Source organism: Ovis aries, chromosome 8 (assembly GCF_016772045.2).
Source record: "Ovis aries strain OAR_USU_Benz2616 breed Rambouillet chromosome 8, ARS-UI_Ramb_v3.0, whole genome shotgun sequence".
Taxonomy (NCBI): Eukaryota; Metazoa; Chordata; class Mammalia; order Artiodactyla; family Bovidae; genus Ovis; species Ovis aries.
The window spans coordinates 84,046,883-84,108,364 of NC_056061.1; the positions used below are offsets into that span (position 1 = coordinate 84,046,883).

Sequence of the window (61,482 nt, forward strand, 5' to 3'; positions counted from 1 at the left end):
AGGGCCTTGTACAGTAAGCGCCGTGGGCAAACCCTGGCATCTACACTAAGGCACAGCTTAATAAACCATCCTCAACCATCAAAAAAAAAAACCAAAAACTGATTGAGGCCTGGGAGGAGGAAGCACTCTGCCCAGCAGCCTTCCGTGTCAGGACTTTGGGGCAGGAAACGCAGACCCAGCAGAGCCGGCCTGACTTCGGGAAGGAGCTTGAGGTGCAGGGAACGCACTTTGCCCCTAAGACAAGCTTCGCCCCCCAAGACAAGCTTCGCCCCCAAGGGCCTGGCTGGAGCCTCACCACGGGCTCCCATGCTGTTCCCACGCCTCTGGTGGCTTCCGTGCTCCCCACTGGAGTTAATGCCTGTCGCCTGATGGCCTCATGGAGCCATGCTGCCTTGGAAGAAGGTTCCAGGGTCACCGGGGGACCCCTCAGGACAGCACAGAGAGGGAAACAGCAACCCTGGGGCCAGGTCCGGGACAGCCATGGCCCCCCAACCACCATGTCCCCAGCTCAGCCCGGCGGGAGGGGCGCCCTGTGACGGCAGGAGCTTTGGGGCCACAGGGTGGGAGGCAGGCCAGCCGATCTCCCCAAAGGCCTCCTGGAAAATCAGCCCAGTCGTGTTGAAGTCAGTCCCCTGGGAGGTCATCCAGACCTAGGGAATCCCTGGTGGCTGGGCTTTCATTCTGCAGCTCTGGGCTTGCCCTGAATGCCTGTTCCTTTTCTATTTTCCCAGAGGGGAGCCCGGCCTCTGTCCTTAACTTCAGGAGGTCCCAAGGCCTGGGGTGAACTGTCTTGCAACAAAGGACATGTCTTGCACAAAATCTGTGTTTTGGGCTGCTGGGCAAGTTGAGCTGCAGCACAAGAGTCCTGGAAACACTGTCACTGGTCACTAGCCCTGCGGCTTTCAGTGAATTGATTTCTTAAGAACTGGCCAAGAGCCAGTGGCATGACAGCGGACAAGGGCCTCAGTTTCTTGTCTCTAACATGCTTCTAACCTCGAGGGTTTTCATGGGATCACATAGTGAATATCGTGCTCAGAGAGGAATCTGGCCCGTCACCCCCGATGCCATTGAGGATGGTGGCACTGGCCTTTCCTGGCGGCACTTACCCACCAGCCTGGGTCGCTTCTGCAGTCTGGACTCCAGGATGACCAGCCACCCCCATGTGCCCCTGGCCGAGGGACTTGGAGACAGGGTCGGGGGGAGCCATGCAGAGCCGTGCACAGGTCTCCCTGCTCTGGGGTCCGAGGGGGAAAAGAGCTCTCAGGACACTGAGAGCAGGAGGGCAGCTCTGCCCAGACCTGGGTGGCTGCCGTCTCCTCGGGGAAGAGTGCGTGGTGGGTCCGGCCCAGCCTGGGGAGTGGGTGCGGGGAGGGCCCTGCTTGCTTCCTCCCCACAACGAGCTGAGAGCAGGGCCTTAGCAGCTGGCCGCTTCCCAAGCTGAGGCTGCGAGGCAGGGGAGCCCTGTGTGTCCAGGGCCGCTTGTGGTGGAGAAATGCAGTGACTTCCTCGTGTGTAGGAAAACCCCGTTCTCCTTTCTCTCGTGAGTCCTCCTCACTCCTCTCCCAGGACACTTCACTTCAGATCACCGAATGTGGGGCTTTTGCCCACACCAGACACTTGCCTGCAATGCCAGCCAGGTGTCCCACAATTTAACCCACTTCTGACCCCCTCGGCCTGGAGAGAGCCTCAGACCCCACCGGTTAAGGGCTTGGTCCCATGAGACCATGCCCCCTCGATGCCAGTCACTATGGCAGGTGACCCACAGTTCTGCCTGACTTGGCTACAGATCAGGGTCCTCTGACCGCTTCCCTCTTTGGAGTAAACTAATTTGTGAGAAAGTGGTACCTGCTCAGTCGTGTCCCATTCTCTGCGACCCCATGGACTGTAGCCCACCAGACTCCTCTGTCCATGGGATTCTCCAGGCAAGAGTACTGGAGTGGGGTGCTGTTTCCTTCTCCAGGGGATCTTCCTGACCCAAGGATCGACCCCGGGTCTCCTGCACTGCAGGTGGATTCTTTATCAACTAAGCCATGGGGAAGCCTCTGATTTGCTGGAGCAGCTCACAGAAGTCAGGGAAATGTTGGCTTGTCCACCAGATTATTAGAGAATATGGTGCAGCATCGGAGGAGCCAGGAGAGGAGACACACAGGGCGGGGGTGGGGGGTGGGTCCCAGTGCAGGAGCTGCGGTCCCCACAGACCTGGGGTATGGATATGATTGCTCTGAACCCCAGGTAGTGGGGCTCTTATGCAGGCTTCACCCCATCGGCATGACCCATGACCAACCATTTCAGCCCTTTTTGCTCAAGAGAGTGGGGAGATGGGGCTGAAAGTTCCAAGTTTCTAATCACAGGCTTACCTGCAGGCAGGCACCTACCCAGAGTCTCTTTGCCATCCCGTGGACTGTAGCCCGCCAGGTTCCTCTGTCCATGGGATTCTCCAGGCAAGAACACTGGAGTGGGTTGCCACTTCCTTCTCCAGGGGAATCTTCCCCACCCAGGGATTGAGCCTGCATCTCCTGTGTCTGCATTGGCAGGCAGGTTCTTTACCACTAGCGCCACCTGGGAAGACCCTAGCACACAATCATAGCTTGGTCTTACCCATGACCAGGAGCCACCCACAAGCCCACCCAGAGTCACCTCGTTGAACAGAAGACACTCCTAGGAAGTGTCAAGGGTTTCAGGGGCCCTGTGCCAAGAACAGGGAGGCGTGATGAAGACACAGTTCTATTATCTCACTCAGGCAGGAAGGGCAGTGCCTGGCCTGGGTGAGCTGATGCCTTGGGGAGGTTTGCCCTCCTCCCCACCCTCTCCCCTCCCACCGCACCCCAGTCAGTGCTCAGCCCAAGTAGGGAAGTTGTTTGCAGAGCTGCAGCTTCCTCCTGTCTCACCAGAGCAGCTGGTGCACCGCTGGGCTTGGGGCCAGCTCCCCGTGTCCACAGAGCAGAGAAGTGAGGGTCCCGGGAACGAGAGGGCACCCGGCACTCATTCGTGTCTGTTATCTGTCCCTCTTGCATGCACGGAGGGGGGACCCAACCTTAATGTTCTGTGTCCTCCCAGGCTGCAGTCGGGGAGGGGGAGGTGTTCTCTGCCTGCGGCCCTTTGATCTTTTCTACCAGCATCTCTGCCCAGGAAACCCATCAGGATCTGTGCTCAGAGGACCCCTGTGGCCCACTTTCCTGGGGATTCAGGGTGGGTGCATCACGGTCCAGCGGCCATCAGCCTGCCTGCGGACATAGTGATACCAGGAGAAGTCCTTTGTGGGTCCCGAAGAAGGCAGCCGTTCTACCCTGGGACAAGGACGTAGGGAAGTGAGTCAGTCTGGGAAGCGTGGCTCTCCCATCGCCCGTGGCCAGACCCTCGATGCACACTGCTTGAGACACCCCATCGTGAGTAGCAGGTCCGATAGCAGTGTGCTATCCTTGTTTACCTGGATGATAAAACATCTTTCAAGAAGAGGATCTCTCTGGAAGAGCCTGAAAGAGACCGCTGGGAGGGTCACGGCCACTTTCACTCACTCCCTTGGCCCTGGGAACCCCGGTGCCACAGAATCAGGTCCTCAGCCCAGGTGACTTCCCCCAGCCCAGCAGTCTGACCAATCATCATCCTCCTATCCCTGCCTGAAACCTGCCCTGTGGGTGAAAGATTGTTTCCAGCTGGCTGGCTTCCAAGGGTAGAAGCCAAGATGCTTAGACAGCAATTCGACTTCAGACCAGCCCATTGCAGAGAAACCCACATAAGACCCTGACCCTGAGCCCTGTGGCTGCTGTGGTCCGCTCAGAGCGATGTGCATGGAGGCTCAGTCATGCTCACCGTAGATGATGTACTGGAGCAGGTCGGGGAGTTCGGCTGGTTCCAGAAGCAAACCTTCCTGATCCTGTGCCTGCTGTCAGCCGCCTTTGCCCCCATCTACGTGGGCATTGTCTTCCTGGCCTTCACCCCGGACCACCGCTGCCGGAGCCCGGGGGTGGCAGAGCTGAGCCGGCGATGCGGCTGGAGCCTGGCGGAGGAGCTCAACTACACGGTGCCAGGCCCGGGGCCCGAGGGCCAGTGCCTTCGCTACGAGGTGGACTGGAACCAGAGCGCCCTTAGCTGCCTGGACCCGCTGGCAGGCCTGGCCGCCAATGGCAGCGCCCTGCCCCTGGGCCCCTGCGTGCAGGGCTGGGTATACGACACGCCGGGCTCCTCCATCGTGACCGAGGTAAGAGCGGGCCTTTGCTGCGGGGATAATGATGCGGGTTTCAGGGCAGAGAGGAAACATGATGGATCCTACAGGCTTCGACCCCACATCAGCAAAGAGGCAGCGGGGTCGTGTTCTCTGAACTCCGGCGCATCAGACTCCGTCCTGGGCATTGCTGTTCCTCCCTTGTTCAATCCTCCGCACACTCTGGGTGTTAGAGGAGGGAACTGGGGCTCGGAGACACCATCGCCTGCCAGGCTGAGCTGGACTGCTTGGATGGGGGGCCCCTGAGGAGACTGGCTCCCTCAGCCTTCTGCCCCACTGGCTTCTCCACGGGCCTGCAGAATCCACCTGGGGGCCAGCGGCCCCACCATCAGAGATGCGAGGCCCCATCCCTCCATTCACAAGCCGTGGGCATGTGACAGCTCAGTGTTGGTCTCTGAGGCGGTGTGGAAGCTGCCCTGGAGTCCGACTGAGCCCCAGCCATGCCCCGAGTTGGCTGAGTGTCGCTGTGTAGGTTACTCAGCCTCTCTGAGCCTCAGTTCCCTCATCAGTCAACCAGCGATGACAATGCCCTGCTTCCCAGGGGTCAGCCGAGGACAGCGAAGGTGCTGATCAGACAATCCAGAAGAGTGGCAGGGTCAGCACCCCTGGGTGTCCAGCGCCCAGCTGCACCGGGTATCCCCTCCATGGCCCACAGGAGAGCAGGATGGTGGCAGAGCGCTTGCCTGGATAGGTTAGTGGGTTATCTGAGCATTTGCTTTGAGAATATCTTACCGAGAAGCCAGCAGATTTCTTTCCTTCATGGGCCCTTTGGAAAGTGCTATGCTGTGTCAAGCATGGGCACTTGGAAACTGACCTCAAGGTCTCTTGGTGAAGTCACAGGAGACGTTTAGACACATTAGTCGCTCAGTCATGTCCGACTGTTTGCAACCCCACGGACTGTAGCCTGCAAGGCTCCTCTGTCCATGGGATTCTCCAGGCCAGAATGCTGGAGTGGGTAGCCATTTCCTTCTCCAGGGGATCGTCCCGACCCAGGGATCGACCCTGGGTCTCCTGCATTGCAGGCAGATTCTTTACCATCTGAGCCACCAGGGAAGCCATTTGGTGAAGCCACAGACCAGAACTACGCAGAGTCTGTCTGTTAGCAAACTGCTCACCTGAAACAAGGTAGCTGAGTGGCCTGAGCAGCACACGTCCAGCTGGAGAAAAGCGCCGTGTCCACTCCTCTGGCCCCACGGCCCGCTGTCTTGGGGGCCGGGGAGCAGGTGTGGGTGCCCTTGCTCAGACATCCAGTCTCCGAGGCGTCTCCAGTCGCAGATGTCCAGGTAGAGGACTCGCCTCCCAGGGATGCTGATCTTGCTGGGAATCTAGAAACAGACCCAGACGGGGATGTATTGTTCTCTGTGGCTGAGGCACACTCTGCTTGGAAAGGATCAGCTAGATGCATGAATTCATCCATTCACCCCTCCATCTATTCCCTCAGTAACCATGTCCTGAGCTTTTCCTCTGTTCTGGCACTGGGTATGATGCCAGAAGGGACACAGAAGAAGCCCGTGAGGTTCAAGGAGTTTGCAGTCTCCAGGGTGTGAGGGAGGGGTGGTGGCCGTGAGAATAAGATTGGTGTCTCAGACAAGGAGGGGGACCTTACTGTTCAGCTGGCCGCTGGGGTCTTCCCGCGGGAGGCGGCAGACTTTCTGCACTGGAGTGCAGCTGATTTACGGTGCTGTGTCAGTTTCAGGCAAGGTGATTCAGCTATGCCGTCCCAGGCTAAGTCGCTTCTGTCGTGTCAGACTCTGCGACCCCATGGACTGCAGTCTGCCAGGCTCCTCTCTGTCCGTGGGATTCTCCAGGCAAGAACACTGGAGTGGGTTACCATGCCACCTCCCTGACTCAGCTATATACACATATATATCTATTTTTCTCAGATTCTTTTCCCTTCTAGGTTATTACAAAATATCAGGTGTAATTCCCTGTGCTACACAGTACGTCCTTAGGACCGAGTATTTGAATGGGGCCTAGGGTGGTATTTTGAGCTGCTAGGAGAGCAAAGAGGGTGCGTCGGGGAATGTGAACTGAAGCTCAGGGGAGAGGGAGCAGGGACCACGTTCAGGGAGCAATAGTTGTTGAATTGGCTGGAATTCAGTAGAGGAGTCATGAACAGAATGGTGGTGGCTCAGCTTTGGGCCAGAGTGCTGAGATCTTACATCAGGTCACCAGATAAAATGCTGGACGCCCATTAAATTTGAATTTTGGGTAAACAACGAATATTTATTTAGGATCATTAGGTCCCAGATATTGCATAACATTTGATACTGACAGCTGAGGCTGGGGATTCAGATACTGCTGAGGACACGATTGCACTAAAAAAAAAGTGTTGTTTATCTGAAATTCCAGTTCGGAGGGGAACCCCATATTTTTTTTTTGCTCTAAAACTGGCAACCCTACCTTTGTGCCAAGTGGCAGTTCGGGCAGAGGAAGAAGACAGTCCTCACGGGACTTGGGAATGGTCCAGGCGCTGGTGGGGAGTGGGGGTGACGCTCCCCAGAGGTGGGGAGAGCTTGAAGAGGCCGACATGGGCCCTGGCAGGGCTGTCAGTCAACGTGGCTGCCATAGGGTCAAAAAGAAGGATCGATTTTAGAGACGCAGACCTGGCAGGGGTTGGGGAGGAGGAGGGGCCCAATTTACCAAAGGGTCCTGGCCAGGGAGGCAGGGCGGCTGAGACCCTGAACAGTGAGGCTGGGACACAGGGAAGTAGCAGGTCATGCATGTGGGGCGCCTGGGCGGGGCGGGGGCTTGGGGAGGGGACACAGCCCCAACTGGCTGATGGTGGGACCCGCGCACTCTGGGGAAGGCTGGGGGAGACGGTTTGGGATTGTGGCTAGGGCTCAGCTGGGGGCACACTAGTGTACTGGGGGGGTGGGACTCAGCTGGAGGCGAGCAGGCGATGAGACGCGGGGCCTCAGGAGTGGAGGACCACTTCTCCTGGGTGGAACACGCCTCCTCTGACTCACCCTTCCCACTGCTTCACAACAACTTTTGCCTCCTCCCCTTAGCCTAAGCTGAAGCTTATTTGGGGGAGAATCCTCCCTAGTTATTCATTTCTGCAGAAATAATCTTTAACATGACCTTGCCTTGGACGTTGGAATTGGCTGAAGGAAAGACAATGAGCTGACCTCTTTGAACCCCCAGCTCCCCATCCCTCCCCACCCTGAGGGCAGAGGTCAGGGTCCATTTGGGGCAGGAAGGTGCTGGTTTCCCAACTCACCTGATCCCTGGGATCACCTGGATTCCAACCCATGATCTGCTGAGACAGAACCCACGGGAACCTGGATTCTAACGAGGACGCTGGGTGACTCTGTGCCCTGTGAGCTTGGCCAGCCTGCTGCTCTATGGGTCACGTCCACCATACAGCCTGGCCCCGGAGAAATCCCCAGTGAAGTCCCAGCAGGGAGAGGGACCTGGTCTAGGAGACCCCACCCCACCCCGTGGGCCCCCTGTACAAACCCAAGGCTTTCTGTCTTTCTAGGGGCACAGAGGGGCCCCAGGGACAGTGGCTGGGTCTGGGATCACAGGGCGCAGGCAGGTGCCTGAAGACAGAGCCCCTTGGCATAGCTGGGGGGCAGAGTTCTTAAGGGAGGCGGCGTCAGTAGGGAAGGCCAGGCCCCCCTTCCTCCAGTTCCATGAGCTCCCTGGCTTCTGCACGCCCCCAGAGCAGAATGGCATGCAGGGCATTTCAGGGAGGGTGGCAGAGACATCTTACAAAGATGCTGATTGCAAAGAGTAGAAACACCCCCAAACCATTGCCCTGTGGCTTTGGGGGCATCTAGTACGCACAGAACATCGTCCTGGGTGTTGTAGGTGGAGGCTCCAGAGAGGCCGCTGGAGAGGCTGACCTGGGCCAGCGAGATAACAACTCCCAGGAGCGGCCTCCCCTGAGTTCCACTGACGGGGCCCAGGGCCACAGACAAACCAAACAGCAGCAGGAGAAACTCCCCAGGGCGGTGTGCTTCCAGCTGAATTTTCAAGGGAATAAACACCTGGAGTGAGAGTTGAACCATAAAGAAACCTGGGCACCAAAAAACTGATGTTTTTGAACTGTGGTGTTGGAGAAGACTCTTGAGAGTCCCGTGGGCTGCAAGGAGATCCAACCAGTCCATCCTAAAGGACATCAACCCTGAATATTCATTGGAAGGACTGATGCTGAAGCTGAAACTCCAATCCTTTGGCCACCTGATAAGAAGAGCCGACTCACTGGAAAAGACCCTGATGCTGGGAAAGACTGAAGGCAGGAGGAGAAGGGGGTGACAGAGGATGAGATGGTTTGATGGCATCACGGACTTGATGGCATCATTGATTCGATGGATATAAATTTGAGCAAATCCCAGGAGACAGTAAAGGACAGGGAAGCCTGGCATGCTGCAGTCCCTGGCGTTGCAGAATCAGACATGCCTGAGTGACTGAACAACAAAAAGTAAAGCCTCCATTTTAAAAGTTAAATGGTTCAGTATTTACTAAACCACGGGCACATGGTTTCTCCCTGCAGTGCCCACAGGGGCTTCACGAAGGTGATAGGAGCAGCTCCACACATGCCTTCCAGACAGGAGACCGAGGCCCCCCTGCTTTCTGCCCCTCTGTGCTCCAAGTGGGGATGCTTCTGCACTTGGGCCTCCCAGAGCACCCAGGCCTGATGGCATCACCACGCATGTGCCAAGCATGGAGAGGCGATCCCTGGACCTCACTCCCAACGAAGACCAGGCAGATTGGCCCCTGTCTTTGCCTCTGTCCTTCTGCCCTGGTTCCTCCCAGGCACATGGGACCCTCTGCATCTCCTGCCGCTTCTGGGCTCCCACATCCCTGGCATGCAAGGCTGCACAGGGCTGCTCCCCAGACGCCCCCACCAGCTGGCCTCTGCGTCTTTGGTAAGAAATTCTCACGTTGATACAGTTCCATCAGTCATGACAAATTTACACAATTATTGGGTAGAATTTATGGAATAAAACATGTGATTCAGTTCAGTTCAGTCACTCAGTCGTGTCCAGCTCTTTGCGACCCCATGGACTGCAGCACGCCAGGCCTCCCTGTCCATCAGCAATTCCTGGACCTTACTCAAACTCATGTCCATCGAGTCGGTGATGCCATCCAGCCATCTCATCCTCTATTGTCCTTTCTCCTCCTGCCCACAATCCCTCCCAGCATCAGGGTCTTTTCCAATGACTCAGTTATTCGCATCAGGTGGCCTAAGTATCGGAGTTTCAGCTTCAGCATCAATCCTTCTCAGGAATATTGAGGATTGATTTCCTTTAGGATGGACTGGTTGGATCTCCTTGCAGTCCAAGGGACTTTCAAGAGTCTTCTCCAACACCACAGTTCAAAGCATCAATTCTTTGGCGCTCAGCTTTCTTAATTAAGGGTTTTTACCAATTCTGGGAAACATGTCATATTTATTTTACATAATTTTTGCTTTTGGATAATTACTTTGCTGTATTTCCTCTAGAAACCTTACCACTTGGCCACCCTGTCCTTTGAAAACTATCAGGGGTACCTGACAACAGACTCTTTAATTAGTATATATTGAGGGTAAACCCAAGATAAAGATATCAGGCATATAATGACACTGCCTGAGATTCCTCAGAAACCTTGCATTTGTCTTACGAAAATGTGGTGAAAGGAAAGACTGTGAGGGGCCCCGGGATCCCACAGTATTGCATAGTGCATTGATATTTTCTGCAGGGAAAATGGTAGGCGTAGTTTAACTTACAAATGGTCTTTTGTGTCTTGGTCCTTCCGACCCGCAGTTTAACCTGGTGTGTGATGACTCTTGGAAGGTGGACCTCTTTCAGTCCTGTGTGAACTTGGGCTTCTTCCTGGGCTCTCTGGGAGTCGGCTACATCGCAGACAGGTATGTAAAGGCGGATCCGACCAAGCACAGCGCCAGCACTGTGGGGAGAAGGGACTTCAGCGGCCGGAGGTGGGAGAAGTGGCCAGAGGGAATCTTCGCAGAACTTGAGACTCAACATGGTAGGGAGTGAGGGACGATGTGGGGCAAGACAATGGGAGGAAGCTGGGGACTTAGGGGGGACTTCAGAGGTTGAGACTTTCAGGCAGGTTGTGTAGCTGGGATCCAGGGCTTAGAGGAAGGGGGCAGAAAGCCAAGGATTATGCTTCTGGCAGATGGGTGGAGGGGGCCAGGGCCATTTTTTGAGACAGAGAGGGTTAAGAATATCCTCCACTGCAGCTTTTAGGAGATGTGTTTCAGAGCAGCGTGTAGACAGAGAAGAGTGCCAAGTAGACAGTTGGATACATAAGGTTCAGGCTGGAGTTAAATATTTGGGATTTGCCGCCAGTAACTGGTATTTAAAGCGATAAACCAGGTTTGAGATAAGCTAGAAGAGGGTATGCAGAGAAAAGTTCAACATGTAGAAGCTGGTGAGCAAGGACAGTGTCAGTGGGAGGTTGGAAATGAGAGTTGAGGAAGTGGATTTTTGTGTGTGGACAGCTGTTTCTCCCCCCGCAGTATTTCCCTAAAGCGTGTTAATCATCTTTGCATGCGGGAAGTAGGTAGAATCAATGGTTCCATCACTAATATTTTTAGTATTTATCTATTTATGTATCTATTTGCAGGAGTAGATGATTGTCATTAGAAGCTATATTTGTTTTGTTTCTTAAATCTTGTGTGTGAGTGAGGTCACATGGTATTCGTTTTTCTCTGACTGCTTTCACTTAGAGCTTTACCCTCCATGTCCATCTGCACTGTCACAAATACGTTCTTTTTTATGGCTGAGCACTACTGCATTGTATACATATATGTAATATATAATAATAATAATATATAATATAATATAAATATATAATAATATATAATATTATATATATACACACACGTATATATACACACACATCTTCATATCAGTTCAGTTCAGTTCAGTCACTCAGTCATGTCCAACTCTTTGCAACCCCATGGACCACAGCATGTCAGGCCTCCCTGTCCATCACCAACTCCTGGAGTCCACCCAAACTCTTGTCCATTGAGTCAGTGATGCCATCCAAGCATCTCATCCTCTGTCCTCATCCTTCTCCTCCTGCCGTCAATCTTTCCCAGCATCAGGGTCTTTTCAGATGAGTCAGTTCCTGACATCAGGTGGCCAAACAAAGTATTGGAGCTTCAGCTTCAGCATCAGTCCTTCCATGTATTGCTTATATTGGAATATATTCCATATATTGCTTTCATATATTGGCAATTTAGCTAATACTGCAATAAACATGGGGCTGCAGATGTCTTTTTGAATTAGGGTTTTTGTTTCCTTTGGAGAAATATTCAGACCTGAGATTGCCGGATTGCGTGGTGGTTCCATGTTTAATTTTTTGAAGAACCTTCGTCCTGTTGCTTCCATTTTCCATGATGGCTGCCTCAGTTTCTATTCCCATCCACAGTGTCCTAAGCTCCCTTTTTTTCACATCCTTGCCAACACTTATTGTTTATTGTCTTTCTGATAATGGCCATTCTGATAAGCATGAGGGGATATCTCATTGTAGTTTTTTTTTTAATGTTTTTTAAAAATTATTTTTAATTGGAGGATAATTGCTCTAGAATATCGTGTTGGCTTCTGCCGTAGGCCAGTGTGAATGAACCATAAGCATACACATGTCCCCTCCCTCTTGAACCTCCCCCCCAACCCCCACCTCACCCCAGCCCTCTAGGTTCTCACAGAGCGCCGGTTGAGCTCCCTGTGTTTACAGCAACTTCCCTGCTCTGATTTGCATTTCCCTGATGACTAGGGATGTTGAGCATCTCTTCATGTGTTTGTTGGCCCACTTTACTCACGAAAAAAAGAAAGGAAAAACACTTTTCAATAATTATACTATTAGAATTGAATATTTCCCCAGAAAAACCTTATGAGCATTGATAAGGTTAACTATGTGGGTGGGTGGGGACCTGATTTCTGGTGCACCCTGTTAAGTCTGTGAATAGTAATGCAATCTATTAAATACAAAGATAACGAGAGGGGATGAGTCTGAGGACTGGGCGGGTCACAGAGGGAGACCCTGGTCCTTGACTGAGAGTGGTCAGGATTCCTCTTCCAAGTGACTTCGTTAAACCTGCAAGAGTTTCCAGTCGCTGTCACGGAGCGGGGACCAGGTCAGGCCTGAAGAAGGGGCCGCGATGTGTGATGGACTGCACGATGCCGCAGAGAAGCTGTCTTGTCTCCCACTAGAGAGCCTGCTGTCCCTTCGTCCCTGTGAACACTCAACGCTCACCTCACTGTCTGCTTGTCTCGGAAGGTTTGGCCGCAAAGTGTGCCTCTTGGCCACCACCATCACCTGCGCCGTCTCGGGCGTCCTGATGGCCGTGGCTCCAGACTACACGTCCCTGCTGCTCTTCCGCCTGGTGCAGGGGCTGGTCAGCAAGGGCAGCTGGACGGCTGGCTACACCCTGAGTAAGCATCTGCTGGCCCGAGGTTTCCAGCCACTTTGAGAAGCCCGGGAGGTCAGACAGTGGGGTAGAATGGGACGAAGCTGAACATGCAGGCGGGTTTGTTTTGGAGGAAGCCTAGAGAAAGTGTGGCCTCGCTAGCTGTATTTGTGTTTGTGTGATTGGAACTGAGTGTGCCATCAGAATGGCCTCTGTCTCTTTGTTTGAGAGACACTTATATAACCATTTATATGGGTCCTTTTTTTCCATATCAACTAATCTGTTTGGGAAAAGGAGATCACGTGTGATGTGTTTACAGTGATGGGGGTGTGTAGGAAGGGGAGACAGGTGGGAGAGTATTTTAACATTTTGAATATAAACTAACCAGCCTCTTCCAAAAGAAATACAACAAACTCCACTAGTTTGAAGGACACTCAAGAGTTAGGCTGCAGTCCATGGGGTTGCGAAGAGCCGGACACAACTGAGCGACTCCACTTTCATGCCTTGGAGAAAGAAATGGCAACCCACTCCAGGGTTCTTGCCTGGAGTCCCAGGGACGGCGGAGCCTGGTGGGCTGCCATCTATGGGGTCGCACAGAGTCAGACATAACTGAAGTGACTTAGCAGCAGCAGCAGTAGCAAGAGTTAGGGGAGAAGATACAAGAGGAAATAAAAGAAGCTCTTATACTTTGGCTGACTCATTGGAAAAGACCCTGATGCTGCGAAAGACAGAAGACAGCAGGAGATGGTTAGACAGCATCAGCCACGAATGGACATGAACCTGGGCAAACTCTGGGAGGTGGTGAGGGACAGGGAAGCCTGGCGTGCAGCTGTCCATGGGGTCTCAAAGAGTCGAACATCACTTGGCGACTGAACAAGCAAATCAAAAAAGAGATAAACACAATGATGAAAAAACTCAAGTGTAAAACAATGTAATTCTATATACTATTTTTTCTTTCAAGTTTTCTCTGAAGAGTAAGAATAGAAAATGAAAAATACTTCTGTAGAAGAAAGCATCATAGCCGCCTGTGTATCTCTCAGCCCATGGATGGCTGGATGGGTACATCAGACAGCATGAGGATGGCCCAGGTTTTTGCCAGGTCTCGCCATCTTTGAAAACGGACTCTTATGGCTTGACATTCTAAGAAATAGTTCACTAGGGCCAAAAAACCCCCATGTTCCTCCCCCAAGAAATCATGAACACACTAGTTTAGTGAGTTCAGCACATATCAGCTGCAACGGCCCAGCCATCTAGAGGCTGAACGTGCCGTATTTGGCACCTGGTGACAAGGATTAATTTAAGGTCAAATCTACACCCAAGTCTGATCAGCTGTGTGGTCCTGGGCACGTTCCATAATCTCTCTGTGCCTCAGGATCCTGCACGTGGGGACCGCGGTGCCGTGAGGTCGATGAAGGGCCCCAGGGGAAGCCCAGAGCCATGCCTGCCCCTTCTCCTCCCTGTGGTGTGGCTGTTGCCCTGTGGCAGGCACAGGGGCGGGGCTGGAGATGCCAAGATAGATAAGGCCTCCCATCCTGCTCTCAAGACACCAATCAGCCCCAAAGGAAATCAACCCTGAATATTCATTGGAAAGCCTGTTGCTGAAGAGAAAGCTCCAATACTTTGGCCATCTGATGCAAAGAGTTGATTCGTTGGAAAAGACCCTGATGCTGGGAAAGATGGCGTGCAGGAGGAGAAGGGGGTGAAAGAGAATGGGATGGTTGGATGGCATCACTGACTCAATGGACATGAGTTTGAGCAAACTCTGGGAGAGAGTGGAGGACAGACGAGCCTGGTGGGCTCTAGTCCATGGCTACCAACCAAACAGTGAAGTTGCTCAGTCATGTCCGATTCTTTGCGGCCCCATGGGCTACAAGCCAGTACAAAGAGTCAGAAACAGCTTAGCAACTGAACAACAACCTCCGTCAAGGAGCTCCCAGGCTAGAGAGAAAGGAAGACAGACCCAGAATGCTACCTGTCAGTGATGGAGTGCGTGCTGTCCTGGCTTGCCTCCTTCCCACGGCTCCCTGCCTTGCTTGGAGGTCCCATACTCCCTGGTCCTGCACGAGGGGCTCCCCTTCAGTCTGTGTGACCGACTCCTCCTCTTTTCCCAGCCCAGGATGTCTTCCTCCTCCACCCCCAAGCCTGCTCCCCCTGTGCCCCTCTCCCCAGCCCCCCATCTGCTTTCCTCTCGGCATACCTCCGGCACCACAGCCCTCTTGCTCCACTGCTGCTCCTGCTGGGCCCCCCCACCACGCTGGCCTCTGCTCCACACTGGCCCACCCCCGGGGCGCCCACAGGCAGCAGCGCGGTGGGGGTCCTTTAGCAGACGTAACATCGGGTCACCCCTGTGCTACGGTGCCTCTGTGCCTCCCACACTTGAAGCCAGTGTTCTCCGCAAGCCTACGAGACCTGCCCACCCCCCTACCCCAGGAGGGCGCACGGCCCCCGTGGCCCGACCTCACCCAGCGGTCACCAGGGCTGCTATCCCTCTGCCTGGAACTCGCTTTCCCATTCTGGGTTCAGTTAACTACTGCTCCTCCCGATGGCTCAAATTTCCTCCACGAGCTCTGCTCCACTGCTCTCTGAAAATCTGCGACCCCCGGAGACTCCCCCACCTTTCTGGCTATTTATGCTTTCTTCCCACATGGCCCGCATCATGCCAAGACCTGGGTGTGATGAACACAGTGTGTGCGTCTGGTCCACCACCTCTCATGAGGCTGTGAGGTTAGGAGGGCGGGACTGTGCCCACAGAGCTGGAGATGCATCTGAACACCTGTGACAGGGCCAGGTCCCTGGGGTGCACTCAAAGGTGTTGGTGTTAACAGCACTCCCTTGGGGGGTCGTGGGAAATACTCCAGCTAATCCTGGAGCCAATGGGAGGAAGGTTCTGGGCGGGAGAGCCCCGTAGACGGAATACTGCACTGTGCAAAGGCGGGGGGAGCTGCAGACGGCAAATGGGGGATTTTAAAGCGGATGGGAGCCCGCAGGTGACGTCTCTCTGGTTTCAGTCACAGAGTTCGTGGGCCTGGGCTACAGACGGACGGTGGCCATCCTCTACCAGATGGCCTTCACCATTGGGCTTGTGCTGCTCTCCGGACTGGCCTACATCCTCCCGCACTGGCGCTGGCTGCAGCTGGCCGTCTCCCTGCCCATCTTTCTGCTCCTCTTCTGCTACTGGTACTGTGTCCCCATGGGGACCAGTCTTCCCCACAGCCAGGGCGGTCCTACCCGCAGGCCCGGGGCTTCCAGCCACCCACGCCATCTGGGGTGCTCCGTCATGGGGTAGCCCTCATTCCTGGGGGAGAGCCACCCTCAGCCACCCTTTAAAGAAACAAATTCGCATCACCCAGAGATGCTAAAAGTCAGACAAAAGTTCACCTAGCCACGAAGTAGGCGTCTGCTCTTTGACGAGCCGGTGAAGCAGGAGATGAAGGAATGGAGCCATCTCTGGGGTGTGCCCATCAGACAGGACCACTGGCAGAATGGACGAGGAAGCTGTGGTTCATATACACAAGCAATACTTCTCAGCTATAAAAAAGAATGCATTCGAGCCAGCTCCAGCGAGGTTCTCTTTTGATCTTAACCTCAGACGGGCTCTGGGGGAGACGCTAAGTGGGGATGATCTGCGTCCGCAGGTTTGTGCCCGAGTCCCCCCGATGGCTGTTATCGCAAAAGAGAAACACTGAGGCGATAAAGATCATGGACCACATTGCCCAAAAGAACGGGAAGCTGCCTCCTGCTGACCTGAAGGTGACTCACTTGCAAGGGTTTTCTCTCCTCACTGAATGCTGTGTCGGGTTTATGACTTAGCGCTTGCCTGTGGGACTTGCCTGGGGAGGCGGGAAGGTGCTGGAACTCTTCGGGGTGATGAGTATGATGACCGACCTCGGGGTGGTGGCTGGTGGGAGGCAGGGGGTGGGGTGGGCGAAGGGCTTTGATGGCGATTCCTGATCACGGTGGCAGCCTGGATGTGGCTGATGCCCTGACTCTCTCCTAGATGCTGTCCGTAGAGGAGGACGTCACTGAGAAGCTGAGCCCCTCGTTCACAGACCTGTTTCGCACGCCCATCCTGAGGAAGTACACCTTCATCCTGATGTACCTGTGGTAAGGGGTCTTTCCAAGGCCCCATGCACTTCCCTGCATGCCTGGGTACACGTCAGAGATGGTGGGCCAACTTACGGAGGGGGGAAACGAGAGGCATGAAAAAGCATTTCCAGATGGCTTTCCGCTCAAAAAGCTCTTAAAAAGACACCTGTATTTCTCCTTTGAGGACATCCAAGTAAAGGAAAGGCCTCATTTTAGTAAGAAGAAATCCCCATGTAGAAAAGTCAGCAGTGAGCCGGAAGGAGGTGACAGGGTTGCCAGAAACCCCATGTTTCAGGAGCCAAGTGCTGACTTAGCCCCCGTAGGTAGATGAGATTTCAGGGATTCTCCAGGACAGCAGTACTTCTCTGGTGGCTCAGACAGTAAAGCATCTGCCTACAATGTGGGATACCCGGGTTCGATCCCTGGGTTGGGAAGATGCTGGAGAAAGAAATGGCAACCCACTCCAGTACTCTTGTCTGGAAAATCCCATGGACGGAGGAGCCTGGTAGGTTAGAGTCCATGGGGTCACAAAGAGTCGGACACGACTGAGTGACTTCATTTTCTGCGCTGTCAAAGAGGAAGAAGACTTCCTCATGTCTGAGGACTTGACAGAGCCTGCGGAAAGCACAGGCATGCTTTATTCACACCGATTAGGAAACGCCTGTCCACGCCTAGCACTCTTTGCACACCCCGGGGCTGTGTCACTCTCCCCGGTGGCTTCCTCGAGATGGGTCTTCTCCCTCTTCCCCTGGGGGGCTGGGTCAGCTCCTCACCTCAGCACTTGCTCCTCCAACCCCGGTGGCCCTTCAGTTACTTCTGGAAACCCCTGGGCCAAGTATCCGGGTTGCCCTTCCACTGGGGTCACTCTGCCGCCCTGCCCTTCTTTGCCCCTCTGTGAAATAAGGGTTCCAATGATGAGGGCAGTGCCTGGCACGTAGCAGCCGCTCCGTAAATATTTGTGGGAGCTTAAATGAGTAACCAGTGTTCCACAGAGTCCATCCTGAGTTCTCTAGATGCTGGGTTGTCTCCTGGTCCCCAGTCCCTGTGTCTGCAGGCTGGCCCTGGGAGCCCTTGTGCCCGCCGTGTGAGGGGCCCAGGGACCCCTGCAAGCATACCAGGTCCCTGGTGCGTTTCTCTTGATTCTCAGCATCCAACACCATGGTACCTCTTGGGTTGGAGGCCCAGGACCCCACAGACAGGAAGGTTTGCTCCCCTCCTGTATAAGCCCGGGTCCCATCTCCACCCCTAGCATTCCTGTCGAGGCGGTGATTCTGTCTCCTCAGCTCTCTCACACCCCTCCACGCAAGCTTTCCATAAATCCCTCTCTGTCTTGAAAACCTATCCCGAACGTGCCATTTTCCCATCGCCTGTGCTCTTAGGCGTGAGTGTGGCAATCTCCCATCCAGCTCGTCGCGGTAGCCTCCTTGCTGGCGGTCTGCTCCCGCTCCTGTTCCCCCCTCCCCAGAGCACAGGTCACGGATGGCATCACCTCCTGTCCACATCCTCATAGTCTTCCTAATTCACTGAGAAGAAACCTAGCTTCCTTCCACGGCCTGCAAGGCTTCATGCCATCTGGCTCTGGACACCTTCTCTTACTGTACACGCCCCCTGCCCCTGTCTGTTCCATTCATTACAGCGACTCGGGGCCGGGGGGCCCATCACTTCCCGGCTGTGTGACCTTCAGGAAGCTTCTTGACCTCTGTGACTCAGTTTCCTCATCAGCCAATGGAGGCAATGATAGGATCTACTCACGGGCATGTTGGAAGAATTAATGTGATAATGCGTGCGAAAGGCTTAGAATTTAGGAAACGCCCAACAACGACAGACTGCTATTTTTATGAGTGTGAGAAGGAAATGGCAACCCGCTCCAGTATTCCTTCCTGGGAAATCCCACGGACAGAGGAGCCTGGCAGGTTACAGTCCATGGGGTCGCAAAGAGTCAGACCCCTGGCGAAAAAACCATCGCCTCTACCTGTAGCAGTGTGTACATGCAGTTAGTGTGTTCTGCCAGAAGATGGCAGCATTGCACATTGTTGACTGCAGTTTGGTTGGTCAGTGGCTAAGTCCCGTCCAACTCTGGGACCACATGGGACCCCATGGGACCCCATGGATGGCAGCACGCCAGGCTTCCCTGTTCTTCACCATCTCCCAGAGTTTGTTGTGATTTGGGGTTTTTGTTTATTTGTTTGTACAGGAAAATCAGGGCTCTACATTCCTTTCTCTTAGGTCAGTGGCTTTCTGAGTAGAAGATGACTGTTGCCATTTAACCATTTAACCCGGCATAGAGAAGCTCCCCCTTGCCCCACCAGGCTCATCTAAACTCACCGAGTTGCAGGCAGTGCATTCTTACTCTCTTGACACTTTGTTTCAAACAGGAATAATTTAGGACTAGAAACAAAAGCATACCAGACTCCCCTGAATGCAGCTTTATAAAACCAGGGAGTGAGTGAGTGAAGTGAGTGAAAGTCGTTCAGTCATGTCAGACTCTTTGCAACCCTATGGACTACAGCCTACGAGGCTCCTCTGTCCATGAGACCTTCCAGGAAAGAATACTGGAGTGGGTTGCCAGTTCCTTCTAGAGGGGATTTTCCCGACACAGGGATCGAACTGGGGACTCCTGCACTGCAGGCAGATTCCTAACTGTCTGAGCCACAAGAGCTGGACCTTATAAAACCAGGGGGGTGTAGTAATGAGAAACGTCCCCTATGACCTCAGTTTTGGAACTGATGGGCAATTTGCATTTCTATAAGAAAGTAATTTCTTATCCACCAAAATCTCTTCCCACAGCCAGTACTTCATATCTGCAGGTTCTGCATCTGGGGGTTCAATCAACTGCAGATAAAAAATAGTCAAAAAATTCCAGACAGTCCCCCAAAGCAAACCTTGAATCTGCTGCATGCTGGCAGCCACTTACACAACATTCATATTATGTTAGGTGTTACAAGTAATCTAGCGATGGTGTCAGTCTTACGGGAGTGTGCCCATCCTACGCTGATTCATACGATTTACACGAGGGACTCGAGCATCCTCGGATTCTGGTACCCTGGGGGGTCCTGGAACCAGTCCCGCATGGTAGTGAGGAATGACTGTACCAACAGAGTCATTCAATGTTCCAAAATTGTGCAGTTTGCCCAAAAGTGACCCATGGGATGCTACGTTTTCCCCTGAGTCAGACTGACCGAGCTGGTCCCCATCCTGCGTGCCATGTTCTGTAACATGGTTTTTCTTTCCTCAAATATGGGTGAATGGGTCGTGTGCCGTGGGATATGGGGTGAAAGAGAGGAAGGGAATACTGCTGGTTCAAGATGGTGTGATGTGCGCAGGGGGCCCCCACTGTGGAGCTGGGAAGACTTGGCTGACTCCTCCCCGCCGTGGTGCTCTGGATCCTGGCCCTGGGAAAGACAACCGTGACAGCAATAAAATCTGCTCTTCTCTGAGCGCCCACCTACACCAAGCCCTTCTGGTCCACGGCCTCAATGAATTCTCAAGACAGATTCACAGCTGAAGGAACTGAGGCACAGAGAGGCTGGTTAACTTACGGAGACCACACAGCTCAGACAGCACTCTGAATCCCGAAACTGCTCACTCCCCACTGCTGTCTCCCGCCCTCCTTCCCCTTGGAGGCTTGGGGCATCCGATGAGATAGGGCCTGTGTGGTGTTCAGAGCAGGGCTGCCCGCAGGGGCACAGTAAGGAGTAAACGATGGTCGCTACATTGTTTGCCATCTCTCGGAAACATGGGTCTGTGCTGTAAGTCACAGGCTCACAAAAATCGTGGAAGGAGCTTCTCAACCAGGAGGGCCCCTTCTGGATTTTGACGTCCCCCCACCCCCACCTCTTCTCATATTACAACTTCCCAGGTGGCTCAGATGGTAAATTGTCTGCCTACAATGTGGGAGACCCGGCTTCGATCTCCTGGGTCGGGAAGATCCCCCCGGAGAAGGAAATGGCAACCCACTCCAGTATCCTTGCCTGGAAAATCCCATGGACAGAGGAGCCTGGTGGGCTATGGTTCTTGGGGTCTCAGAGTCGGACGCGACTGAGTGACCTCACTTACTTTCTTACTTCTCATATTGGTCCAGAACATTCTACATCCAGCAGTGGATGCTTCCTTCCAGCTCGCAGGGGCCTCTATCCCGGCCAGTCTCCGGGATCTCCCTTCTTCCGAGGAGCTCACCTTTGACCCGCCTCTCCTGCCGCCCAGGTTCACCAGCTCCGTGGTCTACCAGGGCCTCATCATGCACGTGGGCGCCACTGGCGGGAACCTCTACCTGGACTTCCTCTACTCTGCTCTGGTCGAGTTCCCCGCGGCCTTCATCATCCTCGTCACCATCGACCGCTTCGGCCGCCGCTACCCGCTGGCCACGTTCAACCTGGTGACCGGGCTGGCCTGCTTCCTCATGATCTTTATCCCACACGGTGAGTGGTCCACACCCATTGTCTTCCGGGTCGTTGAACCATGGGAAGAGTGTTGGAACAGGAACAAAGGCAAGGTGCTTACCTGAGTCTAGAATTACCTTTTAACAAATTTTAAGTAGAGGTACAGCATACCGACAATGAGCCCTTTTAAAGTGTTCAAGCCAACGAACTTTTCACCTGTATGTATGCCTGGGCACTGAGACCTGTGCCAAGATAAGGAACATTTCCAGCACCTCGGAAGGTCCCTCACCCTCCTTGGCCACCAATGCTCACCACCCCTGCCCGGGTCACCGCAGCTCTGGTCTCTGCCACTGCAGATGAAAGTCGGCTGTTCTTGAACTTCATACAATTGAACCATACTGCACTTACGCTTTGGATCGCCTTCATTCACTTATTGTGGCGTCTGCAAGGGTCACCCACGTTGTCCCACGAGGGTGCTGCTTGTACTTTTTCACTGTTGGGCAGCCTTGCCTTGTAGGAATCCCTCACCCTAAATCCAGGCCTCTGTTGACTTCAGGCTTCCTAAGGTCACCCTGGACCGCCGTACAAAGAATTAAAGTCGCATCCCTCTTCCTCCTTCTCTTTTCCCTCTAGAACATAAGCTCCAAGAAGCGGAAACATTCTCTGCTTTGCTCACAGCCGAGCTCCTGTGGCAGAGACACCACTCTATCACGTACATAGAGGAGCTTCCCAGGTGGTGCTACTGGTAAAGAGCCTGACTGTAGTGCAAGAGGCGTAAGAGATGCAGGTTCAGTCCCTGGGTTGGGAAGATCTAAAGTCATCCAGTGTCTGCCTATTTGGATTAAGGCTGCAGCGAACATTCCAACGCATCTCTTCGTGGACACTCACTTCCCTTGCTGGGTCAGGGGGCGGGACACAGGTTAGTTTTAGTAGATACAGCCAGACAGCTTTTCAGTTCACGCTCCCACGGTGACGCATCAGCTTTCTAGTGGTTCCACAGACTCACTAGCACTTGGCATCATTAGTCTTTTCAACACCAGCCATCTTGGTGCCTGTTTGCTTGAGTCCATAATTCTTAGCAATCCAAGATAAGCCAAAGCAGAATCATTTAGGCCACTTTAATTTGAGTACATACATTGCCTTTCTCATTTGTTACTTTTAGAAATGTTAAAAAAAATTAGGAGAGCAGATTTGCTATTTTCTCAGTTTTTATTGCTTGTGCTCGGCAGTTGTTGGTTTAATGAGTCATTTTGGCAGGCTTTGGGGGCAGGATATTATGAGAAACATCCCATGAAATCCCTGTTCTCAAGAATTAGACTTTACAGAGCAGGCTGGAAATTTTAAGAGGTAGCAAAAGGTAGCTCAGGTTTTTTTCTCCCTCCTTTCATGAGCGAGTGAGTGAGTGAAGTCGCTCAGTCATGTCCGACTCTTTACGACCCCATGGACTGTAGCCCACCAGCTCCTCCATCCATGCAATTTTCCAGGCAAGAATGCTGGAGTGGGTAGCCATTTCCTTCTCCAGGGGATCTTCCCGACCCAGGGATTGAACTGGGTCTCCCACAATGCAGGCAGGCGCAACACTGTCTGGGCCACCAGGGACAAAGAAGAAGGAAAAGGTGCCGAGCATCTGAAATCGGCTCCCCCTGTTTCCCCCTATTTCCCTGTTTCTAGAATCCTGGTAAAGCTGAATGAATGAGTAGAGGTTTTCGTTGTTGCTGTTTTTTAGATAACAATGCCAGGTACTGAGAGGGAACTTGGGATCTGAGGCCATTTGGTTATCACCTGGAAGAAGCTTGGGTACTGCGTCCTCTGTCCCGCATCCTCCCAGGACCCTCTCCCAGCTCCCACTCTCGCCACTCGCCTTTACTAGTCCTCATCGCATTCGATGACGAGCCTTCGTCTCCTGCTCCAGAAACTATTTCAAGTACCTTCTATGTATTTGCGTGCAGGCATGCTAAGTCACTTTAGTTGTGTCTGACTCTTTGTGACCCTCTGGAGCAAAGACCCTTTGGAGCCCATCAGGCTTCTCTCTCCATGGGTTTCTCCAGGCAAGAATACTGGAGTGGGTTGCTGTGCCCTCCTCTAGGGGATCTTCCCAACCCAGGGACTGAACCTGCATCTCTTATGTCTCTTGCAGTTGGGTTCTTTACCAGTAGCACCACCTGGGAAGCTCCTTTGTGTACTTGACAGAGTGGTGTCTCTGCCCCAGGATCTCAGCCGTGAGCAAAGCAGAGAAAGATTCCACTTCTAGAGGGAAAAGAGAAGGAGGAAGAAGGATGGGGCATTAATTCTTCGTATGGTGGTCCAGGGTGACCTTAGGAGACCTAAGTGAAGAGGGGATGAGCCATTTAAACAGCCGGGCAAGGAGGTTTCCAGGAAAGGGAACAGCAAGAGCAAGGACCCTGAGGATGGGGAGAGCTGGGCGCTGGAGGAGCAGCTGGACCCTGGTGAGCAGGGGACAGGGAGAGATGCCAGCGTGGGTTTTATCCCAAGCGTGGCAGGAAGCCACGTGGCAGGACTGCAGTTGTAAGTGGTCCCTCCGACTGCTGGGGAGAGTGACCTGGGCCCAGAGGAGGCAGGGCGATTCTCTGAGGGCAAGGATGCCGTGCATGTCCAGGAGAGCATCTTGCCAAATCCATCAAAGCTGCGGAATTTGTGACCAATGCCCTCCTCCAGGTGTCCGAGTGAACTCCCTTATCTTGTATCTCGTAGGAGCCTTAACTAAAGGCTCCGCATGGGCTTTCCTCCAGGCAGAGGGCAGCCGAGACCTGGAGAGACCGCGCTGGTCGGCTCTCCCCAGAGCCTCCCGCTGGCGAGGGGATGGACGCCTGTCTTCCTTGAGTAGCCGGCTCGTGGGGATGAGGGTGAGATGACACGCTGTCTGGGACCCTGGAGGCTCTCTTAGTGAGCCGGCCTGACTCAGGAGTTACTTGTGGTTTGGGATCTGGGTGAATACCTAACATCCAGGAGAAGCAGACAATGGTGTCTAGTGCTTTGACGGCTCCCCAGGAAGGAGAAGGCTTCTGGACCTGCTGCTAACTAAGATGCAGAGCTATCTGTTAGGAGGAGATGAGGGTTTGCATCCCTCATCCTCTCAGACCAGTGAAAGATGCTTGGGTTAAAAAAATGTGTTCTGAGGACTTCCCTGGTGGTCCAGGGGTTAAGAATCCAGCTGCCACTGCAGGGACATGGGTTCGATCCTTGCTCTGGCAAAATTCCGTATGCCGCGGGGCCACTAAGCCCAGGTGTCAGACTGCTGAGCCCAAGTCATAGAGCCCACAAGCTGTAACTCCTGAAGCCTCAGCATCAGACCTAGACCGTGGCCCCTGCTCGTACAACTAGAGAAAGCCCTTGCACAGCAGCGAAGGCTAGGTGCCGTCAAAAATAAATAAATAAAACATTTAAAAAAATGTGTTGGGAAATGAGAGCTGAGGATGAGAAATCCGGTCCACCAGCTCTAGGACTTGTGCCCGAGGGAACCACGTTGTTGAGGACCTACTGTGTTTCAAGAGCTGTGTCAGAAAGGACACTATTGCAGGATAATAAAAAGCCAGGACTGGTGGGGTGGTCACGACACACAGCTGACATGTGTTATCTCTAAGTTTCTCCACTACCTTTAAGTTGGGTAAGATCATTCCCATTTCATAGTTGAGGAGACTGAGGCAGGCAGAAGTAAGCCATTTGCCTTGTCACTCTGCTGACAGGAGGCACAGCTGAGATTCAAAATAGCACATTCTGTCCTTTGCACAGTGAAGTCTTCCCTCAAGTGTCATCAAGTCCCCAGATCTCTCAGGACTCCGTTTAGTTCACGTTAGTAGTGGTCGCTGAGTCGTGTCTGACTCTTCGGGACCCTATGGACTGTAGCCTGCCAGGCTCCTCTGTCCACGGGATTCTCCAGGCAAGAATACTGGGGCGGGTTCCTGTTTCCTCCTCCAGGGCATCTTCCCAACCCAGGGATCAAACCCAAGTGTCCCGCACTGCAAGCAGATTCTTTACCATCTGAGCCACCAGGCTCAGTTACCTGATCCAAATCTGGAGGGGTCGGATAAGACAGCCTTTCGGGCCCTTCCAGCTCTTAAGTCCAAGCTCCCAGTCACGGCATCCCCTGGCAAATCTGTGGGTACAGCCCTCTAGCTCTCACACCCTCTGTCTCTTTCCTCCCAGATCTGCCCTGGTTGAACATCACAATAGCTTGTGTCGGCCGAATGGGGATCACCATCGGGTTCCAGATGGTGTGCCTGGTCAACGCCGAGCTGTTCCCTACATTCATCCGGTGAGTATATCCATGGGGACAGGGTGGCTAGCTGCTGACAGGGCTGTGGGCCAGCCGGGCTCACTTGAGGACCACTCTTAAAGATGCCCCCCAGGGTGGATGGGTTGACATTGAGATGGGGGTTGGGCATCAAAGACAGCCCACGCCTGATGCAGTATAGAAGGTGAGATGGACAGGTTAAAGTGGACTCAGGGTCACAGCACGTGCCGTACGGAGGGCCAACACAAGAGAAAAGACATCTGGTTAAGGGCAGTTCCTGTTTGGTCCGTGACATACAGAGCATTGCCACACGTGGCGTGCAGGTCATCCTGTAAAATTGCTGTTACCCGCCTTTCACATGTGAGCAGACTGAGGTTTACAAAGGGAAGGCGACCTCCCCAGGATCACACAGCTAGAAAGTGGCAGGGTCCAGGTAAGAACACACTGCTTCGCCCCTCTTGTTTTTTTTCAACTGAAGTACGGTTGATTTACATTGGTGTGTGTGAATTTCTGCTGCACAGCCAAGAGATTCAGTTACACGTACCATAGTAATACTTGCTTTCTCGTGTTCTTTTCCGCTGCGGCTTCTCACAGGGCAGTGAGTGACGTCTGCTGTGTTCTACAGCAGGACCTGGCTGTTTGTCCGTCCTGTTTACACTCGTTTGCATCTGCTAGGCCCAACCTCCCACTCCATCCCTCCCCTCCCCCTCCCTCTTGGCAACCAAGAACACACTTCTTTCTGCCCTTGAAGCTGGTGTTTCCCTACAACGACAGAATACTTTGTAAGCATAGCAATGGGCCCAGATCATTCATTGTTTCAAGTCAGGTTTATTGAGGTAGAATTTTCTTAGAGCAAGATTTACCCTCAAAGGCACAGTTTGATGAGTTTTGATCTGTTCATTTCACCAGCACCACGATCAAGGTGACACAGACGTGTCTCCAACGTGTGCAAATGCGTCCTCCTGTCCCTTTGTGGTCCGCCTTCTCCCCTCCCACCTCCAGCACCGGGCAAGCCCCGATCTGGGTTCCCTCCCCATGGCTTTGCCGTTTCTTGAATGTTGCATACATGGAGTAACTTGGAGTGCAGGCTTTTGTGCTTGGCTTCTTTCGCTTGACATCAGGGGACCCATCCAGGCCGTGGCTTGTATACTGCTCCATTCCTCCTTATTGCTGAGTGTGGTTTCCATGCGTGGAAGATGGACCATGGTATGTTTCTCCATTTCTCAGTTCATGGAGGTTTGGGCTTTTTCCAGACAGAGTGATTACAATACAGGTGCCAATAAGTATTCACTTATGGGTTTATGAGCTTCCTTGTGACTCAGCTGGTAAAGACTCCGCCTGCCATGCAGGAGATGCTGGTTCTATTCCTGGGTCGGGAAAATCTGCTGGAGAAAGGATAGGCTACCCACTCCAGTGTTCTTGGGTTTCCTTAGTGGCTCAGCTGGTAAAGAATCTGCCTGCAATGCGGGAGACCTGGGTTCGATCCCTGGGTTGGGAAGATCCCCTGGAGAAGGGAAAGGCTGCCCACTCCGGTATTCTGGCCTGGGGAATTCCATGGACTGCATATAAGTCCGTGGAGCTGCAAAAAGTCGGACACGACTGAGCAACTTTTGCTTCACTATGGGTCTTTGCGTGGAGATACGTCTTCATTTCTCTTAGGAAAAAGCTTAGGGATGGGTCATATGGTAGCTGTGTGTTTAAATTCATGCGAAACTGTCACAATGTTTTCCAAAGTGGCCACACCAGTTTCTATCCCACCAGCTGTGTGAGACACAGGTGATTGCTCTGTATCCTCCCCTGTCCTTGGTGTCGCCAGCTTAAAAAAAAATGTTTGAGCCATTCTTGGAGGTGGTGGTATTATCGTGACTTTGATTTATCTTGTCCTAACTACTGATATTGTTGATCACCGTTGCATGTCCTTATTACAATCTGTATCTTAGAAGGCTTAGTCTAAATGAAGAGTATTTTTATTGTAAAGGATTAACCCCCTTAAAGTTTAAATTCTGACCTTCGTTAGAGTTTGGCACATTTCTGCGAACTCTTCCCCCACCCCGCCTCACTTTATAAATTCTTTCTTCTCCCCGTATCATCAGATCAGTGATGTCTAAGAACTATTCCAGCTCTCCATCCTTCTCTTACACCTGGGCAGCCCTCAGAACCCTTTCATGAGCCAGAAGACACAGGTGACTCTGATTCACTCTTTCCTGCACATCCCTCATTAAAAGGCCCTGTCTCATCTGGAAAAGATTGTTCGGAATGGGTACAGAGAGATAAAGGCAAATGAAGGAGAAAAATCTACAATTGGCAGTTCTGAGCCAGAGTCTAAAATGGCTGGGCCAAACAATTCCATTGTCATGGCTACTGGACCCAGGGGACTGACTCTGAGTATAAACTGCCAGAGGTCCTGAGTGCCTGGTCCAAGGCGGAGGAAAGCCAAGTGGCCCATCCTCAAGGGGCAGAGCATCCATTTGATGAGGATTCTCAAGAACCAGGAAAGAAAGCCAGATGTTCAGAAATAACTTTAAACTTGATCCACAGACATCACATGCCAAAGTAAGACAGTCATGAAAGTTTGGGTCTTTTCAATCAATTGAATCAAATCTCAATTGGAAAAAAAAGGATCATTTCTGTTCCTTTATTACTTTATAATCGCTTCAGGTTGACAGAGTTTCTATTTAGATCATTTTGACCCTGCTTCTTATGCACAGGAGGCTTCAGAGTTGAACAGCATCCTCCTTCTAACTGTCTGGAACATATACTGTCAAGACCCAGGTGTCACTAGTGGTAAAGAATCTGCCTGCCAGTGCAGGAGACACAAGAGATGTGGGTTTGATTCCTGGGTTGGGGAGACCCCCTGGAGGAGGGCATGGCAACCCGCTCCAGTATTCTTGCCTGAAGAATCCCAAGGACAGAGGAGCTTGGTGGGCTGCAGTTCTTAGGGTCGCACAGAGTTGGACACGACTGAGGCGACTTGGCACACACGCACGCAGGCTCTGCCTTGTATTGAAAATCATCCACCCATTTTTACCTCTTCTCTATATTATGCACTCCTTGAACACAGAGACTGCACAGCATTCTTGTCTGCACCTCCTGAAGCTGCTCTGTAGCTCTACTAACCAGGCAGCTGGTGCTTGCAGAATGAATGGCTGAAGTGTCCCAGAGACCTGAATTTTCTTAATTTTGTTTTTTAAGATATTTATTATTTTCAATTATGTTTGGCTGCACTGGGTCTTCACTGCTGCACGTGGGCGTTCTCTAGTTGGGGCGAGTGGGGGCTACTCTCTGGTTGCAAGACACGGGCTTCTCATTGCTGTGGCTTCTCTTGTTGCAGAGCGTGGACTCTAGAGCAGACTCAGTAGTTGTGGCACATGGGCTTAGTTGCTCTGTGTCCTGGGGGATCTTCCTGGGCCCAGGGTGAAACCGTGTCCCCTGCATTGCAGGGCAGATTCTGAACCACTGGACCACCAGGGAAGCCCTATGAGTTTTAAAGATGGAAGCTAGTTTCTTACTTCTTCTAGCCTCTGTGTGCTTGTAAAATCTTTCTCTTTTTTAAGACTTATTCTCTTAAAATTATTTTTAAAATGGTGATTTTTTTTCCCCTCCTCTTGGAAACCACACTGAAGCTACTAGAAGAATGAGAACATGAGGGCATATCTTTATTATTCACTGCTACTGCGTGAGAATCTACATTTTCATCAATGAAAATTTCAACAAAAATAATTTAATAGCAACAAAAAGGAAGGAGATGCAGAAAAGAAAAAAAAAAAAAAACCCTGCAAATGCCATCTTTGAAAGTAGGACGACCTTGAAAGAAGGTGTAGGAAGAAGGGTTGCCTAGTACAGCAAATATAAAAGGGTCTAGAAGACTCCAGGGAGGTCCACTGGGGCAGCAAATTTGAGACAAGGCCAGAGGTTTTCCAAGGTAGGAAGGGAGCTTGAAGAATCTAACCCACAATCCCTTGTTGGAGGAACAAGATGGGTCCAAGCTTCCCTGTCCTTCCCTATCTCTCAGGTCCATTGAGTCAGTGATGCTATCTTGCCATCTCATCCTCTGCTGCCGGCTTCTCCTTTTGCCTTCAGTCTTTCCCAGTATCAGGGTCTTTTCCAATGAGTTGTTTCTTCTTATTAGGTAGCCAAAATATTGGAGCTTCTGCTTCAGCATCAGTCCTTCTAATGAATATTCAGGATTGATTTCCTTTAGGATGGACTGGCTTGATCTTCTTGCAGTCCAAGGGACTCTCAAGAATCTTCTTTAGCACCACAATTTGAAAGCATCAATTCTTTGGCACTCAGCCTTCCTTATGGGCCAACTCACACATCCGTACATTACTGCTAGAAAAACCATAGCTCTGACTAGATGGACCTTTGTGGCAAAGTGACGCCTCTGCTTTTTCATATGCTGTCTAGGTTTGTCATAGTATTCCTTCCAAGGAGCAAGCATCTTTTAATGTCATGAGTAGGGATAAGAGAGTCAAAGCATTTAATCATAGACATCCCTGGCCAGAAAGAGAATTTCTAATAGCTTAAACATGCCCTGGTCCTTCTCCACAAATCCTTCTAAAATAGCTGCTGCAGGAAGAAATAATAGTGTTGAATGCTGAATCACAAATAAAAAAAGTAACTTTCCCAGGAGCTATACAGATATATCATGAGATAAAAAGGAGAAAGGAAGAGGAAAAGCAAGTGACAAATGAAGACAATACATAGGGAAAATATTATCAGAACGCAAATGAAAAGTATAGCCAAGTGTACTATGACTAAGTACAAAATAGTAATGAATTAGCCATCCCTGTAAAAGAAGAGTGTAAAGCAGAGAATGTAAGTTCTTCGGAGAATGTGTGATAAGACAAGAGATGAAGTCAGCTCAGGTTGAAAAACAAAAGAAATATTAAAATATTTCACAAATGAAACCACTTTGAAAGCAGTACAAGGGAGAATTGATAAAGTAAAGGAAAGGTAAGACAGAATTAAAAATTGCAAAATAAGATTGAAATAAGCAAAAAGGTTAAAAGGCTTAGAGATTATGCTTATACATATGTCCCAAAGAAGATCACTGAAATAATGAAACCAAAGAACTTAAAGAAATAAAAAAAAAAAAAACTTAAAAGAACTTCTGGAAATAAAAGAACGCTTGGATCTATGAACGCTTAGATCTATGATTTGAAGGTGGCATACAGTGAGAGTTATAGGAAAACTTGATTCTGAGCAATATTAACAAATATTCCAGTTAAGTTACTGTGCTTCAGAGATAAAGAAAGACTTATGAGGCACCCAGGCTGAAAGTGTAAGTCACATGTATCAGGAGAAAGTCAAACTGATACCATTTGATGAAGCTTGTGAAGCATCCTGCAATGATCCCAAGGAGAGGCAATGTAACTCAAAGAATTTTATCCAAACTCTCATTCCCAAATAAAAACAACATCCAATTATTTTGTTCCTTAAAAATATGGTTGCTATAAACTTTTTTCCAAAAAAGCTATTAGAGAAAAAATTCTCAGTAAACACAATAAGTGGAGTAATACTTCAAAGTTATTGATGGTGATTACTGAATTTGAGATTAAAACCCTCAGTTTCTGTTTTGATTACAGAATATAAATTGACAATACAGAAATGCTATAACTAAAAGTGGACTTTAGCTTTCCAGGTTTCTCTGTCCATAGAATTCTCCAGGCAAGGCTGCTGGAGTCATTTCCTTTCCCAGGGGATCTTCCCGACCCAGGGATAGAGCCCAGGTCTCCGGCATTGCAGGCAAATTCTTTACCATCTGAGCCACCAGGGAAGCCCAATAACTAAAAAAAGTTGGAAAGGGAAGAGAGAATGTTGGAGGTGGTGTGATACACTGATTTTCTCAATACTTTCTCCAGGAAAAAATGTCACTAAAAGCTAATAAATTCAGTAGTTTTATAGGCATATTTTAAGAGATGAAGGCAAACAGTAAGAACAATGGTATTATTAACTACAGCCAGTGCATGGAGGGATGATTTGAGGAGAAAGTAAAAATACACTAATTTTAAAGTTGTTCTTAATAGTTAACCAATATTATCTAAAGAAATAGAGTATTAAGTATATTCTCAAACCTTTTTAAGTATCAGAAAAAAATACACATAACCAACACAAACTGAGAAATAAAAGACACAGAAAACAATAAAAAACATGGCATACGTTAAAATATTTATAAAATGTTAATAAAGTTAATGACAGAATTAAGAACAAACATTTCTGGTATTTAAATAAATATAAAGAGACTCAACTCCTTTATCGAAAAACAAAAGTAAAAAGGCTCTAATTTCATTTTAAAGTAAAATCCAACAATCTGCTGCAGAGTTGAAGTCTAACTTTTCCTCAGAAAGGTTGAGAAGCAAGGAATGCACAAAAGCAGGGCCTTCCCCAGTGGCTCAGTGGTAAAGAATCCACTTGCAATGCAGGAGACTCAGGAGGCATGGGTTTGATCCCCCGGATCGCGGGGAGGAGGAACTGGCAACGCTCCAGTGTTCTTGCCTGGAGACTCCCATGGACAGAGGAGCCTGGCGGGCCACAGTCCTTGGGGTCACAAAGAGTCAGACAGCACTGAGCACACAGCACACACACACTGGGTAAATGGAAACAAAACTGTTGCAAGAACCACGATGTTATCAGACAAAGTTGAATTTATGGCAAAAATGTATTAAGACAAAGAAGACCCTAAATCATAGTTAAGAGAGAATCCACAATGCTTTCACAGGATAGTTTTACAAAACATTCAATTAATAGAAAACTTCAGTGATCCACAGTTCTAGAGTATAGGAAAAGGAGGAAATTAAAAAAAAAATTGTTTATAAAGCTCTCATGATGTTGGTGTCAAATAGCAACAAAAATAAAGGAAACAAGAAAACAACAAATATTATTTATGAATGATAAATTCAAATCCTAAACAATGTATTATCAAGCAGAATAGTGGAGCACATTAAAATAATAATACATAGTATTTAAGATGAGTTATTCCAGGAATACAGAGATAGCTTAATATTAGAAAATCACAGTATAGTTCATGCTAATAAATTAAAAGAGAAAATTGTGTCTCTCCATAGATAAAAGAGGCATTCAATAAAAGTCAACACCTATTTTTGTTTTTTAAATCTCTCAATAAACATGGATAGATAACTTTTCATATAGTTTTCTCAGTATGTTTTCCAGCTAAAAAGAAAGATATTATTGAAAGCTGGTGAATCAAGTAAATTACAAAGCATATTTAATGATTATAATGGCAAACACTAAATAAATAACTAAACTGAGGTCATAGAGGGAGACTTTGGGAAGGGAAGAAAAATGTACTAATGTTATAATTACTCATTTTAGGGAGTAAGAAATTGTGCAAATGGATGTAATAGAAGAAGCTTAAAAGGATAAAACTTTTCTGGATTTATCATTCCTGATTTAACCATGTCTTCGACCCAAAGCTCAAGATTATTTACAGGAATACCCTGAAGTGGCTATATTCATATAAGACAGAATGATCAAAAACTATTGTCAGGGATAAAGAGGTCATTTCAAGTAGATGGTTTCCTCCCTAGCTTTCTTTGTACTTTATTTCTTAATCTCCTCTCTTTATCCTTCCCATCCCTCTATGTGAAAGCAAAAGCTCTAGTTAGACCAACCAGTTCTCCAAATCTCCAGACCATTGTTATAATCCAATTCTGACCTTCAGTTCAGTTCAGTCACTCAGTCCTGTCTGACTCTTTGTGACCCCATCGACTGTAGCATTCCAGGCTTCCCTGTTCATCACCAACTCCCAGAACTTGCTCAAACTCATGTCCACTGAGTTGGTGATACTATCCAACCATCTCATCCTCTGTTGTTCCTGTCTCCTTCTGCCTTCAATCTTTCTCAGCATCAGGGTCTTCTCCAGTGAGTCAGTTCTTCGCATCAGGTGGCCAAAATATTAGAGTTTCAGCTTCAGCATCAGTCCTTCCAATAAATATTCAGGACTGATTTCCTTTAGGATTGGCTGATTTGATCTCCTTGCAGTCTGAAGGACTGCAACACCACAGTTCAAAAGCATCAATTCTTTGGCACTCAGCTTTCTTTATGGTCCAACTCTCACATCCACACATGACTACTGGAAAAACCATAGCTTTGACTAGATGGGCCTTTGTTGGCAAAGTGATGTCTCTGCTTTTTTTATGGGGAGGGAGGTGGGAGGGGGGTTCAGGATTGGGAACACGTGTACGCCTGTGACGGATTCATGTTGATGTATGGCAAAACCAATACAATATTGTAAAGTAAAATAAAAGTAAAAAGAAAAAAAAGAAAAGAATCTGAAAAAAAAAATCTGTTGTCTAGGTTGGTCATAGCTTTTCTTCCAAGGAGCAAGCGTCTTTTAATTTTATGGCTGCAATGGTGATGAACAGGGAGGCCTGGCGTGCTGCGATTCATGGGGTCGCAAAGAGTTGGACACGACTGAGCGACTGAGCTGAACTGAATCACCATCTGCAGTGATTTTAGAGCCCAAGAAAGTAAAGTCTTTCACTGTTTCCACTGTTTCCCCATCTATTTGCCATGAAGTGATGGGACTGGATGCCATGATCTTAATTTTCTGAATGTTGAGTTTTAAGCCAACTTTTCGCTCTCCTCTTTCACTTTCATCAAGAGGCCCTTTAGTTCTTCTTTGCTTTCTCCCATAAGGGTGATGTCATCTGCGTATCTGAGGTTATGGATATTTCTCCCGGCCATCTTGATTCCAGTTTGTGCTTCATCCAGCCTGGCATTTCCCATGAAATTCTGACATTAACTACCTGGAATTAGCAACCTCCCTCCTGGAGTTCATTCATTTGCTATAAGCCCCATGGAACTCAGGGAAGCACTTGCACTTACTCATTTGTTACAAAGGTTATAAACAGGCGACCAGAGGAAGAGATTCACAGGCAGGGCTAGCAGAGTCCTGGCACAGGCACTCTGTCCCCCTGGAGCTGGGATGTGCCTGTCTCTTAGCACGTTACATAGGTGCGGTTGATGAAATCGTCAGTGATTTTTTTTTTTTAAGAATATTTATTTGTTTATTTTTGACTGTGCTGGGTCTTCGTGGCTGTGCTCGGGCTTTCTCCAGTTTCCGTGAGCAGGGGCTACTCTTCCTTCAGGACCACGGGCTTCAGTAGTTGCAGCACGCAGACTCAGTAGTTGTAGCGTACGAGCTTAGTTGCTCCTCGGCATGTGGAATCTTCCTGGACCAGGGATCAAACCCACGTCCCCTGCATTGGCAGGCGGATTTCTATCCACTGTGCCACCAGGGAAGTCCAGTCATCAGGGATTAACCCCATCGCCAGCCCCTCTCCCCTCCCTGGAGGTTGGGGAATGGGCGGTGTAATTGCTGTAGCGTAAGTTTACCATTTGGAAAACTGATTCACAGAAATGTCATCTTTTTTGGTCTCTGTATTTTTACCAGGAACCTTGGCATGATGGTGTGTTCCTCCCTGTGTGATGTGGGTGGGATTCTCACCCCATTCCTGGTCTTCAGGCTGATGGAGGTTTGGCAAGGCTCGCCGCTCATTTTGTTTGGTAAGACTTCACGACACGTTTATTATTTCTTATTCACAGCCCAGTGTGAATAGTCGATAACTACCGGACGAGTGAATGGTGCCCCCCGAGGGTACAGAAGGGAAGGGTGGTGCCAGCCCTTTCATCGTCTCCTGGCTCCTCTGTCTTGCTTCACGGGAAAGATAAGATGCCGTTCTTACATCATGGGCCAGAGCTGTATGTCCTGTGGCTCTGGAGTCCAATAATTCCTTCTACAGAATAGAACAGGAGAGCATTTTTGATGCAGCCTCCTGGTTTCTTAGTGAATTAGACGCCCAGCTTTGGTGAGCTTCACATGTGATCGCTAGATGTTAGGTTGCCATCACTCCTCTTCTGCTTCCAGATCTTAACAACTGACAACAGACACAAAGGGACAATGGGAACCAAGTTTAGTGCCTGGTTTGTTACTGAATATGTTAGATTAGAGGAGGAGGAGGGAACTCATCCACTTCTCCCCAAACCTGCCACTAGCGGAGGGCAAATCGACTGCCCGTGTGTGGAGAGCTGCCATGTCTGGGCCAGGTAAACCCCTGCGGGTAGAGTGGAGTGGGAGTGGATGAATAGCAAGAGAGGCCCACACTGCCCACACACACATCACCTGGGCTCCATATCGTGTACGTGTAGTAGCTATAAGATACACTGTATAGCTTATATATGGGTGTCCCAGGTGGTGCAGTGGTAAAGAATCTGCCTGCCAGTGCAGGAGATGCGGGTTCAGTCCCTGGACTGGGAAGATCCTTTGGAGGAGGAAATGGAAACCCACTCCAGTATTCTTGCCTGGAAAATCCCATGGACAGAGGAGCCTGGTGGGCTGCAGTCCATGGGGTCGCTAAGAGCCAAATATAACTGAGTGACTGAGCATTCGTGCATAGTTTATATTATACAATTATGTAATATATCATATTACATTATATTATATATATAAATCGGAGAAGGCAATGGCACCCCACTCCAGTACTCTTGCCTGGAAAATCCCATGGACGGAGGAGCCTGGTGGGCTGCAGTCCATGGGGTCGCTAAGAGTCGGACATGACTGAGCGACTTCACTTTCACTTTTCACTTTCATGCATTGGAGAAGGAAATGGCAACCCACTCCAGTGTTCTTGACTGGAGAATCCCAGAGACGGGGGAGCCTGGTGGGCTGCCGTCTATGAGGTCGCACAGAGTCGGACACGACTGAAGCGACTTAGCAGCAGCAGCAGCATATATATAAATATAATGAGGGCTTCCCAGGTGGTGCTAGTGGTAAGGAACCTGCTTGACAATGCAGGAGACATAAGAGATGTGGGTTTGATCCCTGGATTGGGAAGATCCCTGGAGGAGGGTGCGACAATCAATTCCAATATTCTTACCTGGAGAATCCCATGGACAGAGGAGCCTGGTGGGCTACAGTCCAAGGGATCACAAAGAGTCGGACGTGACTGAGCAACTAAGCACAGCACAGGTGTACAAGGAGGGAAATATTTCCTTTTCTTACTCTGCCATTCCCCCGTTACCGTATTGCTTTTAGTTTTCTAGACATTGCTGACTTTTTGAAGTGGCCCTCACACATGTATTGCCTACGCATCTCTTTAGTTAGCTGTCATCATCTGTAAATGGTGTTGGCCATGCTCTAACGGCTCCATGTTGAATCTGTCTCGTTTGAAGCGGCCTTGGGGCTGGTTGCCGGGGGAATGACGCTGCTTCTTCCGGAGACCAAGGGGGTCACTTTGCCAGAGACCATTGAGGATGCTGAAAATCTGCAGAGGTGAGAGCCAGCCACTGGGGGACCCAGAGCCCCATGTTAGGCTTGCCCTCCCTGTTATGAACACTCTCCATTTCCTGTCTCCTGGGAGGGCTTTATCACCCCAGAGCTGCTACAGAGAGAAACACAAAGCAGTGACTGTTGGCTAAAAAGGAAAGCAGGGAGAGCTGGAGTGTATGTTTTTGGTGGGCAGTCATCTGCTCTAAACCGCGAGACGCAAGGTTTTGTTTATTGTTTATGATGCCAACCACGCGGAGCACCGCGGCCCCTAGCTCACCCCAGAGTTGTTGGGAGCTATTTTTAAATCAATCTTCTGTCTTTTTTGTGACTGTTGGTTCAAATTCCTTAGTGACTTTCTTCACAAAGAAGAATGACTTAAAACTTTCACTCCTGTAACAGGGACAAGTGCTTCAGTGGAGTCTCAGGTCCTACTCTTAAAGCCATCAAACAGGAAAGGGAGAAAAAGTGTCTGATGATGTAGTCGTTACAGGCTTGGTTCTCTGGATTCTATGTAAGGACCCAAGTGTCCCTGGGAAGTGGAGTGAAGAGACTCTGGGGACTCATTGAGGCTTAGGTTCAGTCCAGGGGCAGCCACCTACTTGGCCATGTGATCTTGGGAATATCATTGAACCCTCTAACCTTCGTTTCCTTGCCTGAAAAGTAGCCACAATAATACTTAACTGAGAAGTGTGCTGTGAAAATTCAATGAGGTTAAGTAGGTGACAATGACTTAGCCACTGCCCGGCACATAGTAGGTGTTCAACAAATTTTGGATTCTTGCCATTCTTCATACATATTGTGTGATTTCCTCAATGATTCTCAAATTTACTCTGCAGAGGAGTCACAAATGGAGCTTGCTAAAATGCAGATTCCTGGGCCCTTTCTGTTTTTGACTTCATAAGTGAATGGGGGAACATGATCTTTTCATGATGATCAATACCCGTCAGTGCACTTCACTTTGAGAAATTCTTCATCTCTCAGTACTGATAAGGGACACACACTCTGTGTGAACTGTAAGCACATTTTGTCATATGGGTAGTAGACACACACAGCTACACGTTGGTCCTTGCTGACAGTACCTTCCTCTGGTCCCAAGGAGTAGACACATATAGTAAGGTTGACTACCTGATTTTGAAAGTTTCGTTATAATTTGTTAATAGGCACTTGGTCATCTTTTACGGTGTTGTTTGTGCCTTCACTCCATCATCAGAGCCATTCCTGCCTGGCCAGGGGAGGCCAGGGCTTCTGCTTGGAGCTCCATGCCGCCATGGACACCCTCTGTTCTTGATAATGCCCTTCCCTATGTATAATCACCACTTATTTCATTATCTGTCTTCTCTGCTATACAAATTTCATAAATAGAGAGATCATTTCAATGATACCTTCTTGGGACATCCCACGTGGTCCAGTGGCTAAGACACCATGATCCCAAAACAGGGGGCCCGGGTTCAGTCTATATTCAGAGAGCTAGATTCCACATGCTGTGACTAACAGATCCCACATGCTGCGACTAAGATCCCTTGTAGCCAAATCAATTGAAATTTTAAAAAATGACACGTTCTTCCCTACTCTCCAGGAAACAAGCTCAGGGAATGGGAGTGACGGGAGCTCTGGCTAATAGACGGCACACTGCGTCAGCTTCACTGAGTTTCGGGTGCCGGCCACCCCATCCTCGCAAAACACTGTGAGGCAGCTGTTGTCATTAGCACACCTGCTCTACAGATAAAGGAAATCGTGATAGATGCTCCCGAGCCCCAGCTTCAAGGTGGCATGCTGACTGTCAGGGGATGCTGTGAGACAGACACACAGATGCTCTGTGGAAGGGTCAGAAACCCTTTCTGTAAAGGACCCAGGAGCAAATACTTCCGGCTTTGGGGATGTGCAGTCTTTGTCCCCAGGTTCTGCCCTTTCAGAACGAAAGCGGTCACAGTTCATAAATGAATGGATGCGGCTGGGTTCCAGTACAACTTCATGTATGGAAGTTGACACTGAGATTTCATCCGATTTTCAAGTGTCAAGAAATAATATTTAACATTTGACTTTCAAGAACTATTTTAAAATGTAAGAAACCATAGCAAAACAGGCAGAGAACCAGAAACTGGCCACCCGAGGTCTCTGCTCAGCCTGTTCTTCTTCATCACCTGCTATGCACGTTCTCACCTTCACTTTTGAGACTTATTCCCAGGTGAAACTTTGCAACAGATTCTTAAAAAGCCATTATTGATTTTAACTTAAAACCTGAAAAGAGATATTTATTTCTTTGGCTGCGTCAGGTCTTAGCTGTGGCGGGCAGGACCTAGTTCCTTGACCAGGGATCGAACCTGGGGCCGCCTGCTTTGGGAGTGTGGAATCTCAGCCACTGGACCACCAGGGAGGTCCCTATTGTAACTTAAAATTTTTCTTTTTGGTCGCTGCAGGAAAGCAAAACCCAAAGAACGCAAGATTTACCTGCAGGTTCAAACATCAGAACTCAACACACAGGTGCCTGAGAGAGATGCTTCGCAGGGGAATGCGCAGCAGGAATGAAGACCGAGTTCTCACCCTTTCAGAAGCCCTGAACACTTCCTCCCACCTGCCTGCTCTCAAATCAGTATCAGTTCTAGAGAATGCTAACTGTGCTTTGCTCTATTTTGTTTTCTTGAAGTCTCTCAAAGCTCTGGCTATCTTTTATCTACTTATCTTCTCTAGTGAGAACTATTGGTGGTTAGCAGGTACTTGCTTAGCCAAAGTATTTTGAAAGCCCAGTAGCATTTAAATGCTGTTAGACCAGAGGCCTCTGTCATTGGTTTCCTAGAATAACTATTGTTTTATTCACTCTCTGAAAGAAAACGTCTTTGTAGGCATCATGTTGGCATTTTAGCATCTAGGCTCCTTGGAGGACTACTGGTTTATGAATATGGTGACTCTTCCAGCCAACTCTACCCCAAGCATGCTTATACACCTGTGATGGCATAAAACAGGCTCCTTATTCCAAGACTAGAAGGTCTATAAGATTTTTGAGGGGGAAGAGTTTCGGCAACCCACATTTTAGGAATGCTTCATTCTATTTCACTCTTGCTTTTAGTTCTTATTGGTGATTCTAGAAGGTGACCTCATGTGCCAACAATGGAATATCACAGTGAACATATAAAAAAAGGAGTTCAGCTTACTTCTTTTTATAATTTTTTAAAGAAATGTTTTGACTTCACTGCATGGCATGTGGGATCTTAGTTCCCTGACCACGGATTGAACCCATGTCCCCTGCACTGGAAGCGTGGAGTGAACCCACTGGACCACTGGGAAAGTCCCAAGTTCAATTTACTCTGAGTTAGTAGTAACTGGTTCAAGTTCTAGTTTAAGAAGTGATTTCGGTTCCTGGAAAAAACAGAAACTTTATTTATTTTAAAAGTTCTTTATTCGCGAGACAAACCACAAATGAGGACCCTTTAGAACACACTGTGGGAGAAAAGATTCTAATGCAAATTGGAGGTGTGATCGAACACATGTGGTATTACCTTATAAACACTTCTGGCCAGGTTGGCTAAGCCAAGGGATGGCCTCGCGGACTCGAGATATTGGGATTTCGTTCTGGGCAGCACTGATCTTCCTTTGAGAGTGGACGTGGGCTAATTGGAAACCTGAAACTTTGTCGTTGGTAAAACAACAAAAACAAAAAAATTAACTAGATTCGAATTCTTTAAATTGTAAATAAGTAAATAACTAAAACAAAACCACATCTGGGGCCCATGGAGGGGACCTAGCGCTCCATTCCAGCTTTTCCCAAGCAAAGCCCTGATTCTGAGTCTTCTCTTTCTGACTGTCAGAGTTATACTCTTTACTGGTAGCAAATATGTTAATTGTAGGCTTTGAATCAGTTTTTCAAATGTGTATTAAAAAATACCCTCTCTAATTTTTCTTAGAATCTTGGGCAAAACTTCTGAAGAAGGCTTTAGACTGAGAGGTTGCTGCTGTTTCTCACTCTCTAAGTTGTGTCTGACTCCCTGCAGCCCCATGGACTGCAGCACACCAGGCTTCCCTGGCCTTCACTATCTCCCGGAGCTTGCTCAAACTCGTGTCCACCGAGTCGATGATGCCATCCAACCCTCTCATCCTCTGTCGTCCCCGTCTCCTCCTGCCCTCAATCTTTCCCAGCATCAGGGTCTTTTCCAATGAGTCAGCTCTTTGCATCAGCTGGCCAAAGTATCAGAGCTGGGTCATTGTTAAAAACAACAGTAAAACCTCTGATTTTCTTTCTGCTCAGAAGACATGTCTGGACAAAGTAGACGTGTGGTTCTGGGAGAGAAGCAGGCCGCCCTTGAAAATCACAAGGGTTTGGATCAGAGTGAAGCCTGTCTGAACCGTGAAAGAGTGCTTCTCTGCCGACCCGGGAGCAGCTTCTCCAGGGCGCAGGAGGAAAGCCATGCGTCAGGACAGGGCATTGGGCCCCTGACTCCTTGCTGTAGCTACAACAGAGCCAGAGTCAGTCCTGCCGGGGTTGGGGGTTGGGGGTGGGGCATAGAAATCACATGAACACTTGGAGCACCTGGGAGGTGTGGCTCAGGCCTCAGGACGCAGGCAGCTCCTGGAAAGGGCCCCAGGCCTCCTCCCTGGAAGAAGTCCTGTTCCTTCAGCATGTATCTACTGAGCACCTGCTGTATGCATGCCTCTGTCATCTTGGCCCCTTAGAGAACCGCAAGGCAGCTATAGATATGCTGGGACCAATGCTCACACAAGGACTCACAGTAGAAATGAGGCCTTTGTGAGGTCATTTCAGTCATCCTGTTGGACATGGAGGAGCAGCACAGCCAACCTCACAGGAAGTGGAGGGATGGGAGGGTCTCGACATCAGCTCCCCAGCCTGCCCCAAAGTTTCCTGCAGTGTCTAGAACCCCACGATTAGAGACTTCTCCCTGCAGGTCTTGAAAGCTAACCACTGATGGTTGAGCGCTAACCACTGATGAGACAGAGGAAGCAATGGGGGCGGGGCTGCCTGCCTGGTCAGACCCAGTGGGGACAGGTGGGCGGGGCCAGTGTCTACAGAGGGCGGGTGATTGCAGGACAGGAAGCGTGCTTCCTGGGACACGGCGTGGCCCTGAAGTGGCAACCTTATGTCACAGAAGGGGACCCAACCCTGGAAGGAGCCGAATGTGACTCCCACGCCTCCTCCACCATCTGCTGATTTTATGGCCTTGTCCCAGCTCCAGGCCCCTGGTCCCCACATCTGCATGGCCCAGGGGACCCTCTGAGCTCCAGCTGGAGAAACCACTGAGCTATCCACTCCGCAGTCCCTGCACTGGTTGCTAAGGGCAACATGTCCTATTTCCACCCCACTATGTTTCTCTACAGGTGAAGGTCCAAAATCTGATATTTCAAGATGTTGGTAGACTCCCCTGGGGGTGCATTAGTTTAATGCAGTGCTTTAAATTCGCCTGTAACTGAAATCTCCCAAATATCCGAAGCTTAAACAAGATAAAAGTTCTTGCTCACTTTGAAGAAGTTCGAGGCTGTCTGTCCGGTGCTAGTTGATGGCTTGGGGACCAGTTCTGGTGCCACCATCTCATTGCTCTGCTGGACAGGGCCTCCCAGGCCCCAGGTTGCTGCTGGGGCACACCCATTGTACCCACGCCCACTGCTGGGGAGGGGGCCAGGCCCCACTGCAGGGGACAGGGCACAGCGGGGAGGACACTTCCTAGAAGAATGAGGACTTCAGATAAAAACTAAGTCCGAGAAACACAAGACTGCATTTCTCACACATTTGAATTTCGTGGCCTGAGAACTTGTGTAGTGACGCCATATACATCAGTCTGCAAGTTAACTTTCTTCCATTACAGCCACATGGGTCTGGTTCTTTGTAATGACTGTACAGTGATGCATTGAGCAAGAGAATTTATTCAACCACTACAGTTCCTAGAAAGCGTCTGTCTACAATGCGGGAGACCTGTGTTCGATCCCTGGGTCAGGAAGATCCCCTGGAGAAGGAAATGGCAATCCACTGTAGTACTATTGCCTGGAAAATCGCAAAGTGTCAGACACAACTGAGCGACTTCACTTTCACTGGAAATCAAATGACAGTGTTTTTGTTGTTATTGTTGTTGGTTCTCCTGCCCCATCCTGCTTTGCCACATTCTCCCTGCATGGCCTGTCCTTGGAGTGGCCAGGCTTTCCCTCCTGGACAGTCCGCAATCTAGTCCTGCCCTTTCAAGCATTTTGTGAGCTAAACACATTTTTCTTGCTGATCCAAATTCTGTTTGTCTCATCTTACCAATTCATTTTGTTCTCTCTCTCTTTCTCACACATTTCACATGGCATATTATGTTACATATGAAAACCACCCCAAACATACAAGACTGCATGTAAGATTTCTTAGCAGGTACATTTTCCAAAATTCTCCAAGCGAGGATTCAACAGTACATGAACTGAGAACTTCCAGATGTTTAAGCTGGATTCAGAAATGGCAGAGGAACCAGAGATCAAACTGCCAACATTTGCTGGATCATAGAAAAAGCAAGAGAATTTCAGAAAAACATCTGCTTTATTGACTACGCCAAAGCCTTTGACTGTGCAGATCATAACAAACTGTGGAAAATTCTTAAGGAGATGGGAATACCAAACCATCTTACCTGCCTCCTGAAAAATCTGTATGCAGGTCAAGAAGCAACAGTTAGAACAGGACAAGGAACAACAGACTGGTTCCAAACTGGGAAAGGAGTATGTCAAGGCTGTATATTGTCACCTTGCTTATTTAATTTATATGCAGAATACATCATGCAACATGGTGGACTGGATGAAGCACAAACTGGAATCAAGATTTCAGGGAGAAATATCAATAGCCTCAGATATGCAGAATATACCACCCTTATGGGAGAAAGCAAATAAAAGAGCCTCTTGATGAAGGTGAAATAAGAGAGTGAAAAAGCAGGCTTAAAACTTAACGTTCAGAAAACTAAGATTGTGGCATTTGGTCCCAACACTTCAAGGCAAATAGATGGGGGAACAATGGAAACAGCGACAGACTTTATTTTCTTGGGCTCCAAAATCACTGCAGATGGTGGCTGCAGCCATGAAATTAAAAGATGCTTGCTCCTTGGAAGAAAAGCTATGACAAGTCTAGACAGCATATTTAAAAGCAGAGACATTACTTTGCCAACAAAGGTCCGTCTAGTCAAAGCTGTGGTTTTTCCAGTAGTTATGAATGGGTGTGAGAGTTGGACCATAAAGAAAGCTGAGCTCTGAGTTGATGGTTTTCAACTGTGGGTTTGGAGAAGACTCTTGAGAGCCCCTCGGACTACAAGGAGATCAAACCAGTCAATCCTAAAGGAAATCAGTCCTGAATATTCATTGGAAGGGCTGATGCTGAAGCTAAAACTCCAATACTTTGACCACCTGATGTGAAGAACTGAGTCACTGGCAAAGACCCTGATGCTGGGAAAGATTGAGGGCAGGAGGAGAAAAGGACGACAGAGGGTGAAATGTTTGGATGGCATCACCAACTTGATGGAAATGAGTTTGAGTAAGCTCCAGGTGTGGGTAATGGACAGGGAGGCCTGGTGTGCTGCAGTCCATGGGGTTGCAAAGAGTTGGACACGACTAACCAACTGAACTGAACTGGCATTTTCCAAACATCTCAGTTAAAATTTTTGCTCTGTCTTAGTTAAATACCTCCCCTCCCACTAGGTACTTTATTGTTGTTCTTGTTTAGTCCCTAAGTCTTGTCTGACTCTTTTGTGACCGCAAGGACTATAGCCCAGCAGGCTTCTTTGTCCATGAGATTCTCCAGGCAAGAATGCTGAAGTGGGTTGCCATTTCCTTCTCCAGGGGATCTTCCTGACCCCGGGATTGAACCTGTGACTCCTCCATTGGCAGGCAGATTCTCTACCGCTGAGCCACCGGGGAAGCCTGCTAAGTACTATCCTTATCTCTCAAATGCAAGCAAACGTGTTCTGATCTTCTGCCCTTTGAGGGATGTGGAAGGAGGCTACTGTCCCCTTGGGAAGTGACCTTGTAGATCCCAGGAACCACGTGGCCTTTTCTTTAGCAGATATGCCTCCCTAGGTCCTTTTGGGAATGAAAGGTGAGTTGGGAAGGTAATAAGAAAACAAAGAGCTGGCCAACCTGTAACTTTTAAAACTGGAAGCTCAAAGCTGCCTTCTAGGTTAAAAATGGAGGGACAAAGGGCATCTTTAGAAGAAGGGAAGAAAGTTAGAATAAAGATGTGCAGTGTAGGGCACATCTGAGCACGTGAGCCCCACAGAGGTCAGGCAGCTCCCATGTCCCACCCACCACCTCCTTAACTTGCCAAGAGAGAAGCAAGCACGCAAAAGACAGCCATGTGTCCTTCAGCTCATTCTCAGTGATGACAATGACAGGGTGAGGTCTGTCCTGTGCCTCCTCTCATCCCACCACAACACCCTCTTCCGTTTCCACCCCTCACCCCCGCAGCAGCCTGAGAACAGATAGGATCCCAGTTGCCAAGTGGCCCAGAAGGTACCACCTGCCTCTCATGCACCCTGGCTGCTGATGTCAGGTGGAGTCTCTCCTGGCTCCAGGGGGTATCATGGGCTATCTCAAGAGCTAACAAACAGCTGAGATGAGAACCTGGTGACACATGGGCCTTTCTTTAAGTCTGATTCTAGTTTTGTTTCTGCGAGGGTCTGGACTTTTAGAGGATCACACCTAGCCATTCAGTTAGCCTCATCCAAAGAAACCCCAGTGTCCATCTGTTAAGGACACCACTAACTGAAACTGCCCAGCCTGGCCAGCACCATAGTAAACCACCGACATGAGGAGGTCCTGGTGAGGAAAGTGGAACTAACAAGCGACCACCAACAAGAAGAATTTGGGAAGGGTCAAAAGGAGACACCAGTCCAAATGTCCTACCAACCTCCCAGAATCCACCTCTCTGGAATCCATCTTGGTGCCACCAGGAAGGGCCCTGAGTCAGAACGATTGGCCAGAGATAACCCGGAAAGTAATCCCGTCACCATAAAACCTGAGGCTGTGAGCCACATAGCAGAGCAGTCCTCCTGGGTTCCCTCACCCTCCTGCTCTCTGCTCAGGCGCCCCTTTCCAAGAAAGTCTTTGTTTTGTTGGCATGCGTGTCTCCTCAGACTATCCATTTCTGAATGTTAGACAAGAGCTCAGTCTCAAGCCCTGAAGGAGCCCTCCTTCTGGTAGCACATCTATGCTGCGGGGACCCTCTCGTTGTACTAAAATGTTCCTCCCCTTCCTGGGAGGATTTCAGGCCCTTCAGCCTCCATCTCTGCGACTTCTCCTCCAAGTGCTGACGTCCTCTCTGATTCCAGACACTGGTACCCATGATCCACCCTTTGCAACTTACTGTCCAGCCCCAAACTCCTGACCTCTCTCTTTCTGTTCAGAGGAACTTTGGTTTTTATCTGCTCTGTTATCATAGTCCCAGACATTAATATTAGTGATAAAATCTAGAGTTGCTAATCATTAAAAACCAAAGCAATATTATAAAGCAATTATCCTTCAATTAAAAATAAATTAAAAAAGAAAAAAACACCCCAAAGAATCACAAGGAAAAATCAGGGTAATTCACTGCACCAAAAATGAAATCTCTGAAAAAACCCCATATAACATTAGAAAGGCAAAAAAACAGTAAGTGTTCTTTAAACATTTGCTAATTGATCTGTGAACGGCAAGCTTTTGTGGCCTAATCTTGGTCTCAGTCCAAATTTGAACTTTTGACTAGTTATCTTCAAAATATTTGTAATTTTACTTAGAGCTGAGGCTCCCTCTGAGGCCTCTCTGCCTGCTGTCAAAACCCATCAGCCCATCTCATGTGTACTTGAGGCACCCAGATTTTAGTCTCCTATACAGTTTGTCTAAAAGAAATTAAGATCCCAGGAAGAGCTGGCTGTGGCTAGACCTAGAGACAAGGAAAATCCAAAGTTCAAAAGTGGGAGGAAACACCAAAGACTGTCAGAGATGATTAAGGTCGTGTTCAAAAGACAAAGATGCCTACAGTATGGAGGGCTTCTCATGGCCCAGCAGGGACAGTTTCAACATCATAAAATTTTAGTAATTATAGTCTATTGAAACAAGCTGAGACTATAAAAAGAGTCACAAGTCCATGATAATACTTAAAAGGAACACACAGGAATTGTGCCAATGAAAAAGGATGCATCTATTCCTAATAAAGTTTATAAGGCATTCTGTTAATTGTTCAACACAAATTAATATGAGTTTGCTACTCAAAGTTAGATTAACAACAAGGTTAACAACCATAAGTAAGAAACAGATATAGAAGGAAAGAGAGCATGCTTAAAATATATAATGTCTATGATTTGATTGTTTTATTTCATTTTTTAATATTAATTCTTCTGAACCATGATCATAGTGAAAGTTTGTGGCTGCGAGCCGTGAATGACAGCAGGATTCGTGGCCTCCAGAGGAGAGGAACTCCGTCTGGAGCCAGAGATGAGGCTTGATCACTCGGAGCTTTGGGGTAGCAGAGTTTTATTAAAGTATAAAAAGAGATAGAGAAAGCTTCTGACCTAGGCATCAGAAGGGGACAGAAAGAGTGCCCCCTTTCATATCAGTTAGCAAGCTGCTAATCAGATAAAAGAAACAACTCAAGACTGAAAGGGTCGCACCAGGCCCCTCTCGCACAACGTGTATTTTGAGATAGAATGGCACAAGGGGAGTCATCTCCAGGCATAAAACAATGACATGACTCTTGAAGAAAGGCAGATTTCGAAGCAAATACAGTTTCACTAACATAGTTTAAGAAAACATTTCCAAGACTAAAACGTACTGGTTTGCTGAGACATGATCAGCACAAGGTTTGGGAAAAAGATTAGTTTTAAGCAGAACTGATTTGAAGAAAGGCAGATTCCAGAGTAAATCAGTTCAGTTCAGTTCAGTCGCTCAGTTGTGTCTGACTTTTTGCGACCCGAGGGACTGCTGCACACCAGGCCTCCCTGCCCATTACCCACACCTGGAGCTTACTCAAACTCATGTTCATCAAGTCAGTGATGCCATCCAACCAACTCATCCTCTGTCGTCCCCTTCTCCTCCTGCCTTCAATCTTTCCCAGGATCTTATCCAGTGAGTCTTTTTTTTTTTTTTTTGCATCAGATGGCCAGAGTATTGGAGCTTCAGCTTCATCATCAGTCCTTCCAATGAATATTCAGGACTGATTTCCTTTAGATTGACTGGCTGGATCTCCTTGCAGTCCAAGGGGCTCTCAAGAATCTTCTCCAATATCATAGTTCAAAAGCATCAGAGCTCAGCTTTCTTTATGGTCCAACACTCTCACCTATATATGACTACTGGAAAAACCATAGCTTTGACTAGGCAGATATTTGTAGGCAAATTAATGTCTCTGCTTTTCAATATGCTGTCTAGGTTGGTCATAGTTTGTGTTCCAAGGAGCAAAATCTTTTAATTTCGTGGCTGCAATCACCATCTGCAGTGATTTTAGAGCCCAAGAAAATTAAGTCTGTCACTGTTTCCATTGTTTCTCCATCTATTTGCCATGAAGTGATGGGACTGGATGCCATGGTTTTAGCTTTTGAATGTTGATTTTTAAGCCAACTTTTTCACTCTCCTCTTTCACTTTCACCAAAAGGCTCTTTAGTTCTTTGCTTTCTGCCATAAGGGTGGTGTCGTTTTTCAGTTCAGTTCAGTCACTCAGTCGTGTCTGACTCTTTGTGACTCCATGAACCGCAGCACGCCAGGCCTCCCTGTCCAACACCAACTCCCAGAGTTTACCCAAACTCATGTCCATTGAGTCAGTGATGCCATCCAATCATCTCATCATCTGCCGTCCCCTTCTCCTCGTACCCTCAATCTTTCCCAGCATCAGGGTCTTTTCAAATGAGTCAGCTCTTCGCATCAGGTGGCCAAAGTATTGGAGTTTCAGCTTCAACATCAGTCCTTCCAATGAACACCCAGGACCAGTCTCCTTTAGGATGGACTGGTTGGATCTCCTTACAGTTCCAGGGACTCTCAAGAGTCTTCTCCAACACCACAGTTCAAAAGCATCAATTCTTTGGCACTCAGCTTTCTTTATAGCCCAACTCTCACATCCATACATGACTACTGGAAAAACCATAGCCTTGACTGGATGGACCTTTGTTGGCAAAGTAATGCCTCTGCTTTTTAATATGCTGTCTAGGTTGGTCATGACTTTCCTTAAGCGTCTTTTAATTTCATGGCTGCAGTCACCATCTGCAGTGATTTTGGAGCCCCCCAAAATAAAGTCAGCCACTGTTTCCATAGTTTCCCCATCTATTTGGCATGAAATGATGGGACTGGATGCCGTGATCTTAGTTTTCTGAATGTTGAGCTTTAAGCCAACTTTTTCCACTCTCCTCTTTCACTTTCATCAAGAGGCTTTTTAGTTCCTCTTCACTTTCTGCCATAAGGGTGGTGTCATCTGCATATCTGAGGTTATTGCTATTTCCTCCCAGCAATCTTGATTCCAGCTTGTGCTTCATCCAGCCCAGCATTTTTCATGATGTACTCTGCATATAAGATGAATAAGCAAGGTGACAATGTACAGCCTTGACGTACTCCTTTCCCAATTTGGAACCAGTCTGTTGTTCCATGTCCTGTTCTAACTGCTGCTTCTTGACCTGCTGACAGGTTTCTCAGAAGGCAAGTAAGGTGATCTGGTATTTCCATTTCTTTAAGAATTTTCCACAGGCTGTTGTGATCTACATAGTCAAAGATTTTAGTGTAGTCAACGAAGCAGAAGTAGATGTTTTTCTGAAATTCTCTTGCTTTTTCTATGATACAATGAATGTTGACAATTTGATCTCTGCTTCCACTGCCATTGCTAAATTCAGCTTGAACATCTGGAAGTTCTCAGTTCATGTACTGTTGAAGCCTGAATTGGAGAATTTTGAGCATAACTTTGCTAGGGTGTGAGATGAGTGCAATTGTGTGGTTAGTTAGTTCAGTCGCTCAGTTGTGTCCAACACTTTGCAACCCCATGAATTGCAGCATGCCAGGCCTCCCTGTCCATCACCATCTCCCAGAGTTCACTCAGACTCACGTCCATCGAGTCCGTGATGCCATCCAGCCATCTCATCCCCGGTCGTCCCTTTCTCCTCCTGCCCCCAATCCCTCCCAGCATCAGAGTCTTTTCCAATGAGTCAACTCTTTGCAGAAGGTGGCCAAAGTACTGGAGTTTCAGCTTTAGCATCATTCCTTCCAAAGAAATCCCAGGGCTGATCTCCTTCAGAATGGACTGGTTGGATCTCCTTGCAGTCCAAGGGACTCTCAAGAGTCTTCTCCAACACCACAGTTCAAAAGCATCAATTCTTCAGCGCTCAGCCCTCTTCACAGTCCAACTCTCACATCCATACATGACCACAGGAAAAACCATAGCCTTGACTAGACGGACCTTAGTCGGCAAAGTAACGTCTCTGCTTTTGAATATACTATCTAGGTTGGTCATAACTTTTCTTCCAGGAGTAAGCGTCTTTTAATTTCATGGCTGCAGTCACCATCTGCAGTGATTTTGGAGCCCCCCAAAATAAAGTCTGACACTGTTTCCACTGTTTCCCCATCTATTTCCCATGAAGTGACGGAGACCAGATGCCATGATCTTCATTTTCTGAAAGTTGAGCTTTAAGCCAACTTTTCCACTCTACTCTTTCACTTTCATCAAAAGGCTTTTTAGCTCCTCTTCACTTTCTGCCATAAGGGTGGTGTCATCTGCATATCTGAGGTTATTGATATTTCTCCTGGCAGTCTTGATTCCAGCTTGTGCTTCTTCCAGCCCAGCGTTTCTCATGATGTACTCTGCATATAAGTTAAATAAGGAGGGTGACAATATACAGCCTTGACGTACTCCTTTTCCTATTTGGAACCAGTCTGTTGTTCCATGTCCAGTTCTAACTGTTGCTTTCTGATCTGCATACAGATTTCTCAAGAGGCAGGTTACGTGGTCTGGTATTCCCATCTCTTTCAGAATTTTCCACAGTTTATTGTGATCCACACAGTCAAAGGCTTTGGCATAGTGAATAAAGCAGAAGTAGATGTTTTTCTGGAACTCTCTTGCTTTTCCATGATCCAGCGGATTTTGGCAATTTGATCTCTGGTTCCTCTGCCTTTTCTAAAACTAGCTTGAACATCAGGGAGTTCGCGGTTCATGTATTGCTGAAGCCTGGTTTGGAGAATTTTGAGCATTACTTTACTAGCATGTGAGATGAGTGCAATTGTGCAGTAGTTTGAGCATTGTTTGGCATTGCCTTTCTTTGGAATTGGAATGAAAACTGACCTTTTCCAGTCCTGTGGCCACTGCTGAGTTTTCCAAATTTGCTGGCATATTGAGTGCAGCACTTTCACAGCATCATCTTTCAGGATTTGAAATAGCTCAACTGGAATTCCATCACCTCTACTAGCTTTGTTCGTAGTGATGCTTTCTAAGGCCCACTTGACTTCACATTCCAAGATGTCTGGCTCTAGATTAGTGATCACATCATCATGATTATCTGGGTCGTGAAGATCTTTTTTGTACAGTTCTTCTGTGTATTCTTGCCACCTCTTCTTAATATCTTCTGCTTCTGTTAGGTCCATACCATTTCTGTCCTTTATCGAGCCCATCTTTGCAAGAAATGTTCCCTTGGTATCTCTAATTTTCTTGAAGAGATCTCTAGTCTTTCCCATTCTATTCTTTTCCTCTCTTTCTTTGCATTGATCACTGAAGAAGGCTTTCTAATCTCTTCTTGCTGTTCTTTGGAACTCTGCATTCAGATGCTTATATCTTTCCTTTTCTCCTTTGCTTTTTGCCTCTCTTCTTTCCACAGCTATTTGTAAGGCCTCCCCAGACAGCCATTTTCCTTTTTTGCATTTCTTTTCCATGGGGATGGTCTTGATCCCTGTCTCCTGTACAATGTCACGAACCTCTGTCCATAGTTCATCAGGCACTCCATCTATCAGATCTAGGCCCTTAAATCTTTCTCACTTCCACTGTATAATCATAAGGGATTTGATTTAGGTCATACCTAAATGGTCTAGCGGTTTTCCCTACTTTCTTCAATTTGAGTCTGAATTTGGCAATAAAGAGTTCATGATCTGAGCCACAGTCAGCTCCTGGTCTTGTTTTTGTTGACTGTATAGAGCTTCTCCATCTTTGCCTGCAAAGAATATAATCAATCTGCTTTTGGTGTTGACCATCTGGTGCTGTCCATGTGTAGAGTCTTCTCTTGTGTTGTTGGAAGAGGGTATTTGCTATGACCAGTGCATTTTCTTGTCAAAACTCTATTAGTCTTTGCCCTGCTTCATTCTGCATTCCAAGGCCAAATTTGCCTGTTACTCCAGGTGCTTCCTGACTTCCTACTTTTGCATTCCAGTCCCCTATAATGAAAAGGACATCTTTTTTGGGTGTTAGTTCTAAAAGGTCTTGTAGGTCTTCATAGAACCATTCAACTTCAGCTTCTTCAGCGTTACTGGTTGGGGCATAGACTTGAATAACTGTGATATTGAATGGTTTGCCTTGGAGACTAACACAGATCATTCTGTCATTTTGAGATTGCATCCAAGTACTGCATTTCGGACTCTTTTGTTGACCATGATGGCTACTCCATTTCTTCTGGGGGATTCCTGCCCTCAGTAGTAGACATAATCGTCATCTGAGTTAAATTCACCCATTCCAGTCCATTTTAGTTCGCTGATTCCTAGAATGTCGACGTTCACCCTTGCCATCTCTTGTTTGACCACTTCCAATTTGCCTTGATTCATGGACCTGACACTCCAGGTTCCTATGCAATATTGCTCTTTACAGCATTGGACCTTGCTTCTATCACCAGTCACATCCGCAACTGGGTATTGTTTTTGCTTTGGGTCCAACCCTTCATTCTTTCTGGAGTTATTTCTCCACTGATCTGCAGTAGCATATTGGGCACCTAATGACCTGGGCAGTTCCTCTTTTGGTATCCTATCATTTTGCCTTTTCCTACTGTTCATGGGGTTCTCAAGGCAAGAATACTGAAGTGGCTTGCCATTTCCTTCTCCAGTGGACCACATTCTGTCAGGCCTCTCCACCATGACCTGCCCGTCTTGGGTTGCCCCGCGGGCATGGCTTGGTTTCATTGAGTTAGACAAGGCTGTGGTCCTAGTGTGATTTGATTACAGCCACCGCTCCTCGGGTTGCTCCTCCCGGCCACCGGCCCTGGCCTCAGGCTCGGGGTGGCTCCTCAGGGTCACCGCCCCTGGCCTCGGGGGCAAAGTGGCTTCTCCCGGCTGCCCTTGACCTCAGACGCGGGGTGTCTCCTCCTGGCCGCCACTGGCCTCGGACGCGGGGTAGCTTCTCCCGGCCGCTGCCCTGACCTCGGACACAGGGTAGCTCCTCTTAGCCGTTCCTGCGCCGTCACAGCCGGGCACTCTAGGCCCCTGCCACTGACCTCGGACGTGGGGTAGCTCCTCTTGGCTGCGCTTAGTGTGCCGGCTCGCCGCCGCCGCCTGTGCTTAGTGTGTGGTAGTTTGAACATTTTTTGGCATTGCTTTTCTTTGGGATTGGAATGAAAACTGACCTTTTCCAGTCCTGTGGCCACTGCTGAGTTTTCCAAATTTGCTGACACATTGAGTGCAGCATTTTCACAGCATCATCTTTCAGGATTTGAAATAGCTCAACTGGAATTCCATCACCTCCACTAGCTTTGTTCACAGTGGTGCTTCTTAAGACCCGCTTGACTTCACACTTCAGAATGCCTGGCTCTAGGTGAGTGATCACATCAACATGGTTATCTGGGTCATTGAGATCTTTTTGGTACAGTTCTTTTGTGTATTCTGCCACCTCTTCTTAACATCGTCTGCTTCTGTTAGGTCCCTAATGTTTCTGTCCTTTATTGTGCTCATTTTTGCATGAAATATTCAGTTGGTATCTCTGATTTTCTTGAAGAGATCTCTAGTCTTTCCCAGTCTATTGTTTTCCTCTATTTCTTTGCACTGATCATTTCCAAAGCAAATACATAGTTTCATTAACATGGCTTAAGAAAAACATTTCCATAAGAAAACTGCACTGGTTAGCTCAAGGTTCGAGAAAAATTAAGTTCAGGTGGAACCAGGTATCATCATGGCAACGCAGGAATAAGAGAAAAGAAGAAAGAGATGCCTGCCAGTTGCAGTTCATTTCCTCGTGCTGCTTGGGAAGCTCTAGCCTTCCTGACTGTTAACCTTCTCAGTAGCGTATCTTTTCTCTTATTATTTATTTTTAAATATTTGCTTTATTAACTTTTGCTGTGCTGGGTCTTCATCGCTGCTCTTGGGCTTTCTCTCGCTGCGGCGAGAAGTGGGCTTCTCATTTCGGTGGTTTCTGTTGTTGCGGAGCTTGGGCTCTAGGTTCAGGGGCTCCAGCAGTTGTGACACTCGGGCTTAGTTGCTACTTAGCATGTGGAATCTTCACAGATCAGGGATCAAACTCATGTCCCCTCCGTTGACAGGTGGACTGTTAACCACTGGATCACCAGAACAGTCCAGTTTGATCGTTTTAAATCGAAACCTGTTGGTCATCCAGAAGTAAACTCATCTGAAAGTGAAAGTGTTAGTCGCTCAGCCGTATCCAAAACTTTGTGACTGCATGGACTGTGGCTGGCCAGGCTCCTCCATCCATGGACACCAGGCGAGAGTACTGGAGTGGGTGCCATTCCCTTCTCCAGGGGATCTTCCCAACTCAGGGATCAAACCCAGGGCTCCTGCAGTGCAGGCAGAATCTTTACCGTCTGAGCCACCAGGAAGCCCCAAAAATCAGGGCAGGCGACCCCCAAACCCTCCCTTTCCCAGTGAATATCCCACCCCTTCATTTGTAGCCCCTCAGAACCGGCTTGCTGAAGAAACCCGGGGCAGCAGCTCCTCACCTCCTCGCCGCTCTCCCTCTCAGAGCATTTTCTTGCTGAAATAAAGTCTCACTTAACTTTCTTAACCTCCCTGCTTCCTTTCTGAGTTCCTTCATGATGAAGAAAGAACCTTACAATTCACCAGAAGCAGCTTCAGGCTTCCCCTGAGTCCCACAGACAGCAGAGGAGTGCTTTGCTCAGGATGGAATGGGGGTGGGGGTGGGGGGTCCTGGGAGTGTGGGAAGAGGAAGAGGGGCAGGGAGCCCTCCCCTCACGGCAAAGGTGTGGCGACGCCCAGAGTTATTGGGTCAAGACAGAGACCTTCCATTTCAATTACACCAAAGGTACCTCTCGAGTAGGGAGGCAGCCCATTTTTTACCCATTTTGGTAAAAAAAAAAATTCTATATGTGAAAAATTCCCCTCCATCCCAAACCCCTAAAAGGCCAGAGGCCAACTCCAAGACAGAAACTGAGGATTCTATGCCAAAGTGTTACTATTCCTAATATACAAAAGGCTCTTACCTGTTAATAAGGAAAAGCAGACGATTTTGAAGAGAAAATGGGCAAAAGGCAAAAATAGTCACGTCACAGCAAAAAGAAAATTGCCAAGAAATTTGAAAACATGTTCAACCTCACTGCTCAAAGAAGCACAGGTGAAACAGCCTTGAGGTGTGATCTTTGGTGGATCCACTCGGCAAGACTGCGTGCCAGTGGTGAGTGCGTGTGCGGGTGTGAGAGAGTGAGTGAGTGAGTGAGAGAGAAGCTGTGGGTGGGGACGATGGCATGGAAAAGCAGGCTCTCCTGTGGTGTGTCAGTGCGTTAATTTCTAACACCTTCGGAAGGACAATTCGATACTTGCAGCAGAAGTCTTTAAATGTGCACCGCATAGCTAGTAAACGGAGCAATCCGTCTCAACGCTAGGTCAGCCCTTACCCACTCTGCCTCTCGCCTCAGCAGTTGCAGAAGCAAAGTAGCAGCAGTGAAGACAAGTCAGACCTCTCTCAAGGCCCTCCTCACTTCTCTCTGACGCTGTCTTCCCCTTCATCTTCTGCTGTCTATTCACCTTCGCCTAGTTTGATCTATTGGAGAACCCTGTTTAATCGGTTTCATGGGACTTCCTTTCATTCCGGACATTTGCTCTTAATGAATCCCCCCTTCTCTGGATGCTTTAGAAAGAATGGCTCGCTAGTTGAACTTGGCCAAGTTCTCTGGAGCCACATTTGGAAGAAGGGAGAGGGACTCTCTTCTTTAGACTTCCCCCTTTGTCCTCTCGTTACCTTAATTACCACGGCCACCGCACTTAGCAGTCTCTTGCCTTTGGAAGAGAGAAAACTGTGATTTTAAGATGTGTTTGAGCTGAGACAGTGATGCGTCAGTGTCTGACCCTGGACGGTCACTTCCAACAGACAGCCGGGCATGGCTTTGGAGGAGTCCCTGGACAGCACCAGGGGCTGCTCTCCTTTAAAGACCCAGGAATAGATGTTTTCCTGGCCTCCCAACTCAGCATGTCTCCGAGAAGAAAACAACCCACGTTGTCGGCTGTGGGAAAACATTGCTGTGCTGTTTGTGTGATAAGGGGGTTAAACAGAGCCTGAGAGAGGGGGTGGAGCTTTGGGACTTTCTCCCGGTTGAAGGTCCCACCAGGAGATAGGAAGCCTGGGGCAGGCATACGGGGATGTGTGGAACAGCCTCTCAGATCAGAGTTGGCCAACACGCTAGTTATCTGTGATGGCTGAGGCTCAGGGTCTAAATGGTCATTAGGGATAGGGAATTAGAAAAAGAACTGCAAAATAAACCCAAAGCAAGAAAAATGAAGATGAAGATAAAAGCAGAAAGTAATAAAAATATAAAACAAAGATGAAAGAAGAGACTGAAATTAACTGTATTTCAGTAACATTTTAAAAATATATATTAAAAAAGTTGATATCGCTAAAATAAGACCACAGGCCCCAAAAGGATTCACTTGTACTACATCAGGCTACCAAACCAGGGCTGAATACCTAACTTAACTGAAGCTTCAGACTCCCGCAGAAATACAGCCTTAACCTGTTGGTCAGATACTTTCTGGTCAGCACCTTCTCCATGCCCCAAAGGAAGGTGAGGCAGTGCACCTGAAAGACCCCTTTTCCACTGAAGAAAAATGATCTGAATCTGAAACAGTTTTGTTTCCATGTTTACGACTTCCTTGTCCTGCCTTTGGGGCTTCCCAGGGAGCTCAGTGGTAAAGAATCCACCTGCCAACGCAGGAGACGTGGGTTCTACCGCTGGGTCGGGAAGATCCCCTGGAGAAGGAAATGGCAACTTACTCCAGTATTGTTGCCTGGAGAATCTCATGGACGCAGGAGCCTGGCGGGCTACAGTCCATGAGTTTGCAAAAGAGCTGTACACCACTTAGCCAATGAGCACACACGCGCTCCCTCACATCCATCCTGTCTTTAGCAAACTTCTCTTCCTGTCACCCTTTGAAGCTTCTTTCCACACAATGCGTGGGATGCTGCCTGATGCCTGCATTGTTAATAAAGTCAATTAGATCTTTAAAATGTATTCAGTGGAATTTTTGTTTTTTAACAGGATGCATACACACATTTGTGTGTGGGTGTGTCTGTGTGCGTGCTGCACATTCAAAACAAGGAAATCAGAGAGACAAAATCTGGAATAGTTGTTACCTTTGGTGTGATGGAGGCTAGATCAGGAATGAAGTCAGAAAGGAAATCTTTATTGGTGACCCATCAATCACGTGTATTTTTATAGGCACCATATCCTGCCTAACACGTTTTTTTTTTAAGTACATGCATTGCAGAAAACTGAGGAACTGCCAAAGTTATGAAGAAGAAAATGTAAAACTACCTTCCTCTCAGTCTTAATGTTATTTCTCTTTGAACCATTTAAAGTGTGTCTAAAATGTCTTTTATTTTTTCTTTCTTTCTGAAAGAGTACTTGAGAATACTTGAACCTGTTTTTGTGATTTCTGGTTGCTTTGTGGACAAAAATTCCTGTGTGATGCTCTAGACACTGATGGCCTCAGGACCTCTGAACATGCTCCCGGAAGTGTCCCCAGGCTGTCGAGCTTGTGCAGTTAGTGTCTAGTGTGTTCGTTATGGGATAAATCTCATTGCTATACTCTTCTTAAATGCCCCTTTAGCCTCTGGCTCCGCAGCTAATAGTCATCCTTTTTCTTTTCTCCCTAAATCTCTCTCATCTGTCCGCTTCTCTTGGCTCCGTGCCTCCTGCTGCCCATCCCATCTCTCCCTGCCCAGCTCTCTGTCCACAAGGTCAAGGTTGGGCACCCCTGGCCACTCTGCCTGCCTCTCCCCCTCCTGCCCATGCTTATCTTCAGCCTCTCAGGGTATTGTCCCCAAACCCCAAATTGTCCTCCAAGTATTCTCCTTTGTCTGTGAACTCCTAGAACTGTACTATCGGCTCCCCAGGGAGACTTGTCCCCGCTCAAGAAGCAAGACCAGCTTGACTTTGGAAGTCTGGGCACTTCCCTCTTGGTCCTCAGGCTAGCTCCACATTGCGCTGCCATCACTAGGGTATTTCCCCCATCCACCTGCGGCGTCAAAGCCCACACCATCTTGTTCATCTTGTCCTGGTGAACAGTGTTCCCGAGTAGAGGAGACCCCCGCACTTTGTGCCGTGGTTAGTGGTCTGAGGCTGTTTCTCTAGTGATGAGGGACACCCCAGACAGGGTCCTGCTTACAGCACCCATCTGTTGTGTTTGAACTGGGCCCCTGCGGGGTTGTGAGCTCTGGGGGCTCAGGCACTGGGTGGCCTCTACCGCCTCTGTGGTTTCTGAACCTAGTCTTTCTGCCTGACAGGGAAATCATCACTGAACATCTGTTCTGGGGGTAAAATATCTGTAACATTCCACAAGATTTCCTGGGGATGACAGACAGCTTAGAAAATATGCAAGAAAGATATGAATATGGACCTCTACAGAGTTCTTCCTCTTTTCAAAATCTGAAGATGATAAACATTTTTGTCACTGGCAGTAAAATCTCAATGAGAAATGCTGGTTACCAGAACCCTCATGCTAAGCAGCTTCAGTTGCGTCTGACTCTGCGACCCTATGGACTGTAGCCCCGCCAGGCTCCTCTGTCCACGGGATTCCCCAGGCAAGAACACCGGAGTGGTTTGTTATGTCCTCCTCCAGGGGATCTTCCCGACCCAGGGTTTGAACCTGCATCTCTTATGTCTCCTGCATTGGCAGGCAGGTTCTTTATCACTAGCGCCACCTGGGAGGCCCACAGAAACCCTCAGCATGTCTAAATAGAGATGTCTGGAGCTGGGAAGAGTGTTCTGGGCTGGAGTCTCGGACCTGGGAATCCAAGCCAGCACTAGTGTTCTGAGTCATTGTTTTTAGGAGTTTCTGGGCATCTAAGTACTGAAATGATTGAACGCTGGGATAGAGACTGCTAGTTCCCACAACCCAGCAGAACTGGTTTCCAGAATTAACACCCTCTGCCCCACAGGTCACTCCCCAGCTGATCCCTAAGATTCTGGGGCATGGAGCAGGTCTTTTCTGATGAGGGGCCAGAGGAGAGATTGGCTTGCTCTTATCCAGAGAGTCGTATCCAGCTCTTTTGTGATCCCATGGATTGTAGCCCTCTAGGCTGCTCTGTCCATGGAATTTTTCAGGCAACACTACTGGAGCGGGTTGCTATTTCTTCCTCCAGAGATCTTCCTGATCCAGGGATCGACTCTGTGTCTCCTGGATTGCAGGCAGATTCTTTACCTGCTGAGCCATTGGTGTCAAAGGGCCCTGGTGTGGCCAGGGAGGGTGGGTGTGCGGGGAGAGGCAGGGAACCTGGAACACGGACGCCTCAATTTTGCCAGGCCCGGTAGTGATCGAGGTGGCGTCCTTGGGTGCTTTATGCTTGAGGGCAAGCACTCCTGGGGCGAGATGCACTGGGCTCTCAGCAGGGAAATGCAGATTGAGGGCACGTGGAAATCACACAGACCCCCAAATCACAGCAGCCAGAGACTGACGGACGGGGTCCCCTCTCACCCCACATCTTCCTGCCTTAGACAAATCGTTGCTGGAGACATCTGAACGTGAACCTGAGCCCGAGACCCGCTTGCCGGATGGTGTAAGCGTGGAGTCAGACTGTTTGGGGAGAGAAGTCTTTGCCAAGTCAGTTTTGATTTCAGAACTTTTATGGGGGTCACCCAAGTTCACAGCTTCAGAGTTCTAGTTAACCGAGGATACTGTGCTAAGACCTGCCAAACAGGGAAAACGGAAGACAGCTTTACTCTTGGGGTTTGACCAGGGTCCTAGTGTTTTAACGTATTGTCCTATTTGTCAAACTTGCATGAGAGAAACAAGGGGAGTTCTATGTTTTGTTTAGCGTAGCGGCATTGGGCTTAGAAGGAGCTCTTGAGACCAGCCTCCAGTGAACTGGTTTACAGAGCGACACCCCCCACCCTGCCCCGTGAATGTGAATTCTGTGTCCCGATGAAGCAGGATGCCTGAGTGTGTCTGTGAGGGTGTTTCAGGATGAGATCGGCATTGGAAGTGGTGGACTCAGCAAAAGCGGATGCCCCTTGCCACGAACAACCTGGGTGGGCATCGTCCAGTCCGTGGACTGAGCAGAAGAAGGAGGAGAGGAGGGAGTGTTGTCCCTGGCTGCCACCCTCCCTTCCTGCTGCGGAGAGCGGCATCTGTCTTCAGCCCTGGGACTGGGAGTCCCAGCATCGGCTCCCTCGGTCTTTACAGCTGGCTTTCCCGGGTCTCTGGCTTACAGATCGTGGGACTTCTCAGCCCTCACAATCGTGTAAGCCAGTTTCCTTTCATGTATGTGTATATATCGTGCGTTGGTTCTGTTTCCTCCGGGGAACCCTGATGGGCACACCTTCTGTCTGTGAAACTGTAACAGATCAGAACCCCGTGGGACATTCCTGGGGCAGACCCCTCCCCCCTATCCTCTGCTGTAGCTCCTCCCTGAAGCACAGATCACGGTATTTCATGCTTATTTCCTGAGTTTGTCAGATGCTACCACCAAAGGGAAGAAATTAGCTGCTTGATGGTACTGAGCACTGTAACCCCCAGATCTAATGGAGCCTAAGGATTGCTCAGGGTTACCTCTGTGACACTGCCATGTTACCTTCCCATCAGCCAGTCAGAAACGACACAGGAACTGATCACAAACCCTGCCATCCCTCCCACCCCCGTCTTTAAAAATGCTTTGCTGAACTCCTTCAGGGAGTTGATGGGTTTTGGGGGGAAGAGACACGCATTCTCCTCACATGATCCTGAGGTTTGCAGTAAACCTTTCTCGGCTCCAGACTCTAACATTCAGGTTTATTTGGCCTCGCTGTGTGTCGGGCACACAGACTTGCGTGGGTAGCAAAACCAGCTGGAGAGCCCTCAGCTCGGCTAGGTGGCCACATTCTAATGTGACCACCCATCTGTGTCTCTTAGCTGAGTTACAGGAGGACCAGGGATCAATTAGATTTGCTCCTAAATCTGTTTTTTTTCTTTGAACTCGATATTGTGATTACCTAATTTGATGACATCATGTAATCTGATGAAATAGAAAGGTAAAAATGCATTTTTAATACCCAATTCAATTGAAGTAAGTTAAATCAACAGTCCCTTACATTTGGGCACTGGTGACTGGTTTCGTGGAAGACAATATTGCCACTGGCCTGGGTGGGGTTATAGTTTTGATTTTGCCTGCCCAATGCTCACCTCCTGCTGTTCATCCCAGTTTCTAACAGGCTATAGTCTGTGGCCTGGGGGTTGGGGACACCTGAATTAAATGCTTTCATGATATTCAATAGAGTGAGTCACTAAAAATGTCATGTAAATGTGGACAAGTCAAATATTAAAGAAAAAAAGTATGGTAAAAATCTGGAATTTTGGATCCAGGTTGTTTCAAAGTGTTTTGAGTTTTGGTTCTATTTTAAAGAGACTCAAATTGCAAATGATCAACAATGCATTAGGAACGTGGCTTATGCCAGAAAAAGCCAAAGAACTCCTAACAGGAGACATATTCTTAGAGAAAAGATGTTCCTCCTTCATTGAAGAAATAAAAATACATTCTTTTTGTTTTAGGTTAAATGAAAATAATAGTCTTTGATGAGTGGG

General features: G+C 48.7%; 1 protein-coding gene across 4 annotated transcripts; it reads left to right on the forward strand.

Moving 5' to 3' along the window:
* The first annotated feature begins 3,762 nt into the window (after nucleotides 1-3,762).
* SLC22A1 (solute carrier family 22 member 1) lies at nucleotides 3,763-40,489 on the forward strand. Of its 4 annotated transcripts, XM_042253694.2 has the most exons (12): nucleotides 4,003-4,198; nucleotides 8,724-9,099; nucleotides 9,976-10,079; nucleotides 12,461-12,615; nucleotides 15,599-15,767; nucleotides 16,226-16,340; nucleotides 16,588-16,694; nucleotides 20,880-21,094; nucleotides 25,220-25,328; nucleotides 34,726-34,838; nucleotides 36,504-36,603; nucleotides 39,018-40,489. In XM_042253694.2, exons 2-12 carry the CDS (start codon nucleotides 9,040-9,042, stop codon nucleotides 39,124-39,126), a joined length of 1,356 nt encoding a protein of 451 aa, XP_042109628.1. In that variant the 5' UTR covers nucleotides 4,003-4,198; nucleotides 8,724-9,039; the 3' UTR covers nucleotides 39,127-40,489. The 4 variants fall into 4 exon arrangements, with proteins under 4 accessions (XP_014952998.2, XP_042109627.1, XP_027828434.1 ...); XM_015097512.4 differs by lacking the exon at nucleotides 8,724-9,099 and having other exon boundaries at nucleotides 3,763-4,198; XM_042253693.2 differs by lacking the exons at nucleotides 8,724-9,099; nucleotides 12,461-12,615; nucleotides 15,599-15,767 and having other exon boundaries at nucleotides 3,763-4,198.
* The last annotated feature ends 20,993 nt before the right edge of the window (nucleotides 40,490-61,482 follow it).

Excerpts from the sequence above, each read along its gene's own strand:
- SLC22A1 (XM_015097512.4), top strand. The coding sequence starts at position 3,803 with ATGCTCACCGTAGATGATGTACTGGAGCAGGTCGGGGAGTTCGGCTGG. Across the intron at positions 10,080-12,460 it reads GTCGGCTACATCGCAGACAG|GTTTGGCCGCAAAGTGTGCC; the intron begins GTATGTAAAGGC and ends TTGTCTCGGAAG. Across the intron at positions 16,341-16,587 it reads TGCCTCCTGCTGACCTGAAG|ATGCTGTCCGTAGAGGAGGA; the intron begins GTGACTCACTTG and ends ACTCTCTCCTAG.